Below are 72,089 nucleotides of genomic sequence, written 5' to 3'. Positions count from 1 at the left end.
CAGTACTAATCAGTACTAATCAGTGTAATCAATACAGTACTAATCAGTGTAATCAATACAGTACTAATCAGTACTAATCAGTGTAATCAATACAGTGCTAATCAGTGTAATCAATACAGTACTAATCAGTACTAATCAGTGTAATCAATACAGTGCTAATCAGTGTAATCAATACAGTACTAATCAGTACTAATCAGTGTAATCAATACAGTACTAATCAGTGTAATCAATACAGTACTAATCAGTGTAATCAATACAGTACTAATCAGTACTAATCAGTGTAATCAATACAGTGCTAATCAGTGTAATCAATACAGTACTAATCAGTACTAATCAGTGTAATCAATACAGTGCTAATCAGTGTAATCAATACAGTGACAGCTATGCCGTAACACTTTACTGCTGTGTCACACCTAAGATAATTAATAACAAACAAAATCCCCTTCATTCATTCATCATCTTTAAGAAGTCGCTTCATCCTGGTCATGGTTGCAGTGCCTCTGGGGCCAATACTAGATTCATTAGTGTCCTCTACACTGATGCTGATCTTCACTCTGACCGAGGAGAGCCGTGACTGACACACGCCCCCTCCGACACGTGTGCAGTAGCCCACTGCATCTTTTCACCCTCACGAGGCGAGTTCATATGCGGATCAGAGCCACACCCTGATCTCCCTCATCCCTCGACTCTGTTCCCCTACGGAACCTCCCCGTTATGAACAACAAGCCAATCGTCGGTCACGTCGGCGCCCAGCCTGCCGGTAGCAGAGCTGAGACTCGAAACGACGAGTTGGAGATGTCGGCTCTGGTGTGCTAGCGTGTTTTACCACCCAGACACGGAGGAAAGACGCCGAACTCCGTACAGACACGAGCAGACGGCAGAGACGGAGAGCTGGTCATTAAAACAGCACGGAAACAATCATTATGAGAATGTAGTCTGTGATACAGATGGCAGATTTAATATATAATATAATATAATATACGTATATATAATAAAGATCGTTCAGGTCTGGTACACAGGCTGGTATCGGCTGTAATGAGATAATTACACAGAGGAGATGATTGGATCTGTTCTTATGAAGACTTTCCAGTCCTAAACACACCAGACTTCTTATCTGCACCAATAAAAAAAATGATATAGACTATAAGGTTCCATAGCGAGGCCTGGAAGCGCCGCGACATCTTCCGGATTCCTATAAAAAGATGAAGCTGTGCTGGCAACCCGCACTGGCAGAAAACCTGGTATCAGGAGCAGACCTCAAGTCTGTGATGGAGAAACCGTGATATATAGAAACACTCTCACCTGGAGCAAATTAACGTTTACATGAAAGTGAACGTCAGTTAAGAGGAACTGAGGCGGTCAATCATCTGTGCCTCCATGCCCCATTTGCCAGCCAAATTTAGGAAGACTAAATGACATGATAGCGACCTCTATGTAATCCCTACAGCAAGAACAACAGCCATGTTCCCAATGTGTGTGGGAATTTGTGCTCATTCAGATAAAAGAGCTTTCGTATGGCTTGGTTAGGAACGCCTCTGTTGATGTTCCGGTTCATCCCAGAGCTGTTGAGTAGGGCTGTAGTAATTGTAACTGTAGTAATGTAATTTACAGTTCATGAAATAGCAATCAGAGGGTTGCCGGTTCAGGTCCCACTATTGTCAAGTTGCCACTGTTGGACCCCTGAGCGAGGCCCTTAACCTTCGAAATTGAATTCAGTGATAACTGCTTTGCATAAAAGCGTCTGCTAAATGCCGAAAATGTAAATATGGCTGAAAGTATTTGGACCTTGCTGGACGTCCCACTTCAAAAACAAATAGTCTTAAACAGAGCAACCTCTGTTTTACAAGAAAGTGAACGTCAATTAAGAGGAACTGATAGGTCAATCATCTGTGCCTCCATGCCCCATTTGCCAGCCAAATTTGGGAAGAAATGATTCCATAATCACCACAACATTTGGGCTCGTAACATAATACATTTTGGTATTGATTAATTCTACAATAGATTATATACTATTGGATTATATATTATTATTATTATTATATGGTTTCACTGTTGGGCCCCTGAGCATGACCCCTAACCTGCAGTTGCTAAGATTGATTATATTAAAACTAAATTTTTTTACAAATTGTAGTAATTTTATTTACAGCACATGAAATAGTAATAAAGAATTTGCCAGTTTAAGCACACCAATGCCAAGTTTACACTGTTGGGCCCCTGAGCAAGGCCCTTAACTCTCAATTGCTTAGATTGAATACTTTCACAGTACAGTATGTACATACAGCGGAGTTTAGAAGTGCAAAATTTTTTTTTTTGTAGTCATGTTATTCACAGTCCATGAAACGTAATCAAATGTTGCCGGTTCAAGCCCCACTATTGCCAAGTTTCCACTGTTGGACCCCTGAGCGAGGCCCTTAACCCTCAGTTGAGATTATTTAGATCGATTACTGTCACAGTACTGCATGTCGATTTGGAGTAAAGCGTCTGCTGAATGCTGCGAATGTAAACGCAGGGGGTGATATGACTTGTTTACGGTCTTCAACAACCATGGGGGTGTGTATAGGGGGTATGGGGGGTGTGGGGTGTAAACTTCTACATTATTTCCAAAAAAGATGATATAATGTTGGATTATTTTCTTCCAGGATTAAGGAAAATGGGTCATATGACCACATAAGGGGGAAATTGGAGTTCCTGGAAATAAACATGATGCAGCTCATCGCGCTGTTTCTCACACTGCATGAGCCCATCATCCAGATTCATCACACAGAACATCAACAAATTGTAATTTACATCGACACTGGTGTACGTTTCTACTGTTGGGCCCCTGAGCGAGGCCCTTAACTCTCAGTTGAGATTATTTAGATTGGTTACTGTCATAGTACGGCATATCGCTTTAGATAAAAGCGTCTGCTGAATGCTGTGAATGTAAACGAAAGGGGTGTTATGACTTGTTTACGGTTTTCAGTGACCATGTGTGTGTGTGTGTGTATGTGGGGTGTAGGGGCAGGGGGGAAATTTCTACACTTAATTCCAAAAAAAAAGATCATATTGTATGTTCCTGAGGCTCATCAAGCAACCTCTGTTTGTTTCCTGCTTCTTAAGACCCTTAAAATCCGTTTCTGTTTCTCTCACCGCACGAGAGCATCACCGAGTTTCATCACCCAGAACAATAATGAATCGCCCTCAAGCTGCCGACGCAACAAGCCGAGAGATTTTTAATTACGCTGCGACACGGAGCCGCTCCGTACGCTCGGCACTTACAGCCAATCATCGCTGAACCTCTTCAGACTTTCCTGAAAAGCAAATGTCCAAAAATTTCAGTTCCATCCTCCAGCATCCTCCACCAGGCCGGTCTGCTTATGATCTCTTCAGTAAAAAATGTGCATATTAACATATACTACTGACTGTAGTCCATCTGTTTCTCTGCATGCTATGTTACCCCCTTTCATGCTGTTCTTCAATGGTCAGGACCCCCACAGGACCACTACAGAGCAGGTATTATTTAGGTGGTGGATCATTCTCAGCACTGCACTGACACTGACATGGTGGTGGTGTGTTAGTGTGTGTTGTGCTGTTATGAGTGGATCAGACACAGCAGCTCTGCTGGGGTTTTTTAACACCTCACTGTCACTGCTGGACTGAGAATAGTCCACCAACTAAAAATATCCAGCCAACAGCGCCCCGTGGGCAGCGTCCTGTGACCACTGATGAAGGTCTAGAAGATGACCGACTCAAACAGCAGCAATAGATGAGCGATCGTCTCTGACTTTACATCTACAAGGTGGACCGACTAGGTAGGAGTGTCTAATAGAGTGGACAGTGAGTGGACACGGTATTTAAAAACTCCAGCAGCGCTGCTGTGTCTGATCCACTCATACCAGCACAACACACACTAACACACCACCACCATGTCAGTGTCACTGCAGTGCTGAGAATGATCCACCACCTAAATAATACCTGCTCTGTGGGGGTCCTGTGGGGGTCCTGACCATTGAAGAACAGCATGAAAGGAGGTTAACAAAGCATGCAGAGAAACAGATGGACTACATTCAGTAATTGTAGAACTACAAAGTGCTTCTATATGGTAAGTGAAGCAGAAGGTTACTGAGCAAGGCCCTTAACTCTCAATTGCTTAGTCTGCCAAAATGATCTAAGCTGGCTGGACGTCCCACTTCAAAAACAAATGATCTTACAATAGAGCGACCTGTATGTGATCCTTACAACAAGAACAGTAGCTAAAAGAGAACTTCAGATCAAAGAGCTTTCGTATGGCTTGGTTAAGAACGCCTCTGTTGATGTTCCGATTCATCCCAGAGCTGTTGAGTGGGGCTGAGGTCAGGGCTCTGTGCAGGACACTGGAGTAAATGTAAATGGAGGGGGGGTGGACAGACATGGTTCATTTACTGTCCTCAGCAGCTATGTGTGTATCATGTGTGTGTATGGTGTGTGTGGGTGTGTGTGTGTGTGTGTGTGTTTGAAGGGGGTTGTAAAGGAGGCTACAGCTCTGGTCATGTTCTAACGACTCCGCATCTTTTGGAGATGTTAGCTATACCTTAGCTGCTTACAGTACGAGGACAACGCCAATCACCCGGCGCAAACGATAGACAAAAAGAGCAATCAATGGCACCAAAGAGCCGAGCTTTTATAATCCTGACGTCTCAGTGAACGTACTTTTCTGGCAGAGTAAATACAGTGATGTTGGACTTTGGTCTCCATAGTAACTGTGGATGATTCTCCTGTTTATTGAACTACGCTTGTGTTTAAAGCCCCCGGACAACAAAGTTAATGTTTTTTTTTAAGGAAGGGTACATAAGAAGCGAAAATACACCCTCCTTGGACACCGCTGGGGTCCCCAAAAGCGGATTGGCTACACTAAATTGGGAGAAAAAGGGGGAACTGCTGGCCTTCACCCGTGCTTTACGGTGTGCTAATCTCTCGTAATGACACAGCATGCATTTCTTCTTAGTTCTGCTTATCACCTCACGATGGAATGTGCAGTCGTCTGCTGCCAGCACACAACACAGGCTGCTTCAGAGCTTCAGTGGCTTCCAGTGACAGTGGAATCCCACACAGAGGAGAGGATGTGGGAGTGGGAGTATGGGGGTCAGGGATCACACAGGGGGGAATGATTGGGTGGGTTGTTTCTCCACTGGGAAACACACAGACTGGCATTCCTTTACATCCAGATTGTTCTGAGAAACATATAGCACTATAAACACTATTTATAACCGTTTTATAACACTATTTATAACCATAGAGAAACAAAATTTATAACCACTTCATAACACAATTTATAACCGTTTTATAACACTATTTATAACCACTTCATAACACTATTTGTAACTGTTTTATAACACTATTTATAACCACTTTATAACAGTATTTATAACAGTATTTATAACACTATTTATAACCGTTTTATAACACTATGTTTAATCACTTTATAACACTATTTATAACTGTTTTATAACACTATGTTTAACCGTTGTATAACAGTATTTATAACTGTTTTATAACACTATTTATAACCACTTCATAACACTATTTATAACTGTTTTATAACACAATTTATAACCACTTTATAACAGTATTTATAATCACTTCATAACATTATTTATAACCGTTTTATAACACTATTTATAACCACTTTATAACAGTATTTATAACCATTTTATAACACTATTTATAACCGTTTTATAACACTATGTTTAATCACTTTATAACACTATTTATAACTGTTTTATAACACTATGTTTAACCGTTTTATAACAGTATTTATAACTGTTTTATAACACTATTTATAACCACTTCATAGCACTATTTATAACACTATTTATAACACTATTTATAACACTATTCATTACACTATTTATAACCGTTTTATAACACTATTCATAACCATTTTATAACACTATTCATAACTGTTTTCTAACACTATTTATAACACTATTCATTACACTATTTATAACCACTTTATAACACTATTTATAACCATAGAAAAACACTTTTTATAACTGTTTTATTACATTATTTATAACCACTTCATAACACTATTTATAACCATTTTATAACACTATTTATAACCACAGAGAAACAAAATGCATCTCTATTGTAAACAGTGTTCTGACAATGGTTGATAACTGTACCTACAGGGATGGTGTACCTAACAAAGTGCTTGCTGAACACTTACACATGCATTTAGTCAGATAATTGTGTATTTTAAATTGTGTGCACACTTAGTAATTAGAATAATTATCCCTGGTAAATTACCCTCGACGTACCCACTACTGACATCCAGAATCTATCAGGCTGTACGAGCACACAGAATACCGGCGGATCAGAGGCAGAGCTGAAGGTGATTTACATGATCCACATCCTGCCAGAAACTAAGGTTCTCCAAGAGACACAACGACAAATCATAGACAAGAGGCGGAAACGAGGAGGGTGTGACACCTAAGACTATGACTTCACTGAGAGACAATGCAGAAATTAATAAAAAAAAAAAAACACATCCACCATATAAACAAAGACAGAAGGTCAGCTGACATTCATTCACATTTAGACGTAAATGCCGCTTCTTCAGACAGCAGAGCATCATCAGTTCTGTCCCTCAGAAAAGCTCCCAAAGTTCACATCCAAAATATGTGATTAATTTAACAGTGACGATCACGGAGGAGGCCTGACATTTCCTGTGACAGCTAAATTACAGCATAGTAACTCGGACTGATCGTGCCTGACGTGAATAAAGAATAAACAGGCTGCTAGCTGCAGCGGAGGAGTCGCTGAAATGAGCGGTGCTACAGAAACAACGAAAGGAAGAATGGAAAGGTACAATGTCATAAAAAATAACAACGAATTTAGTTGTAGCCAGTTCCTCTTTCGCTGCTGGAGACCCTGATGGTGTACGAGGAGGGTATATTCTCCTGACACGCCCTCCCACCGACGCGTCCGCGCTCCAACGACCCCTTTTTTATATATATATATATATACAGTGTATCACAAAAGTGAGTACACCCCTCACATTTCTGCAGATATTTAAGTATATCTTTTCATGGGACAACACTGACAAAATGACACTTTGACACAATGAAAAGTAGTCTGTGTGCAGCTTATATAACAGTGTAAATTTATTCTTCCCTCAAAATAACTCAATATACAGCCATTAATGTCTAAACCACCGGCAACAAAAGTGAGTACACCCCTTAGTGAAAGTTCCTGAAGTGTCAATATTTTGTGTGGCCACCATTATTTCCCAGAACTGCCTTAACTCTCCTGGGCATGGAGTTTACCAGAGCTTCACAGGTTGCCACTGGAATGCTTTTCCACTCCTCCATGACAACATCACGGAGCTGGCGGATATTCGAGACTTTGCGCTCCTCCACCTTCCGCTTGAGGATGCCCCAAAGATGTTCTATTGGGTTTAGGTCTGGAGACATGCTTGGCCAGTCCATCACCTTTACCCTCAGCCTCTTCAATAAAGCAGTGGTCGTCTTAGAAATGTGTTTGGGGTCATTATCATGCTGGAACACTGCCCTGCGACCCAGTTTCCAGAGGGAGGGGATCATGCTCTGCTTCAGTATTTCACAGTACATATTGGAGTTCATGTGTCCCGCAATGAAATGTAGTTCCCCAACACCTGCTGCACTCATGCAGCCCCAGACCATGGCATTCCCACCACCATGCTTGACTGTAGGCATGACACACTTATCTTTGTACTCCTCACCTGATTGCCGCCACACATGCTTGAGACCATCTGAACCAAACAAATTAATCTTGGTCTCATCAGACCATAGGACATGGTTCCAGTAATCCATGTCCTTTGTTGACATGTCTTCAGCAAACTGTTTGCGGGCTTTCTTGTGTAGAGACTTCAGAAGAGGCTTCCTTCTGGGGTGACAGCCATGCAGACCAATTTGATGTAGTGTGCGGCGTATGGTCTGAGCACTGACAGGCTGACCCCCCACCTTTTCAATCTCTGCAGCAATGCTGACAGCACTCCTGCGCCTATCTTTCAAAGACAGCAGTTGGATGTGACGCTGAGCACGTGCACTCAGCTTCTTTGGACGACCAACGCGAGGTCTGTTCTGAGTGGACCCTGCTCTTTTAAAATGCTGTATGATCTTGGCCACTGTGCTGCAGCTCAGTTTCAGGGTGTTGGCAATCTTCTTGTAGCCTTGGCCATCTTCATGTAGCGCAACAATTCGTCTTTTAAGATCCTCAGAGAGTTCTTTGCCATGAGGTGCCATGTTGGAACTTTCAGTGACCAGTATGAGAGAGTGTGAGAGCTGTACTACTAAATTGAACACACCTGCTCCCTATGCACACCTGAGACCTAGTAACACTAACAAATCACATGACATTTTGGAGGGAAAATGACAAGCAGTGCTCAATTTGGACATTTAGGGGTGTAGTCTCTTAGGGGTGTACTCACTTTTGTTGCCGGTGGTTTAGACATTAATGGCTGTATATTGAGTTATTTTGAGGGAAGAATAAATGTACACTGTTATATAAGCTGCACACAGATTACTTTTCATTGTGTCAAAGTGTCATTTTGTCAGTGTTGTCCCATGAAAAGATATACTTAAATATCTGCAGAAATGTGAGGGGTGTACTCACTTTTGTGATACACTGTATATATACAGTATATACAGTATTCATGCTTTTTTCACCCATTTTCTTCCAATGTTAGCGTAGTCAGTTTGTCTTCTGCTGCTGGGGGATCCCCAATTTTTTGCAGTCGAGGTGGGCATATTGCTGCCCACGCCTCTTCCGCCCCCCGCGCAGCCCTTAACGGAACCCTTTTCCACCCATGCACTCTGCACAGGCGCCTCTATCCACTAATCAGGGTCCTTACACATCATTTGAAGACCCCGTCCACACATATTCCGATCACCCCTTCCTGTAGGCAACGCCGAGTTTCGTACCGAGGAGTTCAGAATCTCGGCGCTGGTGTGCTAGTGGAATGTCCTGCCGCGCCACCTGGGCGCTCACAAACCCAGGCAAACAGGCTTTATTCACCTGTACTTTGGTGGATTGGTGCGTGGGTTCGGTCTCGCGCATGGAGAGTCACACCCTGATCTCCACGTTCCTCCACTTCTATACAGACGTCTCCGCTACTAACAAGGGTCCTTACACAGCGTTTGAAGACCCCGCCCAGACATATTCCAGTCATCCCTTCCTGTAGGCACTGCCAATTATGTTCGCTAGATGGTGCCCAGCCCACCAGTGGCAACGCCGAGTTTCGAACTGAAAAGTTCAGAATCTCGGCGCTGGTGTGCTAGTGGAATGTCCTGCTGTGCCACCTGGGCGCTCACAAACCCCTTCTTATTTAACTGTACTTTGGTGGATAGGTGCGTGGTTTCGGTCTTGCGCATGAAGAGTCACTCCCTGATCTCTACGTTCCTCCACTTCTATACAGGTGTCTCTGCTACTAACCAGGGTCCTTACACAGCGTTGAAAACCCTGCCCACTTTCTAGTCCAGTCTTTGCAGACTAGTGGCCAATTGTGCCTGTTAGGGGGCACCCAGCCGACCGGTAGCAGAGCTGAGATTCCAACTCGGAGAGAACACCAGGATTTGGACAGTTTATTCCATTTTACATGGCAGATCCTCTCAAGCTCAGTGGAAGTTGTTTGCACTCGTCCGGTCCCAAAATAATAATAATAATAATAGACTAATCCAGCACCTGAGCGGCTCGTATTATAAAAGAAAAACCTGCATGACTTGCTGAGGTCGGGTTCACGAGCCAAAAAAAAAAAGATGATGATTTGTCATCCCAAACGGTGCCAGGATTACTTTTATTCTGTGATCGTGTGATCTGAAAGACGTCCCGGGTGATGACAAGATATCTGACAAGGGAACGTACACGGGGAGGATATATCAGCTCAGTCTTGCTGGGGTGTAGCTTCAGGTGATGAGCTGACATCCATGATGAGATTTCCACCAGACGTGCCAAAACGCAAGCCGACACACGACCGGGGAGGGGAGGGACGGACTCGCCAAGAAAATAATTGTAAAAGGAGTCATCTGAGGATAAGATATATATACACAGATCAGCCATAACAACCACCTCCTGTCCATTTTATCAGCTCCACTTACCATATAGAAGCACTTTGTAGTTCTACAATTACTGACTGTAGTCCATCTGTTTCTCTACATGCTTTGTTACCACCTTTCATGCTGTTCTTCAATGGTCAGGACCCCCACAGGACCACCACAGAGCAGGTATTATTTGGGTGGTGGATGATTCTCAGCACTGCAGTGACACTGACATGGTGGTGTGTTAGTGTGCGTTGTGCTGGTATGAGTAAATCACACACAGCAGCGCTGCTGGAGTTTTTAATTACCGTGTCCACTCCCTGTCCACTCCATTAGACACTCCTACCTAGTCGGTCCACCTTGTAGATGTAAAGTCAGAGACGATCGCTCATCTATTGCTGCTGTTTGAGTCGGTCATCTTCTAGACCTTCATCAGTGGTCACAGGACGCTGCCCACGGGGCGCTGTTGGCTGGATATTTTTGGTAGGTGGACTATTCTCAGTCCAGCAGTGACAGTGAGGTGTTTAAAAACTCCAGCAGCAATGCTGTGTCTGATCCACCCATACCAGCACAACACACACTAACACACCACCACCATGTCAGTGTCACTGCAGTGCTGAGAATCATCCACCACCTAAATAATACCTGCTCTGTGGTGGTCCTGTGGGGGTCCTGACCATTGAAGAACAGCATGAAAGGAGCTAACAAAGCATGTAGAGAAACAGATGGACTACAGTCAGTAATTGTAGAACTACAAAGTGCTTCTATATGGTAAGTGGAGCTGATCAAATGGACAGTGAGTGTAGAAACAAAGTGGTGGTTTTAATGTTATGGCTGATTGGTGTATATAACAATACTCTCACCCACCTCCACCTCATATCCTCCACATCTCTTCACGTTTTCGTTTTCTTAAAATAAAAAAGAGCCTTGGACCCCAGCCCAGCGTTCCCAGAGACGAAGGCGTGGTGTGCACTCGTAAACAAGCCCAGTGCATTTCCAGCCATCTACATGACAGCGAACGGGGCATCGATAATGACAAATAATTTTCCTACTTAGCTTGAGGACTGGAGACAGCTTCAGTCAAAACACTTCAAAAACAGACCCGAAATAACCCTGCTGGAAAGGGCCGCCTGCAGCTGACAACTGATCCACGCGGCTGCAGGGTTTAAGAGCGAGTCTACTCAGAAGAACGTGGATATTTATTTGGAGCTGGTATGCTTATGACTGTGGGCATTTGCTTCCCATGAGAACTGGTACAATGTAAGAACCTGCTCCAAGTCAGAGTTCCAGTTCTTCCCAAACAGGCTGGCTGGGGTTAAGTCTCTGTTCAGATTATCAAAAGCCATCGTAAGCAACTCTAGATCCTTCTACCTTTTCAATCACAGATAAATCACGCGTTTAGACTAGGACGTGTTCTCTTGGCATCCACCAGTCACAGATTTAGATGTTTTTGTTTTGCACACTCGGGAGTCGGGCATCTGACAGGCCCTTGGTGTGACTCTGCCAATGTTTAGAGATGCATGACTTAATTAAATGGTCTTAATTGTGAGCAATGTGTGAAGATAAAATAGCCAAAACCACTTTCATTAATCTTCACTTAATGCTTTAATCTGGTCATTGGCACAGTGGGTCCTAAGCCTCTTCTGAAACACTTTGCACAGGGTGCCAGGCAATTCTAGCGTATTACAGACACCAATTAACAAATTAACTCTTAATAACTTACTAATTTAAAAAGCCTAGGGACAATTGAGACTAGCCAAACTGTCTACTGGAATGTTTTTGAGATGTGGAAGGAAACCATAGTACCAAACCGGAAATCAGTAAATAGTAAATCAAACCCTGGTAGGTGAAGCTGTGCAAGTAGAGTGTGATCACATGTGACTTGAATCCATCTGCGGTGCCTAGTTTGGCTCACAGAGGGAGCTTGGAGGCTCAGTTTGTTAGCATTTTTTTCTTCTTCCATTTCAGTCATAGCCAGGTACTCTTCCTCTGCTGAAGAGACCCCAATGGTGTATGACGAGGGTGTATTTTCCCGAGACACATGCTCCCTCTGACGTGTGCAGTCTCCACCGACCCCTTATTATTCACCCGTACTTTCGTAGATTGGTGCATGAGGCCGGTCTTGCACATGAAGAGTCACGAGCTGATCTCCACGTTCCTCCACTTCCGTACAGGCGCCTCAGGCTACTAACCAGGGTCCTTACACAGCTTCTTAGTCCCGTCTTTTCGCACCCAGCAGACTAGTGGTTGATTTTGTCAGCTGCAGGTACTGCCAGTTGTGCCTACTAGGGGGCGCTAGTGGTAGGCTTGGGGTTCCATGGGGTTGGGGCTGTCCTTTTCTATTCATTTATGATTGTATTCTTTGTTTTCGTATATTTATACCTTGATTAAATATTTGCAAATGCGTCCTATTTCTATTCTTGCAAATGTGCAGGGTTCGCCTCTCGCTTTCTGCAGCAAGGCGCGTTCCAGTCGCATTACACGCAGTGAGCTTTTTCCCCTCTTAGAGAACACCTTTCTTTATTAAGTCGTTTTATTATAACAACACGAACACGCTCATGTCATAACACAATCCTACTGCTCGCCTAAATACCTCGTAATTCCACGCCGGCATTTTGTTACTCATTAAAATGAAGAGAGAGAAAATCAAACAGCTTTAGCACGAGGAATCAGATTCGCTGGAGTTTCCACACAGCGCCCGGATCAATTTGCTGTAAATCAAATCATCCCGATTACAGAGTAAAATAAAGCTGAGTGGAAACCGCTGCAGTTTCAGCAATACACAGGAATAAAGAAGGAAAGAAAAGTGTCAGATGTTTTATACTCAACCAGGAATGAAGATTTATAGCGGGTAATAAGAGCGAGAAGTACGAGGCGCAGAGCAAAATTACGACTGCTTACGTTTCTGGTGCGTCCGTACGGACGTTTATTTTATTTCTTCTAATCTGTTTACGCTCACGGCGAGACCCTAAATTCTGATGATACAGTTTTTGGAAGACGCTCTTAAACTTTTCTAGAAATTTCAGTTTTGCCTCACAAGCCTTTCAACTGGTACTTTGCCTACTTGATAATGTTCACGTTCTACGTATAATTACATCTTATAAATGTCAATAAAAGAAGTTTCACTGCTCTACAGCTGATTTATATGGTTATGGGTGAAGAAAAGCACTAGTTAAGACTTTTACAGTGAAAAAATGCTTTAAATTGCTTTAGGTGCTGATTTGACTCTTTAATAGGTAAAACCTCGTTTAACGTTTGTGTTCTGTTCACATTTACTTTACTGCCTTGTTTATGGGGTTCCAGAGACTCCTGTGTTGTTTGGGCAAAATAAAATTACATTACATTACATTCTGCACAGGTGCCTATCTGCCAATCAGGGTCCTTACACAGCGTTTGAAGACTCCACCCACATAGTCCGGTCATCCCACCCTAGCAGAGACGTGTCTGCTGCAGGCACTGCCAATTATGCCCGCTAGATGGCGTCCAGCAACGCCGAGTTTGAACTTTTCGTGAGCTGTTAAAATGGCTCCGGGGTCTCAGGGACCCCAAGCACAACATGTGAGCGTGTCCATTCACTGTCCACTCTATTAGACACTCCTACCTAGTCGGTCCACATTGTAGATGTAAAGTCAGAGACGATCGCTCATCTATTGCATCTATTGTCATCTTCTAGACCTTCATCAGTGGTAACAGGACGCTGCACACGGGGCGCTGTTGGCTGGATGTTTTTGGTTGGTGGACGATTCTCAGTCCAGCAGTGACAGTGAGGTCTGATCCACTCATCCCAGCACAACACACACTAACACACCACCACCATGTCAGTGTCACTGCAGTGCTGAGAATGATCCACCACCTAAATAATACCTGCTCTGTGGTGGTCCTGTGGGGGTCCTGACCATTGAAGAACAGCATGAAAGGTGGTAACAAAGCATGTAGAGAAACAGATGGACTACAGTCAGTAATTGTAGAACTACAAAGTGCTTCTATATGGTAAGTGGAGCTGATAAAATGGACAGTGAGTGTAGAAACAAGGAGGTGGTTGTAATGTTATGGCTGATCGGTGTATATGTTTTTGTCACCTCATTATTTGCTCATTCCTCTGCAGTGTTTACTCTCGGCACGTGTGATTAGTCTCTGCCTCAGTTGTGTAACACTCTACACATCTATCCATCATAATGACAGATAAACAGCCTCGGTGGAGCCCTTCCAATCTCTCGAATTATCATTTATTCCCTTTGTATTAATTAATTCATTCATTTTTCTACATAGTCTTTGAAAAGCTTTAATTTAAATAAATATGAACTGACACAGGACGGAAAACTTCCAATTACTTTACAATTACCATCCCGTCGCTCCCGTGTTCACAATCTGCACTTCTGTGATTCCTGCGAGTCCAAATGAGCCGCCGCAGAGATTTCTGCACATTATTATCTCTCGACTCACCGCATTCAAGATAAATGCGGTTACGCAACGCCCGAAGCTCGGAGAACGACCGCACCTAAACCTCCACCCCTCCGCAAACATCCAACCACACATAAACCTACCTGATGCTACTTGTTTTTAACAACTCACTACGCTTATATAATCACAAAAGCATCCACTTATAAAGTCCGTGCAAATAAATTAGGTCTGTTTGATTAAATAAACACAACAGCTGGATAAACGTGGCTTTAAATACGTCCTGTGTTACTGGTATGTGAAAGATCGTTCCTTTAGAGTTTAATCAATGCATTTTTATCAAACGTTATCTGTGGTCAGGGTTTATAGGTCCGACCTGAAGCTGAAATCAATCGTTGATATCCTGGAAAAGCAAAGACGTACCATTAAAAAGCGACATGCATAAGAAGCTAAAGTATTAAAATGATTCTGATTAGTTTGAAGCTGAAATAAACACACAAACATCCAATAATTAAACACACGAACAAGCGCGTTCAATTTTTGGCGCATCCAATTGCCCGATTGCATCATGCTTCCTCTCCACCAATGCCGATCCCCACTCTGATTAAGGAGAACGAAGCTAACCCACATCCCCCCCAACACGTGGGCAGCAGCCGTATGCATCTTATCACCTACACTTTGACGAGTGCAGTGCAGTTCAGCACTGTGTACGGAGAGACACACCCTGAGAGCACTCTTTTCTCATCTCTGTGCAGGCGCCATCAATCAGCCAGCAGAGGTCGTAATTGCACCAGTCAGTCATGAGAGAGAGACCCCATCCGGCTTAGTCCCGCCCATATCTGAACAACAGGCCAATCGTTGTTCATGTGGCTGCTCAGCCTTAGCCGGTAGGCAGAACTGAGATTCGATACGATATATTCGAGATACCAGCTCTGGTTCCAGCATGTGTTTTATCCGCTGCAGGCACTGCCGATTGTGCTTTCTAGGGGGGGCCTAGCTGACCGATAGCAGAGCTGAGATTCGGAGAGTCCAGGAACTTGGTGGGAAGTTGGTGGCAATTAAAAACACCACAAAAAATATAGTCTGTCTGAAAACCCAGTGAGCTGCCTTGCTGCCTAGTGCCTACCTGTTCAGCTGCCTCAGTAAATCCCACTAGCGCACCGAGTCCCTCCGTGTACCGAAAACACTTTAACTGTCCCTGACGCCCCAATTTACAAATAAACGACACTCTTATAATTACACCTTTATACAGATTAAACATCAACGAGGATTTATTTACATTTGAAAAGAACTCTGTTGGTTGCTCCACGTTATATTCGTCCACCAGGTTTGTCATTTTAAGTGAGAATAGAGAGCCTTCAGCGCTGAGGAGGCGTCGGACACTCCCTCGTCATTCAGTCAGATCATCACTCAGAATTAAGGTGCCTCAGTAGGAGCGTTTTAAGGGATCTAAGAATTTAGACACGCCCTCTTCTCGGGAGTGTATGACGATGTAAAATGCGTCTGTGTAGAGAGATCACCAGGTGTTCAGACAGACCTGATATATATAAGCAGGATATCTGAAGTACCCGGGTGGCACTTGGCACACTTTATAATGAAAGAACGTGGGCGATGATGGATTTTAGGCTTTTTAGAGCTCCTCAAGAGCCGACGCTAACAGTAGTGACAGTTCCTCAGTTCAGGTGTTTACGTTAGGAGCTCTTATACAACTTAGCGTGACGTACGTCTGCTTTACCAACTTCACAGACCCAATATTATATATATATACAGTATATATATACAGTATATTAATATATAAATATATAAATATATATAAATATATATATACAGGATATTTGAAGTGCCCAGGTGGCACTTGGCACACTTCATAATGAAGTTCCTTTATTAGATAGTAGAGTGTGCCTGCAGTCCTGTAGTGTTCTTGATAAGATCGCTTTTAGGGGTACACGGGCGCGCCTCGGCACTCCCCCCTAGTGTTCCTGCGCACTCCTGATTATGAGATTGTAAAACTTAACACACCACGACTCTCCCCAGTCCAGTTTCCCCCAATCAGGGTTGCCACTGGCACCAGACACAACAACTCACTCACTAACATTTACGAGTCTAAATATTCCCAGCTGCTCTGGACCCGAACGCTTTTATTTTCCTTCGTCTTGTTCCCACTTTTCTGCTGAATTGAACCCGAGAATGTGAGCCGTCTCTTCTCCAGGATGTTGCCCACATTAATATTCCTGCAGTCAGCTTGTGGTGTCCCTGATCGGAGGGTAGCCGGACTGGCGAGGGGCTGGCGAGGGGTGCGGATATAAAGCCCCGGTCGCGGGGGGAGATGGGTATGCCGTGTAAAGAAATTCAGCCAAGTGCGGCGCTTAAGACTTTCCTGCAGGAATGTTAATCAGTGTAAGTGATGTTGTGGTAGCGGCGCTAATCAGAGCTCATCTATAATTCATGCAGTCATTTGAAGGCCCGGCGTGTAAAGGAAAGTATGACAGCAGCGGGGGCGCTGATGGATTTTAGGCTTTTTAGAGCTCCTCAAGAGCCGACGCTAACGGTAGCGAAAGTTCCTCAATTCAGGTGTTTACATTAGGAGCTCTTATACAACTTAGCGTGACGTACGTCTGCTTTACCAACTTCATGTCTGTTTACTTCCGGCTAGTGCCGCGATGCGTCTAGACGTCTCCTCACATGTTTCTCTAGCTTCTATCAATATTATTAATATAAAATACACCAAAATAACTAAATATAAATAACACTAAATATAAATAATAATAAATATAAATAAAACAAAATTTAAATAAAACTAAATATAAATAATAATAAATTAAAATAATACTTAATTTAAATAAAACTAAATAACAATAACACTAAATTTAAATAACACCAGAGTTAAATAAGACTACATAAAAATATGAACAAAAAAAACAAGAAATATAAATAACACGAAATACAAATAATAATAAATTAAAATAACACTAAATATAAATAACACTATAAAATACATTAACATAACAATGAATATAACTAACACTTAATTTAAATAACACTAAATTTAAATAACACTAAATTTAAATAAGACTAAAACTAAATAAGACTAAATTTAAATAACACTAAATATAAATATATATTTAAATATAAATAACACTAAATATTAATAACAAAATAAATAACTTAAATTATAAATAACTTTAAATAGAAATAACACTAAAATAAATAACACTAAATAAAAATAACACTAAATAAAAAAACCACTAAAATAAATAACTTTAAATATAAATAACACTAAATATAAATATCTTTAAATATAAATAACACTTTAAAATACACTAAAATAACAATTAATCGAAATAACAATAAATATAAATAACATTAAATATGAATAACACGAGGTGTTTAATAAAGACGTTATTAGTTATGCAGGATGTGTCTATCATTATAACGTTATGACCTGCACGGGTGATTTAAATAATACTGTTTCCTCGTTCTGGTGTTTTAGGTGGGAAGGACACCGGGGTTCCTTCCTGTAATAGGAGTGTATCGATATCCAGCTCTGTAGTGATGGATAAAACAAACCACAAGCTGACCATCTTACTGTTGATAAGCACCGTAACGGCCACTTCCTGTCAGCTCCTGTAGACACCACAGTTATAAGTGCTTTAACTGGCTCTGAGATGTGCGGGGTATCGAGTACTGCGGTAGGAATAACTTTATTTTAAAACTTTAGGATGTTTAGGATTTAAAAACACCTTAAATATGCAACACGGATCTCTCTTGGGTGTATTGTTTTCAGAAAGCATAAAAGCATTTTAGAGTTACATCATCCTTTATACCATAATATGAGGTAAAAATGAGCTCCAACCTCCTACAACAGTTAATAACCTATGAGAGAACATGAAAACCTGAAATGTATGACCAAATTCAACGTTTATTATCTATTTTTGCGACCATGCCCGCTGTGGTATTACGGTGGTACTCCAGTGATCCCGAGACCTGAGCCCACCGTAAACACCGCTCATCCCGAGGGTTTGTTTACACAGTTCTGGGATTAACGTGACGTCAAAGCTCCCCGGGTGACCGCTCGCCGCTGCTTTAAACCGCGCCGTAAACGCTCCGAACGCATCGACCGGCCCTAACGGAGCCTAGCAGGGGCCCTCGCTGTCGTCACGGGAGTCTGCTGGGGTCGTCCGCAGGGTCTCTGATGATGCTCAGAGTGATGTGATTTCTCCTGCCCTAAATTTAGCTCCGGTGCTCTCAGCTCCTCCGAACAGCCTTCATTACTGGGTGTGGCCCACAGCACCAAACAATAATAACGGGATTTAGCGTCACGACATCTCAAAGCAAAACGGGGCGACATTTATTAAAAAGTGCTCATTTTAATTTATATTAAAAATCAAGTATCATTTACAGTTCAGTCCGTGTTCAATTATTATAATAATACATGAATTTAATCAGTTTAACCACCAGGATTGTGGTGGGTCCAGTTTATTGGGTAAAGGGTAGGAAACACCCTGGACAGGTCATCAGTCGAACACAGTACACACACACATTAACCTGGCTGAATGTCTTTGTATTGTGGGAGGAAACCGGAGCACCAGGAGGAAACCCACGCAGACACTGGGAGAACATGCAAACTCCACACAGAAAGGACACAGGAGCTTCTTGATGTGTGGCGACAGTGCTACCCACCGAGCCACCGCATCGCTCCACGGTTACCATATAAGGTTCGAATTGCTGTTAAAGTGAACGATGTGCAATAGTGATTGATATATAACATACTGTATATTATACTATACCTCACATCATATGCCAACAAATTCTAAAACTATGGTTCATGCACAGAATACTTTATATGTTTTAGGACAATAGGAACAATAAACGTGTCCATAATAAACACTTGTAGCATTTTACCAAAAATATATTGTAGTTTGACGATGTTTAAATTGCTTTATACTCAAACCACTAAGAAAAAGGCAGCAATCGATCTGAATCATTTTCTTCTGGGTGGTTTTATGTATTTAGACTAGGAGTGTCAAACAGCTTCAAATAAAACTTAAACTAAAGGGGAAAAAAAACCTGCTAAGTAACTTTAGTCCGTCTCCTCAGCATTACACAGGGCGGTAAGCACCAGGTCTAACCCCGGACCTGAGACCCAACTGCACAAAAGTTACATCCATCACGTGTGAATTCTGAATCTGTTTATAAACTTTTGGTGCTTGGACAGACCAAACTACAAGTTTCAGTGGCATCTGATCAATTGATGTAATTCCAGGTTCATTTTTCAAGCTTTCAAGGTACTTCGAAAATAGCATCAGTTTCTGGGGGTCTGTATGTTTGTGTGTTGCATTTTAATAGACCAAAACCAGTCCATAAAAGGTGTTACTAATGAGCAGATTAGTTAAGTTATGCCTAGTTCACACTACACAATTTCTGCCTTGAATTTGTGTATTCGCTCGCCGGCAGGTCGCCATAGATGTGGCAGCTCTGAGCTCTCGATCGCTATGTGTGAACCGTTCAACGACATGATCCGAGCGGCTCGCCGGGCGCTCACAGACTCGAGGAAAAATATCTAGCATGTTAAATATCTGGACCTGTCGGTGACTCAGAATCGTGTAGCGTGAAAAGTGTTGCGATCGGGTTGTGATTGTTGTGAACGCAAGATACAGAAGGGAAACCTGGGGGACGAGTGGAAAAGGAGCATAATATAATCAGTTTTAATCAGAATACATCAGCACACACACAAGCTTTACGGTATTTGTGACTTATCGTCCACGCCAAACCATCATACCCACGCTGCATTGCAAAAAATATTTATTAACCTCCAGCTCACTACAGAACAGAACGATCTCTGCTGACCGCGTAGCCAAATCCACTCGGGTTCATTTCTTTTTCGTACTTGTTTTTACACTACACATCAGCGATCAAACTGATCGATTTGATTGCTCGCTTATTGTTGACGTGTATTTTCGGACGTGGTATCTCTAAACCTCTCGTCACTTCTCGCGTTTGTTTTCGTGACAAAACGTAGTTTGAAAGACCAGACAGACTCGTCTGAGATTCCTCCCGGTAATAGACGGTGTAGTGTGTGACCCCCTGTCACCGATCAGTCGTGTAGTGTTAAAACCAAATGACTTAAAAGACTCCCGATTACAAGAGATCAAGTTGTGTAGCGTGAACTTGCCATTAGGTAGGAAGAACCTCCAAGATTCACTCTTGGCTGCTTTGGTTTTGAATCATGGTGTTTTGTCGCCACCTAGCGGCCATAAAGTGCAATTTGACTTTTTCTACAGTGATCCGAGACGTTCACAAAGTTTGTGACGGGTTGATTCTTTTTCCAAAATAGTTTTGGGATTTAAACTTTCATTAAGCTGCTTTATTTTAGGGGTTTCAAAGTGAAGGCAGGTCAGCAGGTCATTTTTCACCCTCACGAGTACGAGAGGATTTTACAGAATGTTTACAAAAGACTACACCAGGGTTAATCTTGGTTTTCAGTCATGTCCTTTATGCACAGAGATCTTTTAATAATTTTATAGGTTGTACAGGGCAAAATGCACAAATTCTTAGCCATTTTTCTCCAAAGATGTGAACTTTGACCCATCCTCGCTGTTACTTGTTGATCTCTGTCCATGCAGAATGTTCCACAAGAGGTGTTTTAATCAATACACACACTTACACTGTTCCTGTTCCTTTTTAGAACTTAGCAGGCATCAAATTAGAAATTAATGCAAATCCAATAAAGCTGAGAGTGTAAAACATTAAACCATTCTTCTGTGTGCTGCTTTTAATTAGATAATTATCAAATATAGTGTACAAATTACTGCCTTTATTAAAATCTGCATTTTACCTGCTGTCCAAACTTTTAAAAAATGTTGTGTGCATTAAACTGTGCATATATTTATTTATTCCGGTTTTATTTTATTTATTTATGGTACATATATTTTAACCAATCCTACAAACCAGATTCACAATAGAAAAAAAAAATCAATTTTTATTAAAATAATTTATTACAATTTATTCTCAAGTCCTATAAATTCCTCGCTGGGCTTTTTCGAGGTCTTTCTAGCCTTGATGCACTGGTAGGTGATGAGGACTCCTGCGACCACTCCTGCGACCACGCCTGCGATGGTGAGACTGAAGAGAACATTAAGAGCCACTTCAGCTTCTGGACCTGGTAGATCCATCCCCAGGAAATTCACCATCATCAACTTGTGTATGGAGGGCGTGGAGGTTGGAGGTGTGCTCGTTCCTGCCGAAACAAAACAACACGATGTCGGTGCGATATTTCGACTGAATTCAGTAACCATAGTTTTAAAAAATTGTATTCGCTTTCTGTTACCTTCCGTTCCAGTGTTTTCACATTCATGGGGCCCTTGGCTGGGATCTGGGAAGCCGTTGCAGTTGGCGACGGTGGCGTAGTATTTGACAGAATCCTTGGGGATACGTGGTAGGGATGGATCCGAGCGATTCACGTAAAAGAAACCGAATTTCTCAGCAAAACCCGTCGCCCATTCCAGGTTATCCATCAAAGTCCAGGCTGTATAACCACGGATATCCACGCCGTCGAGCAGATAAGCTGGTGAGAGAAAACAACCGAATTGGTTCCATTTCTGTCACCAGGACATTACATCTGTTTCTCTACATACTTTGTTGGCTCCTTTCATGCTGTTCTTCAATGGTCAGGACCACCACAGAGCAGGTATTATTTAGGTGGTGGATCATTCTCAGCACTGCAGTGACACTGACATAGTGGTGGTGTGTTAGTGTGTGTTGTGCTGGTATGAGTGGATTAGACACAGCAGCGCTACTGGAGTTTTTAAACACCGTGTCCACTCACTGTCCACTCTATTAGACACTCCTACCTAGTCGGTCCACCTTGTAGATGTAAAGTCAGAGACGATCGCTCATCTATTGCTGCTGTTTGAGTCGCTCATCTTCTAGACCTTCATCAGTGGTCACAGGACGCTGCCCACGGGGCGCTGTTGGCTGGATATTTTTGGTTGGTGGACGATTCTCAGTCCAGCAGTGACAGTGAGGTGTTCAAAAACTCCAGCAGCGCTGCTGTGTCTGATCCACTCATACCAGCACAACACACACTAACACACCACCACCATGTCAGTGTCACTGCAGTGCTGAGAATGATCCACCACCTAAATAATACCTGCTCTGTGGTGGTCCTGTGGGCGTCCTGACCATTGAAGAACAGCATGAAAGGGGGCTAACAAAGCATGTAGAGGAACAGATGGACTACAGTCAGTAATTGAACTACAAAGTGCTTCTTAAATTAGGTAGAAAAATAAAACTCGACAATACTGTGAAACTCCAAGACCGGAGCCTGACACATAACGATTGGCCTGAATGGGTTTTGAATCATAGTGTTTTGTCGCCACCTAGCGGCAATAAACTGAACTGTTGATAACTTCTTCCAGCGTGACCTGAGATATTCACAAAGTTTGTGATGAACAGGTTGTTTCTTTATGCAAAATAGGTTTGGGTTTTAAAAAGTAATTAAGTAATTAAGCTGCTTTTTAGGGGTTGTGAAGAAAAAGTGAAGTTTTTCCTCAAAAGATGTGAATTTTGACCATCCTTGCTGTTACCTGTTGACCTCTGTCCCTGTAGATCGTTCCAAAAGAGGTGTTTTAATCAATCCACAGAGCGAATTGTTGAAATTTCCAACCCCAGGACGTTATGTGTAAAAATTTTTATGAAAACTAACTTAAAAATGCATTTTTAATGAGAAATGTATAATAATGTGGTTTAAATCCATGTTTTAGTCACGTTCCCAGGTTTTCACTCAGTCAGTCCTGTTACCCTCACATAATCATCCTTCTGATAATAAAAAATGTGGAAATATTCTCATCAATCAGCTCACATTTTGAACAGAAATGTTCATTATCTGTATCTACTGAAGGTCACGGGAAGAGCATTAGTAGGTTCTCCCTTTATTCCCTTGTATGTTTGAAAATATTGTAACTCTGACTGAGAAGATTCATCTCCACGTTCATTCCTGTTACCAACATTTATTCTTTATTTTAAAAAGAACATTTTGTGTTCTTTTTTGTGTCACTAGACTGTGCCCGGTGTTCTGGTGCTTTAGTATGTTCTCCATGCTGCTATATTTCATGTATTTACTAATTGTAGGTTAAATGCTCAGTCCTGTTACTCATATTCAGCTCGTCTTCCACTTAGAAACCTTGTAAAAATGGAACAAAGGTGCCTGAGATTCGACCAAAACACATTCTGAGTAGTGAAGTGTGTGTGTTACTAGATTCAGTGTTGAATCACCTGGTTTGTACGTGAGCTAAAGTAACGTGGGTTCTACCTTTCAGAGCCTGGTTGATGTAGTTTTTGTAGTAGTGAATCCTGTGCACGTCGTTTAAGTTCACGTCTCCTCTCTCTGAGATGCCGTTCTCGGTGATGTAAACAGGAGGGTTCCCGTACTCGTCCTTGATGAAATTCAGGATTTTTCTGAATCCAGGCGGTGTGATTTTCAACCAGGCCGATCCAGAGTCCAGCCACGAGCGGTCATGAATGGTCCCGACTCCTCTATAGCAATATAAATAGAAATGAAATATTGAAATAACTGCATGGTTGATGTGAGGGAAATTGTATTCATGTATAATGTGGATCGTTCCTGCAGTGTGGTGCCTTTAAAATGTACTTTTTAAATACTTAACAAATGAGTGACATCACAAATACTGTAAAACTGAGTAAATTCAGTGTTAAATAACATAACAAATGGTCGTTCTCTTAGAACGTGGCAACAGGGTTATTCAGTATTAAATAATACGACTCTTCTGAAAGTATTAATACATTACCGGCAGAAGACATCATTCATTAAGATAATGGAATAAATTATTAAAATAAGAAAAATCCTCTTGGTTTTATTTTATGTTTAAAACATATTATTAATATTATTTTCAAAATCATGCAGAAAGTTTAATTAGCTAAGCCAAACTGCTCACATCTGAATGTAAGTAATCAAGTACATGTAATAGTTATTGTGGTGCTTGGGTGATACAGTCATAAATTGAGCTTCACCACTAGATATGTTCTGGGGAAACCCGAAATCTGTCCATAGGGAAATTCAGTATCTCCAGTTAGCCTGGCTGCATGTTTTTGGACTGTGGGAGGAAACCCACGCATACACGGGGAGAACATGCAAACTACACACAGAAAGGACCCGGACCGACACGCCTGGGGATCGAACCCAGGACCTTCTTGCTGTGAGGCTACAGCGCTACCCACCGAGCCACCGTGCCCTGAGTCAAGTCAAGTCAAATTTATTTATATAGCGCTTTTTACAATAGGCTTTGTCTCAAAGCAACTTTACAGAATCCAGGACCGACAGACCAAAAACCTCCTGTTGAGCCGCCGAGGGCAACTGTGGTAGGAAAAACCCCCTTAAAATTACAGGAAGAAACCTTGAGGAAGATAATAGAGATCGGTGTGAAACTCTCAGTGTGAGACACGGATCTCCATATGAACCCAGCTCGTGAAGGTAAAAAGAAGTGGTTTGTATTGTAGTGTTGAAGGGGGGTATGTTAGTTACAGCCCTCTTCCATTAGAGCAAGCAAAATATGATCGGGTAATCGGATATGACTAAAACAGGAGGAAAATTGGGGGAAATGTAATAAAAAAAAGAATTATTATAAGAATTATTATACATTATAATAAATTATATGTATTGTAAACAACAAAGCAGATTTGTGACCTACATGACAAATATTATCTGTATTGTTTTATGTTTAATTGATGTCTAATCAAAATCTACAGACTTTATTGATCTTTATTGACTCTCGGTGGAATAACTCACCTGTCAGCATCGTAATGTTGAAGGTTTTTATAATCCACGTCAAAGGCGAGCACGGTGGTGTAGTGATTAAACCCGAAGTAATCATGAGTGCCTTTAATCCTTTTAATCTCCTCAGGGGTGAATTCTGGAAGACTTTAAAAAACACGAGTACATACACACGACTATAAAATCTCACTGATTTACTGATTTACTGATTAATTTATTGATCCCTAAAGGAAACCTGCAGAGTTACAGCAGCAATTCAAACATTACAAGCATCACAAAAACACGTCCATGTAGTTCAATAGAGAAATAAAAGTAAAATAAAAAACAAACAATAACAACTAAGGAGTAAGACTAAAAGGTGCAATTAATAGATATATAGACAGATAGATAGACAGACAGATATATAGATAAATAAATAGATAGATAGACAGAGAGATAGATAGATATACAGATATATATATATATATAGATAGACAGACAGACAGACAGACAGACAGATAGACAGACAGATATATAGATAGATATAGACAGACAGAAAGACAGATATACAGATATATATATATATATAGATAGATAGATAGACAGACAGACAGATAGATATACAGATATATAGATAGATAGACACAGACAGACAGACAGACAGACAGACAGACAGATATATATATATATAGATAGATAGATAGATAGATAGAGAGACAGACAGACAGACAGACAGACAGACAGATAGATAGACAGACAGACAGATAGATAGATAGACAGACAGCCTACAGCTAGATAGACATACAGATACAGTGTATCACAAAAGTGAGTACACCCCTCACATTTCTGCAAATATTTTATTATATCTTTTCATGGGACAACACTATAGAAATAAAACTTGGATATAAGTTAGAGTAGTCAGTGTACAACTTGTATAGCAGTGTAGATTTACTGTCTTCTGAAAATAACTCAACACACAGCCATTAATGTCTAAATGGCTGGCAACATAAGTGAGTACACCCCACAGTGAACATGTCTAAATTGTGCCCAAAGTGTCAATATTTTGTGTGACCACCATTATTATCCAGCACTGCCTTAACCCTCCTGGGCATGGAATTCACCAGAGCTGCACAGGTTGCTACTGGAATCCTCTTCCACTCCTCCATGATGACATCACGGAGCTGGTGGATGTTAGACACCTGGAACTCCTCCACCTTCCACTTGAGGATGCGCCACAGGTGCTCAATTGGGTTTAGTCCATCACCTTTACCTTCAGCTTCCTCAGCAAGGCAGTTGTCATCTTGGAGGTTGTGTTTGGGGTCGTTATCCTGTTGGAAAACTGCCATGAGGCCCAGTTTTCGAAGGGAGGGGATCATGCTCTGTTTCGGAATGTCACAGTACATGTTGGAATTCATGTTTCCCTCAATGAACTGCAGCTCCCCAGTGCCAGCAACACTCAATCAGCCCAAGACCATGATGCTACCACCACCATGCTTGACTGTAGGCAAGATACAGTTGTCTTGGTACTTCTCACCAGGGCGCCGCCACACATGCTGGACACCATCTGAGCCAAACAAGTTTATCTTGGTCTCGTCAGACCACAGGGCATTCCAGTAATCCATGTTCTTGGACTGCTTGTCTTCAGCAAACTGTTTGCGGGCTTTCTTGTGCGTCAGCTTCCTTCTGGGATGACGACCATGCAGACCGAGTTGATGCAGTGTGCAACGTATGGTCTGAGCACTGACAGGCTGACCTCCCACGTCTTCAACCTCTGCAGCAATGCTGGCAGCACTCATGTGTCTATTTTTTAAAGCCAACCTCTGGATATGACGCCGAACACGTGGACTCGACTTCTTTGGTCGACCCTGGCGAAGCCTGTTCCGAGTGGAACCTGTCCTGGAAAACCGCTGTATGACCTTGGCCACCATGCTGTAGCTCAGTTTCAGGGTGTTAGCAATCTTCTAATAGCCCAGGCCATCTTTGTGGAGAGCAACAATTCTATTTCTCACATCCTCAGAGAGTTCTTTGCCATGAGGTGCCATGTTGAATATCCAGTGGCCAGTATGAGAGAATTGTACCCAAAACACCAAATTTAACAGCCCTGCTCCCCATTTACACCTGGGACCTTGACACATGACACCAGGGAGGGACAACGACACATTTGGGCACAATTTGGACATGTTCACTGTGGGGTGTACTCACTTATGTTGCCAGCTATTTAGACATTAATGGCTGTGTGTTGAGTTATTTTCAGAAGACAGTAAATCTACACTGCTATACAAGCTGTACACTGACTACTCTAAGTTATATCCAAGTTTCATGTCTATAGTGTTGTCCCATGAAAAGATATAATGAAATATTTGCAGAAATGTGAGGGGTGTACTCACTTTTGTGATACACTGTACATACAGTGTATCACAAAAGTGAGTACACCCCTCACATTTCTGCAGATATTTAAGTATATCTTTTCATGGGACAACACTGACAAAATGACACTTTGACACAATGAAAAGTAGTCTGTGTGCAGCTTATATAACAGTGTAAATTTATTCTTCCCTCAAAATAACTCAATATACAGCCATTAATGTCTAAACCACCGGCAACAAAAGTGAGTACACCCCTAAGAGACTACACCCCTAAATGTCCAAATTGAGCACTGCGTGTCATTTTCCCTCCAAAATGTGATTTGTTAGTGTTGCTAGGTCTCAGGTGTGCATAGGGAGCAGGTGTGTTCAATTTAGTAGTACAGCTCTCACACTCTCTCATACTGGTCACTGAAAGTTCCAACATGGCACCTCATGGCAAAGAACTCTCTGAGGATCTTAAAAGACGAATTGTTGCGCTACATGAAGATGGCCAAGGATACAAGAAGATTGCCAACACCCTGAAACTGAGCTGCAGCACAGTGGCCAAGATCATCCAGCGTTTTAAAAGAGCAGGGTCCACTCAGAACAGACCTCGCGTTGGTCGTCCAAAGAAGCTGAGTGCACGTGCTCAGCGTCACATCCAACTGCTGTCTTTGAAAGATAGGCGCAGGAGTGCTGTCAGCATTGCTGCAGAGATTGAAAAGGTGGGGGGTCAGCCTGTCAGTGCTCAGACCATACGCCGCACACTACATCAAATTGGTCTGCATGGCTGTCACCCCAGAAGGAAGCCTCTTCTGAAGTCTCTACACAAGAAAGCCCGCAAACAGTTTGCTGAAGACATGTCAACAAAGGACATGGATTACTGGAACCATGTCCTATGGTCTGATGAGACCAAGATTCATTTGTTTGGTTCAGATGGTCTCAAGCATGTGTGGCGGCAATCAGGTGAGGAGTACAAAGATAAGTGTGTCATGCCTACAGTCAAGCATGGTGGTGGGAATGCCATGGTCTGGGGCTGCATGAGTGCAGCAGGTGTTGGGGAGTTACATTTCATTGAGGGACACATGAACTCCAATATGTACTGTGAAATACTGAAGCAGAGCATGATCCCCTCCCTCCGGAAACTGGGTCGCAGGGCAGTGTTCCAGCATGATAATGACCTTAAACACACCTCTAAGACCTCTGTCTGCTTTATTGAAGAGGCTGAGGGTAAAGGTGATGGACTGGCCAAGCATGTCTCCAGACCTAAACCCAATAGAACATCTTTGGGGCATCCTCAAGCGGAAGGTGGAGGAGCGCAAAGTCTCGAATATCCGCCAGCTCCATGATGTCCTCATGGAGGAGTGGAAAAGCATTCCAGTGGCAACCTGTGAAGCTCTGGTAAACTCCATGCCCAGGAGAGTTAAGGCAGTTCTGGGAAATAATGGTGGCCACACAAAATATTGACACTTCAGGAACTTTCACTAAGGGGTGTACTCACTTTTGTTGCCGGTGGTTTAGACATTAATGGCTGTATATTGAGTTATTTTGAGGGAAGAATAAATTTACACTGTTATATAAGCTGCACACAGACTACTTTTCATTGTGTCAAAGTGTCATTTTGTCAGTGTTGTCCCATGAAAAGATATACTTAAATATCTGCAGAAATGTGAGGGGTGTACTCACTTTTGTGATACACTGTATATAGACAAATACATAGATATAGAGATATATAGATAGACATAGATAGACAGACAAATTTATAGAAAGACAGATATACATACAGACAGATAGATAAATAGACATATAGATAGATAGACAGACAGACAGACAGATATACAGATAGATAGATAGATAGATATACAGATACAGTATATATAGATAGATAGACAGACAGACAGATAGATATACAGATAGATAGATAGATAGATATACAGATACAGTATATATAGATAGATAGACAGACAGATAGATATATAGATAGATAGACAGACAGACAGACAGACAGATATACAGATAGATAGATAGATAGATATACAGATACAGTATATATAGATAGATAGACAGACAGACAGATAGATAGATAGATAGATGTACAGATATATATAGATAGATAGACAGACAGACAGATCTTTATTTATCCTGAAGGAAATTATTAAATTATTAAATGTGTTTTACCGGGACTTTGCCAGACCAGCTGCCAAACTTCTCTCTCGAACCCTGTTCTTCATCACCGCATTATAATCGCCGTTAAAAACAGGGTGAGCGAACCAGCCGATCTGGAACTAGATCAGAACAGAGAGTTACGGCTCGGTCGTGGTCCTAATCGTTTTATATAAACCAGGCTGTCCAGGTTAAAATGTTAAAACTATTCGTTCTTACCTCTACGACACGCATGGCTGCGTCGTAGTCCTCCTGTTTGTAAGGGTTTCGAGGCTCTGCCCAGTCTGAGTTGATGGTGATGCCAATGATGCCACCTTGCTTGGCTCTGTACTCGTCGTTGTACAGATGCCAGGCCTCAGCGTGGGCCTTGATCAGATTGTGAGCCACGGTGTAGGGCGCTGTGCCCGGTCTCACGCTTATACCTGAACATTAAAGCATTCTGATTACTAAATACATGTAATTAAATACTGATTAAAGCATAACGCATCTTTTAACGACGACGTACCAGGCGCGGCAGTGCCGTAACCGTGCCCGATGTTCGCCACGTTATAGGGCTCGTTAATGGTGATCCAGAATTTGACTTTGTCTCCTAGACTGCTGTAGACGACATCAGCGTAGTCCCTGAACCTGGAGACGATCGTGTCGTTCTCCCAGCCTCCCACGTTCTGCAGTGCCTGAGGGAGGTCCCAGTGATACAGGGTGACCTGGAAAAGAGGCACATAAGTATATAAATATATAAAACAAATAATTAGGGCTGGAGAAACATCAGCTATGCTTTTAAAGGATCATTTAAATTAGCACAGCAAAAAAATCCAAATTTATATTATGATCTCTTGGTTGTAAAGGCTGTATTAGACTTAGTTCTGTTTAATAACTGCAAAGGCGCTTGGGTGGTGCAGCAGTCTATTACACTATCTCAACACCACTGAGATCCGGTTTCCAGATCCGGCAAGCCTGGCGTCTATACATACATACAGTGTATCACAAAAGTGAGTACACCCCTCACATTTCTGCAAATATTTTATTATATCTTTTCATGGGACAACACTATAGAAATAAAACTTGGATATAAGTTAGAGTAGTCAGTGTACAGCTTGTATAGCAGTGTAGATTTACTGTCTTCTGAAAATAACTCAACACACAGCCATTAATGTCTAAATAGCTGCAGCATAAGTGAGTACACCCCACAGTGAACATGTCCAAATTGTGCCCAAAGTGTCAATATTTTGTGTGACCACCATTATTATCCAGCACTGCCTTAACCCTCCTGGGCATGGAATTCACCAGAGCTGCACAGGTTGCTACTGGAATCCTCTTCCACTCCTCCATGATGACATCACGGAGCTGGTGGATGTTAGACACCTTGAACTCCTCCACCTTCCACTTGAGGATGCGCCACAGGTGCTCAATTGGGTTTAGTCCATCACCTTTACCTTCAGCTTCCTCAGCAAGGCAGTTGTCATCTTGGAGGTTGTGTTTGGGTTGTTATCCTGTTGGAAAACTGCCATGAGGCCCAGTTTTCGAAGGGAGGGGATCATGCTCTGTTTCAGAATGTCACAGTACATGTTGGAATTCATGTTTCCCTCAATGAACCGCAGCTCCCCAGTGCCAGCAACACTCATGCAGCCCAAGACCATGATGCTACCACCACCATGCTTGACTGTAGGCAAGATACAGTTGTCTTGGTACTTCTCACCAGGGCGCCGCCACACATGCTGGACACCATCTGAGCCAAACAAGTTTATCTTGGTCTCGTCAGACCACAGGGCATTCCAGTAATCCATGTTCTTGGACTGCTTGTCTTCAGCAAACTGTTTGCGGGCTTTCTTGTGCGTCAGCTTCCTTCTGGGATGACGACCATGCAGACCGAGTTGATGCAGTGTGCGGCGTATGGTCTGAGCACTGACAGGCTGACCTCCCACGTCTTCAACCTCTGCAGCAATGCTGGCAGCACTCATGTGTCTATTTTTTAAAGCCAACCTCTGGATATGACGCCGAACACGTGGACTCGACTTCTTTGGTCGACCCTGGCGAAGCCTGTTCCGAGTGGAACCTGTCCTGGAAAACCGCTGTATGACCTTGGCCACCATGCTGTAGCTCAGTTTCAGGGTGTTAGCATTCTTCTTATAGCCCAGGCCATCTTTGTGGAGAGCAACAATTCTATTTCTCACATCCTCAGAGAGTTCTTTGCCATGAGGTGCCATGTTGAATATCCAGTGGCCAGTATGAGAGAATTGTACCCAAAACACCAAATTTAACAGCCCTGCTCCCCATTTACACCTGGGACCTTGACACATGACACCAGGGAGGGACAACGACACATTTGGGCACAATTTGGACATGTTCACTGTGGGGTGTACTCACTTATGTTGCAGCTATTTAGACATTAATGGCTGTGTATTGAGTTATTTTCAGAAGACAGTAAATCTACACTGCTATACAAGCTGTACACTGACTACTCTAACTTATATCCAAGTTTCATGTCTATAGTGTTGTCCCATGAAAAGATATAATGAAATATTTGCAGAAATGTGAGGGGTGTACTCACTTTTGTGATACACTGTAAATACATACATACATACATAATCGGCCATGTCTGAGGATGTGGAATGGCTAAAGCCCTGCGATGGGTGGATTACTGGCCTGTCCAGGGTTGGAACTGGACCAAGATTGATCGGTTGTTGATACTGCAGGAATCAACAACTGATAGGAACCTTCCTGACCTGCAGTCCATATATAGGAAACAGTGCTGGTCAAGGGCTAGAAAGATACTAAAGGAACCCTGATTTAACTGGGCCGTAAAAAGCGATTGTCCAAAACAGCGAGGTTTTTTCCCGGGGGAGCAAAAATATCTGAAAACACAGCACTAAAGGTGGTAAACAGTACACCAAAGAACGTAAATAGATCAGTAAATATGTAATGTAAAACCTGTAAATAAATATTAAAATTGGTGGACTGCACTATTGGGGAGAAATTTCATATTTCATACAAAACCATATTCCTCACATGCGTGAGTCACAGAAACACCACTTTTACTTACTTAATAAGTTCTGACTTTTCAGTAATACCTAGATAAAGCCTCTCACTCATATAAACAGAGAGACGTACGCCAGCTAGTGGACGATTACTGAACTGCTGGTCTCGGTACGCTTCTTACGGGAATTTTAAACAATCGGAGCAGACATTCAGTTTTACAGATTTTGTCCATTAAATCAGAAATACATTAAATCAAGGTTTCACACATATATAATATATACTGTATGTGTATATATGTACAAGCGTGTATACTGCCTCATACTCTGTCTGTCTGTCTGTCTGTCTGTCTGTAATACTAATCTGCCTGCCTGCCTGTCTCTGTCTGTCTGTCTGTCTGTCTGTCTGTCTGTCTGTCTGTCTGTCTGCCTCCAAAGCGACTTACACAATGAGCAGAACACGATGAGCAATTGAGGATTAAGGGCCTCGCTCAGAGACCCAACAGTGGCAACTTGGTGGTGGCGGGGCTTGAACCGGCAACCTTCTGTTTACTAGTCCAGTACCTTAACCACTGAGCTATCACTGGCTCTATATATAATAATAATTATTAATTTGTATATAATAATCACAAGTTTCACAACATTATGTTGCACAGTATTATGTTCAATTCAGTTTTAATTACATTTTAAGTTTCTATTTTAATTTTAAATTAGTTTTTACATTTTAAAACAATTCTATTTTTCATTAGTAATTATATATTTTTGTACTGATTACTAATGTGGCCGAGCAGTCACAAAAGCATTTCATTGCCGGTTGTACTGTGAACGACTCTGTATGTGACAAATAAATCTTGATTTGATTTGGTGAATTTGCACCCCCTAGTGTTCGATTCATGGCTACGGTGTTGACCCACATCACCCTACAGCAGGATTTTTCAAACCCCGGGAGCCAAAAAAATGGATTGCTGAGAAAAATAATAAGAATAATTAAATAAACGAATTTTAACAGCCACATAAACTTGTACGCGAACGCCCCCTTGTGGAGGTTTTATGTTACATCTTGTAAATCACAGTGGGACCAAACTGTAGAGAAGCGTTTTCTTACTTGTGGTTTGATGTTGGCCGCCAAAAGTGCGTCCACCAGCCGGTGGTAATAGTTCAGTCCGGCTGCGTTGATGTTCCTGGTGGTTCCGTCCGGCAGAATTCTCGGCCATGACACGGAGAAGCGGTAATGATTAACCTTGAGCTGTTTAAGCATTTCTACATCCTCGCTGATTTTGTTGTAGCTGTCGCAGGCGATGTCGCCGTTGTCGTCGTTTCCCACTCTGAGCGGCGTGTGGGCAAACTTGTCCCAGATACTCAGACCTTTCCCGTCCGCCCTCCATCCGCCCTCGATCTAAAGGTCGTGAACACAAAACGAAATACGACAAATGACGAGACTTTACAGGTCATATAGACGTCAGTGTGACGTGGACGTACCGCCTGCTCACCTGATACGACGCGGTAGCTGCGCTCCACACGAACCCCTCTCCGAAGCGGCCGTACACGTGCTTCTCCTCGTCAGGTAGCGGAAACCCGTTGTCTCTGACCACTTGGTAGTAATAGTGCGCGCTGCGTTTGGGAGTTCTCGGCCGATCAGGCTTCGTGAAATCCACGTGGTGAAGTCCAAACCCGACGCTGTAGCCGTTAAGCCACTCGAAAGAGTCCAGCAGAGACCAGGCCGTGTATCCCTTCAGTCGCACTCCGTCCAAGTTTTGAGCTAAAACGTACACAGGGATTCGATGGATCATTAATGCACGGTTTAAAAAACACGATCTTGATCTGATTTACTAAGAATATTTGTGCATATGGCCAAAAGTATGAGGACACACTTTCTAATTATTGAGTTACTCTCTACCGTTCAACTGGGCGCCCCCTAGCGGGCACAATCTGCAGTGCCTGCAGCAGACGAAACCAGGGTGGGAAAAAAGGGGACTAAAAAGTGGGCGGGGGCTTCGAAGCCGAGTAAGGATCCTGGTTAGTAGCGCGTGACTCTCCATGCGCAAGACCAAACACACGCACGACCCACCGAAGTACGGGCGAATAAGAAGGGGTTGGTGGAGTGCGAATACGTCGGAGGAAGGGCTCTCGTACTATTTTAAAGCCCGCTGGACGACGATCTTCCTATTTTTCTCTCAAGGTGACGCACAACATGCTAAAAGCTCACGCTGAGGCGTGGCACGTCTACGACAGTACCTATCGAAAAGAGCAGGGTGGAAGAGTGGGCATCGCTCTCAGCTCAGACTGGGCCGAACCGAAGAATCCGACCTCGCCTCAGGACGTCCAGGCTGCCGAGCGTTACCTGAACTTTATGCTCGGATGGTTTGCTCACCCTATCTTTGTAGACGGCGATTACCCAGCGTCGCTGAGAAAGCAGATCGAGCAGAAGAGAACCGAGTGCGGCACGGAGCTCGCCAGGCTCCCCGTCTTCACCGAAGCCGAAAGACTTCGGATCAAGGGTACGGCCGATTTCTTCGGGCTGAACCACCACACCTCACGACTCGTCAATGAGAGTCTGGGAAGTTGTTCCGCCGGACCGGAGAGCGTCGGAGACTTTCAGGGTCATGTCGATCCCGACTGGCCCACGACGGCATCGAGCGAGATTCAGTCCGTGCCGTGGGGTCTCCGTCGCCTGCTGAACTACATCGCTGCGGCGTACACGTCCGTCACTAAGGTTCCCATTTACGTCACCGGGAACGGGATGCCGTCTGTTGAATATACCTCCTTGGATGCCATCAGGGTCTCCAGCAGAGGAAGACTAATTGGCTACTCTACATAAACCTGCTAGTAAAAATATATATAAAAATATTATACAAGCTAAATTTCCACACCTTTAAGCGCCTCATCGATGTACGTCTTGAGGAAGAAGATTCTGTCGGTGTCGTCGACTGTAGTTCTTGTAGTTCCAGCGCTCGTAGCCACGCCGTTTTCCGTTACGTAGATTTCAGGATCTCCGTACTCCTCCTTTATCCAGTTGAGGAGCCTTCTCAGTCCGTAAGCCGCCGCCCTTAACTCTTTCATCGCCGTGCCCTGAGAGTCTTCCGCGTCTTTAGTCCCGACATCCTGATCATACTCGTACGATTTGGGCGAAAGCCTGGCGGTCACGTGATGCGCCCGTCTGGTGGTGTAGGCGTTGATGCAGAAGACGTCGGCCGTGCCCCGGATGTAGGATTTCTCCTGCTCTGTGAAAGCCGGCAACCTGGATTCGGATAACCCCTGAAGCTCACTCTTGTTGCCCACCTGCCACTTCATGGCGTCAGGATAGTCGCCGTTTTTGAAGATGGGATGCGCGAACCATCCGAGCTGGAACTGGAGCGCTCGGTCGGCGGCCACCACCTCGCGGGGAGCGTTCACGTCCAGGGGCTCGATCCAGTCGGCGTTCAGACTCAGGCTGATCAGGCCGTTCTGGCTCTTTCTGTAGTTCTCGTCGTACGTGTGGTACGCTTTGGCGTGCGCCTTTAGGAGGTTGTGCGCCACCCTGTAAGGAGCGTCCGCCGGCTTGTTAACGTTTGGGGGGAACATTCCCAGGCCGTAACCTACCCAGGCGATGGTGTGGGGTTGGTTGAAGGTCATCCAGAATTTGACTCTGTCTCCGAAGGTTTGGAAGCAGAAGTCGCAGTATTCGTTGAATATTTCAATCATGACGACGTTATCCCAGCCACCGATGTCTTCAAGAGCTTGAGGTAGATCCCAGTGGTAGAGCGTAACCATCGGCGTGATGCCATACGCCATGAGGCGATCTATGAGCCGGTTGTAATAGTCCACGCCCTTTTTGTTTACAGACTCTTTATAGCCGCTGGGGAAGATCCGTGGCCAGGACAGCGAGAACCTGTACGTCTTTATTTTCAGCGCTCTCAGCATGTACAGATCTTCCTCCATTCTGTTATAGCTGTCACAAGCCACGTCACCGTTGGCGTCGTTTTGGATGGCGCCAGGCTTGTGGGTGAATGTATCCCACACGCTGAGCCCCTTCCAATCAGCGTTCCAGCCACCTTCGACCTGATACGCCGAGGACGACACGCCCCATTTAAACCCCTCGGGAAACGTCCCGTAGTGATAAAGGTTCCTCTCAAACCTGGACTGACGTGAGAACTTCTCCCAAACGACTTTTGCATTCGAAGGGACCTCAGACGGCGGCAGGCTGGGAAGCTTCAGACTCTTTTGTGTATCGAACGTTTCCCTGAAAGAGGGCGTCCCAATCTCGGCAAACCCGTTTCTTTCGACGAGCTGGGAGAAGTAGTACGCCGAAGCCTTGGGGGTTCTGGGTCTGTTAGGATCCTCAAAGTCGACAAAATGTAGTCCAAATCGTTGGCTGTAGCCCTGAGGACCTTCAAATCCGTCTAACAGGGACTGGACTGTGAACCTCTTTACGTTCACACTGTCCAGATTAATCGCTGTAGAAAAAAAACACAATTAATTAATTAATGTTTTTTTTAATAAGTATTTTTATTATTTTTCACATTGTTGAACTTGAACTTACATACAAACAAACAGTGACCACTACACATTATTTACATATTACATATCCAAAGCCTCCCACACTGTATTCCATGTTCGATTTACACCCATTTATACAGCCGTAAATAAAAACTAGAAGAAAGTACATAATAATCTAGACTAATTTACCACACCTGTTAGCAATAGTGTACCCAAAATTTTATTCTCCAAAGCCAGCGGCTATTATAATCAGAACCTTCGTACACAAAGTTTCCACCTTAATAAAAGTAACAATTACCTTTCAGAGCTTCGTTGGTGTACGCCTTCAGGAAGTCTATACGCCGAGTGTCGTTCAGCACGTCCTCGTCGTACTCTGTCGGCATCCCGTTCCCGGTGACGTAAATGGGAACCTTAGTGACGGACGTGTACGCCGCAGCGATGTAGTTCAGCAGGCGACGGAGACCCCACGGCACGGACTGAATCTCGCTCGATGCCGTCGTGGGCCAGTCGGGATCGACGTGACCCTGAAAGTCTCCGACGCTCTCCGGTCCGGCGGAACAACTTCCCAGACTCTCATTGACGAGTCGTGAGGTGTGGTGGTTCAGCCCGAAGAAATCGGCCGTACCCTTGATCCGAAGTCTTTCGGCTTCGGTGAAGACGGGGAGCCTGGCGAGCTCCGTGCCGCACTCGGTTCTCTTCTGCTCGATCTGCTTTCTCAGCGACGCTGGGTAATCGCCGTCTACAAAGATAGGGTGAGCAAACCATCCGAGCATAAAGTTCAGGTAACGCTCGGCAGCCTGGACGTCCTGAGGCGAGGTCGGATTCTTCGGTTCGGCCCAGTCTGAGCTGAGAGCGATGCCCACTCTTCCACCCTGCTCTTTTCGATAGGTACTGTCGTAGACGTGCCACGCCTCGGCGTGAGCTTTTAGCATGTTGTGCGTCACCTGGAAAGAAAAATAGGAAGATCGTCGTCCAGTGGGCTTTAAAATAGTACGAGAGTTCTTCAAAAAGTTTCTCTATTTATTAAGAATCTCAAAAACAAACTCCATCACTTTTCTACACTCCATCACCTTCCGTTCACGGCTTATAACCAAAATATAAAAGTGCAGAAACTTTTTGAAGATCCCTCGTAGTGTAAATAGTATTCAGCTGCAAGGATAAATTGTCAGACGTACCTGGTAAGAAGCCACAATGGGGTCTTCGATACCCGGTGGATGTTCTCCTGTGCCGTACCCAGAGTTGCTCACAACATACGGACTGCTGAGGGTGTTCCAGGTCTTCACCCTGTTCCCATATCTGGAGAAGCAGAAGTCTGCAAAGTCTTTGAACGCCGCCACGATAGACACGTTTCTCCATCCGCCCTGGTCCTGCAGAGCTTGGGGCAGATCCCAGTGATGTAAAGTCACGGTGGGTTGAATTCCTGACTGCAGGAGCTTGTCGATCAGCTCGTCGTAATACGAAGCCCCCTTCTCAAGCAGGCTGTCCTTCTGACCTGTGGGGAAAATTCTGGCCCAGGAGATGGAGAACTGGTAATGAGGGGAGAGCAGGCCTCTCAGGAGGTACACGTCGTAGTCCACTTTGTGGTAGCTGTCACAGGCAACATCGGCCGTCTGGTTATTGAAGACTTTCCACTCGTGGCCGAAGCAGTCCCACGTGGTCTCCCCTTTGCCGTGCTCGGACCAGCCGCCCTCGACTTTGAACGACTCGGTGGAGACCGCCCATTCGAATTCTTTCGGGAAGGAGCCGTCCAGGAAGGCGTCCCTCTCAGACGGGCTCTGGGTTCTGAATTTCTCCCAGACAGCACTTCTTTCCTGGCTGATAGCTCCTGGGACTTCGCTCTGCAGGCTGTGCAGTACAGAAGGATAAACAACTTGGCTTATGAAGGTTGGAATTATTGAGGAACAACGACACTAGAATAGACATTGGTCTGTAAAATGCGATTGCCTGAAATAGAATGTAAATAGATCTGTAAATATGAAATGTAAAACCTGTGAATAAATATCAAAATAAGCATAAACACCGAGAAAAAGGCGAGAACAGAGCGAGCCTCCTGTCAAAATAAATCCTCTCACTCATGTAAACAGAGAGACGAGCACCGGCTACTGGACAATTACTGAACTACCGGTCTTGGTACGCTCCTCACAGAATTTTTAAACAATCAGACCGGACATTGGGTATCTGTTAAATCCAAAATACGTTAAATCGAGGTTCCTCTGTATCTGAATTTCTGAATAAGTCACTCATAAAATGTGGGCCGATCTTAATCTAAGAACTTTGTCCGGACATGTTGAGTTCTTATTTACTTTTTAGCTTAATAGTAGCTCCTGGCTAGTAATGTCTGTAAAACTCAGGGGTTTCAATAAGTGCCAGTAAATTTAGGAATGAATATAGTCGAATGCTTACAAACAGTGTTTATAGAACAGAATGATCATCAATACACGCCAGAAAATCCCCAGAAATCTGAAAATTCTGAAAAAGGTTAATTGAAATCCCTTTAAAAAATAATTATGCTAGTAACACATTGTGTTTGATACAACGGCGTATTAAGGCCACTTTAAGAAAAAATATTTTGTTGGTCAAGTTTCGATTTCGAGATTAAAGTCCGCCTGGTGTTAAAATGAGGGATGTTCATCATTTGGTGAAGTTATATATTTATATCGGTTTCACAAATAAAGAAACTCTTGATCTTTTGCACATCTACACCAGTTTGTTATTAGCGTAAGGACGCTGAAACGACTTGGCAATTATCTGTGTCAATAAACTGGGCCAATCGCGGCCCGAGGTCCGATTTTATACGGCCCGCGTCTTCTGTCTTAAATTGCATTATTAGTGGCCTGCTAGCACAGTAAAAAATAAATAAAAAACACACACACACACACACACACATCATACAAATTCACCATGGAATTCCTCTTTTTACCAGATGGTGGCAGCAACACTGTAATTATGCATTCACACATACTTATTGATAGGACACAGGCTGTACGAACAACGATTAACGTGAACAAAATTTAATGTGACGTGTTGAACTAAAACAACGACCATTCAGTGGTTTCAGTGATAGAGAGAAATTATGAGCAGTACCACCCCAAATTAATCACAGGTTACTAGATAACCACAGTAACGCACTTTGGAGGCCTTCAGCGCCTGCGTGCCGATCCAGGTACTGAGAGCCCGAGCTTCCCTGAACTGACAAGACTATGTCGGCTGCACACTCTATGGCCATAATATTTTGATCTGTCTATCTGTCTGTCTGTCAGCCAGTTTGTTCATCTGTTTATCTGTCTGTCTGACAATCAATCCATCGATCAATTCATGTGGACAAATAATTCGCTCTGGCGCCCTCTAGCGGGAGCAACCGGAATAAATCATTCGTTCAGTTGGCTGAATTGCATTAAAGTCTTTAATGTGATGTTTAATGTGTTTTTTTTAATTAAAAATCTGATGAAGATAAAAACACATTTAATAGGTGATTCGCACAGAGATCTCAGTAACTACAAGGAATAACTGTGTGGACTGAAAATGAAAGTATTATTTGAACAATGTGTGTGTTTATAAATTTACCTTGTGGATTCTTGCTCGAGCTCTCCCAACAGGTCTGTAATATCACAGCCCAGAAGATGAACCTGTGTGTTCCTTAAAACTGTAAGTAGAATTTTATTACTTGCATACATGTGTACATCATTCACGTATCATGTATATATACATACATACACAACTTTAATGGCCAAAAGTATTTGGACACCGACCTTGCTGACCACGAGCGTGTTGGACGTCCCGGTATTAAAATAGTGAAGTCTGTGTGATCTTTTCAGCTACAACAGCCGCTCCTTAAAGACTTTGAAGTAAGTCTGTGGGAATTTGCATGACTGGGCACTAATGCTGGTCAAGAAAGCCTCAGTTGATGTTCCGGTTCATTACAAAGCTGTTCAGTGGGGCTGGAATCAGGGTTCAGGGTTTTCTTCATGTATATAGAGTGTGCTTTGTGCACACAGGGAAAAAGCCTTCCCTAAACTGTTGCTGCAAAGTCGCAAACTTTATATAATTAATTTATTATGCATGTTATCATCAGAAGGGGTGTCCCAATACTTTTGTCCATATAGTGTATGTATACACTGATCAGCTATAACATTAAAACCACCTCCTTGTTTCTACACTCACTGTCCATTTTATCAGCTCCACTTACCATATAGAAGCACTTTGTAGTTCTACAATTACTGACTGTAGTCCATCTGTTTTTCTACATGCTTTGTTACCCCCCTTTCCCCCTGTTCTTCAATGGTCAGGACCCCCACAGGACCCCCACAGAGCAGGTATTATTTAGGTGGTGGATGATTCTCAGCACTGCAGTGACACTGACATGGTGGTGGTGTGTTAGTGTGTGTTGTGCTGGTATGAGTGGATCAGACACAGCAGCACTGCTGTAGTTTTTAAACACCTCACTGTCACTGCTGGACTGAGAATAGTCCACCAACCAAAAACATCCAGCCAACAGCGCCCCGTGGGCAGCGTCCTGTGACCACTGATGAAGGTCTAGAAGATGAGCGACTCAAACAGCAGCAATAGATGAGCGATCGTCTCTGACTTTACATCTACAAGGTGGACCGACTAGGTAGGAGTGTCTGATAGAGTGGACAGTGAGTGGACACGGTGTTTAAAAACTCCAGCAGCGCTGCTGTGTCTGATCCACTCATACCAGCACAACACACACTAACACACCACCACCATGTCAGTGTCACGGCAGTGCTGAGAATCATCCACCACCTAAATAATACCTGCTCTGTGGTGGTCCTGTGAGGGTCCTGACCATTGAAGAACAGGGTGAAAGGGAGGTAACAAAGCATGTAGAGAAACAGATGGACTACAGTCAGTAATTGTAGAACTGCGAGTGTAGAAATAAGGAGGTGGTTTTAATGTTATGGCTGATCGGTGTATATAACTTCATTTATTGAACCTATGAAAGGTAATCAGTGATAAAGCTCGTTATCAGACATTCCAAAAAGAACATTTAGATAATCAATCTAAAGCCGTATACTTTATGATACATTTAAGATTTGTGTAATTAGGATATAAAGGCGTGACTAGCGTTTAAGATTACATTAAGAAGGACAGAGACGAGACTTGTACCTTCAAGGACGCTGATGAGAGGCTGGAAACTGCTGTCAGCACATTCGTTTATGCTGATCTGATACACCAGCATGTGCTGAGGACCAACAGAATCCTGAAAACATACAGTTCATTTGAGGAGAATGCTGCAGAATCCAGGCAAATCACAAGTGATTTAATTAATTAGCTGTTTTTATGTGCTTTTAAATTCAGAAAAGATTTGATTATTTTTACCATACCAAAAAGGAGTAATTCAGACCTAATCTTTAATGAACTAGATTGCATTTACATTTAGAGATTCACACATTACTATCCGTGAATCAATTCGCAATTACAGTCGCATGTCTGTGTGGACACCCAGTAGTCGACAGCACAGCCGATATTTGACTGTTTCACCACCTGAGTGTCTAAATTAACCCTTTAAAAGAGGACAAAGGAGGAGAAAACCAAAACAATAACGTCAGAGTGTAAAAATGAGAGGGATCCACCTTCCTAGAATAAAAAAGTGGTGGCAAATAAAGAAACGTATACTTTTCTTCCGAGGATGGCACGGTGGCTCAGTGGGTAGTCAAGTCAATTCAGGCCAAATGTATTTATAGAGCGCTTTTTACAATGGATCTCAAAGCAACTTTACAGAATCCAGGACCAACAGACCAAAAACCCCTATTGAGCAAGCCAAGAGAGGAACCAGACTCAGCAGGGACCCCCGTCCTCTTTGGGTGGCCTGGAGGATACTTTAAATAAATAGGATTTACACAAATCATACAAACACAAAATTATATTGAACTGAAAGTTATAACTAGCAAAAATAATTGGAGTTCTTCATTATTCAGTCCGGTCTGTAATGAGTTCTTGACATTCTTGGTGCAAAGACTCCCGGTTCCCGTCACATCTGGCAGGAGCAGCATTGTTAGCACGGCAGTCTCGACTTCATTCCTTTACCTCGTGTGGGTAGCACTGTCGCCTCAAAGCAAGCCTTTCTGTGTGGAGTTTGCATGTTCTCCCCGTGTCTGCAATGGTTTCCTCCCACAGTCCAAAAATGTGCAGTCAGGTTAATTAGAGACACTGAATTGCTCTATAGGTGAATGTGTGTGTGTGTGTGTGTGTGTGTGTGTGTCTGCCCTGCGATGGACTGGCGTCCCGTCCAGGGTGTTACTGTGTGCCTTGCGCCCATTGAAAAGCTGGTATAGGTTCCAGCACCCCGCGCGACCGTAATTGGATAAGCGGTTAAGAAAATAAATGAATGAATAGATATTTTTCTTTCGGCTGCTCCTTTATTTAGGCGTCGCCACAGCAGATCTGGTCCTCGTATCAGACTTGGCACGGTTTTTTTGGGGAACGGCACTTTCGACGTCTACGCTGTGTCAGTCATGATTAGCCAGTCGTGTCCATGCAGACGCTGAGATTGGAACCCTGGATCTCCAGATCTCGGCAGTAGTGGGAGAGTAGATTTACCGCCGTGCCACCCGAGAGCCCAAATAAATACGTAAGGTGAAGTGTTGCAGATTGAGATATTTTCCTTTTATTTCACAACTGTTTGTTACACCATACATAAATAAAGGTATAAATGTTCTGATGCTATTTTTAATCAGCCTGATGCTTCATGAAACTGTAAATGTGCATTTAGAGACTAACATTTAATAACAGATTGAAAGAGATGATTCGAGATGTTGATTCGGTGCCACCCTGGTACCCCTGATCCTCACTTGTTCACCCCGTTATTACCTGAATGTGTGTCAGTGCTTCCATCAGGTCTGCTGGAGTTTTGCAGCTATAGTCTACATGCAGAGACAGGAAGTCTACATATTTCTGAAATGAAATAGCACATATCATAACAGATAAGATAAACATGTTTACATTGTGATCATGTAATTCTATATTAAATTCTATTTAATCTCTCACCATGTACATGGATTCTGTTTGGTACATGTGAGCTGTGCTATCGGCTCTCATTCCTAGAGAAACCTGGCCATCTGAAATACAGGTATATTAACACACACACACATTTGGGTATAACTTGGGTTTGGTTATAAACAGTAAACATAATCACGTACATTTATTCAGAATATAGGAGCTAATTATTTACCTTCAGTCCAATATACACTGATCAACCATAACATTAAAACCAGCTCCACTTACCATATATTCCATCTGTTTCTCTACATGCTTTGTTAGCCCCCTTTCACCCTGTTCTTCAATGGTCAGGACCCCCACAGGACCACCACAGAGCAGGTATTATTTAGGTGGTGGATCATTCTCAGCAATGCAGTGACACTGACATGGTGGTGGTGGTGTGTTAGTGTGTGTTGTGCTGGTATGAGTGGATCAGACATAGCAGCGCTGCTGGAGTTTTTAAACACCTCACTGTCACTGCTGGACCGAGAATAGTCTACCAACCAAAAATATCCAGCCAACTGCGCCCCTTGGGCAGCGTCCTGTGACCACTGATGAAGGTCTAGAAGATGAGCGACTCAAACAGCAGCAATAGATGAGCGATCGTCTCTGACTTTACATCTACAAGGTGGAGCGACTAGGTAGGAGTGTCAGAGTGGACAGTGAGTGGACACAGTGTTTAAAATCTCATACCAGCACAACACACACTAACACACCACCACCATGTCAGTGTCACTGCAGTGCTGAGAAGGCACACAGTAACACCCTGGACGGGGCGCCAGTCCATCGCAGGGCAGACACACACACACACACACAACTATTCATCTATAGGGCAATTCAGTCTCCAATTAACCTGACTGCATGTTTTTGGACTGTGGGAGGAAACTGGAGAACCCGGAGGAAACCCACACAGACACGGAGAGAACATGCAAACTCCACACAGAAAGGACCCGGACCTCCCCGTCTGGAGATCAAACCCAGGACCTTCTTGCTGTGAGGCGACAGTGCTACCCACTTAATACAAGAACAATAAAAATGACAAATACCATAATGTTACCATGATCTTACCAGTAAACCTGGCGTGGTAGAGTTTGTAGACGTCGGTATGGACCTGAAGAGCGTACTGAATCTGTACCGAATCCCCGAGCTCGTGTAAGTGACTGAACGTGACGTACACGTGCACCAGATCTCCAAACCTGCTAAAAACGAAATCTGCGTAGTCCTTAAAGATCCGTCTCACATCAGGGTCCTCCCAGCCTCCATACTTGCTTCCGAGACCTTCCGGAAGTGCAGAACGATGGAGCACGAGCAGAGGCTGGACGCCAGACTGGACCAGTTGCTTCACCAGGGTCCTGTAGCAGGTCAGCGTGGGTTCGTGAGGCCGGTCGGGTTCCCCCGTGGGGAGGATTTTCGACCAGACCAGGGGGACTTTATAATGGGTCACTCCTCGGCTCTGCAGGTACTGGAAGTGCTCTCTGGAATGGACTGGGAGAGGATCCGTGCAGTCAAAACCATCATCTCCATTTGAAGCACTCGACGGGAACGTCCGACCTGCAGAAGGGTTCGTTGTTAAGATTCGCACAAATTGGTTGGTCAGCGGCCCCGCCAGGAGCATGAAGTCCTGCGGCTGGTCGGTGCGACCGTGACCGCAGGTCCAGAATAAAATCAGGAGGTGAAGAAAGACAAATCTTTTCTTCATGGCGAAGCCGATGTTCTTCACCACGGAATGAATCCGGAATGAGAAGTGAATCCGAGACCTTTATACGTTGGACCGCGAGCGTGAGTTAATACAGGTCATAACTCTTCACCGTCTAGTGATAATTTACCACGTTATGAATAAATGTTTATTGTAGGAACACTGATAAGAGCGAACAGACTCTGATCTTAGATAAATGAAAATAAAAAATGAGGCCAAAAGCTCTAGTGAAGCTACAGTAAGTGCTATGATAATTATATTATTGTTTTTAATGATAATAAATGTTAGTTAATAGTAGTGTTAGCGCTCAAGCTAAAATACACTATATTGCCACTATAAGTATTCACTTGTCTGCCTTCACACGCATATGAACTTGAGTGACTCCCATTCTTAATCCATAGAGTTTAATATGATGTCGCCACCCTTTGCAGCTATAACAGCTTCAACTCTTCTGGGAAGGCTTTCCACAAGGTTTAGGAGTGTGTTTATGGAAATTTTTGACCATTCTTCCAGAAGTGCATTTGTGAGGTCAGACACTGATGTTGGACGAGAAGACCTGGCTCACAGTCTCCACTCTAATTCATCCCAAAGGTGTTCTATCGGTTTGAGGTCATGAATCAAGCCAGTCAAGTGCAGGCCAGTCAAGTTCTTCCACACCAAACTTGCTCATCCACGTCTTTATGGACCTTGCTTTGGAACAGGAAGGGACCATCCCTAAACTGTTCCCACAAAGTTGGGAGCATGAAATTGTCCAAAATATCTTGGTACGCTGGAGCATTAGGAGTTCCTTTCACTGGAACTAAGGGGCCGAGCCCGACTCCTGAAAAACGACCCCACACCATAATCCCCCCTCCACCACACTTTACACTCGGCACAATACAGTCAGACAGGTACCGTTCTCCTGGCAACCGCCAAACCCAGACTCGTCCATCGGATCGCCAGACGGAGAAGCGTGATCCGTCACTCCAGAGAACACGTCTGCACTGCTCTAGAGTCCAGTGGCGGTGTGCTTTACACCATGCGCTCGGTGATGTAAGACTTGGATGCAGCTGCTTGGCCATGGAAACCCATTCCATGAAGCTCTACACACTGTTCCTGAGCTCATCTGAAGGCCACATGAAGTTTGGAGGTCTGTAGCGATCGACTCTGCAGAAAGTTGGTGACCTCTGTGCACTATGCTCCTCAGCATCCGCTGACCCGTCTGAACTCCACCTTTTTGGACGCTCAAAGAAGCTTTAAGGGGAAGAAGATTTTCATGTGATGATGCTGTGAAAGCAGCGCTGCATCAGTGGCTTGTTTAGAAGCTGTGGGTCAGACGGCAGAGTAAGCCAATGGAGCAGATAGGGTTAAGGGCCATGCTCAAGGGCCTAAAAGTGGCTGCACAGCAGAGCCTGAATTTAAAGCAACAAGCTTCCGATTGACAGCCTAAAGTCCTACTCACCAGGCTACACTGTCTCCGCTTCTACTAACTCCTGCTTTAGGTTATTGTGCATTTGGAGTGAGTTTGTTTGTAGTTTCACTGACCGATGGTACAGCATCCAGAGTTTGTGCCCCAGCAGGCTTTCTGTACCAGAGACACCACTGGTCTGAATAAACAGGACTCCGGTGAGTAACTGGTGTAGTATTTAGCACAGAATATGTAATTTGGGACAGAGCAGCAGCTCCCACCACGTTTCTGTACAGACTGAGCTCGTCAGCCAAGACGTTGACGCTTTATCCACGTGTCATCAAGCGATTACTGGGAATGCTGGTGGGATTTAGATTTTATGACAGTAAGGACAAGCAGACCAGGTATTTCATTTAAAAAGTTTATAAACTTCGTTGCACAAAAATAATTTGTACAAAAAGTATAAAAAACACATGAATACAAAATGTTGATATGAAAAAAACAAATACAAACAACTCAGCTACCTCGGCGTTAAATTCATTTGGAAGCAAATGCATTAAATTGCATCACTCTGCCACATGGGTGAGGCTTCAGATTTCCCAACGATTCCGTCCATCCCATCACCCGTTTCTTCAGCAAAACGCACCCTTAACGATCTGCCAGACTTGCATAATAAAGCAACGATAAACAGTATTAAAATACAAAATTAAAAAAAGAGAACTGTCCATGAACTTGCAAATATACATTTGGAAGAAAGAAAGCAAGAATAAAACATAATAAAACTTAAAAAACGCTAGAGAACTTCGACTAGTCACAACACAAACGGACCATGTAGCCGTACCTGTAGCACTCAACAGAATAACAAAACGCCAGACGGATCCACATCAGGCCAAAAACGAGACATTCTTCAGACCAGTAAACAACAGATTTAAAAAATATATATATATAAAAATAACACAGAACTGCTCGTACATCAAAGAGGCACTCGAACATTTCCATATACACATCAAACGAAGATGGACAAAAAGAAAACATCAAGAGCTTCCTCGCAGGTCATGATTAAGATTCACAAGTATTCAAGCATCTTCCAGGTTTATATTGTTTTGATTATTCCGACAAAAGGCGTCCAAAAAAAATAAAAGCAGTGACCGATTGTTGACCAACAGCAGGTTTTTACTTCATCGTAGGAAACGGAGACGACTTACGAGATGAATAACTGGGAACTGGGTTTGTTTTTATGGCGTGAAATATTATAAAATAAACGCATTAAGCAGCCGAACTCAGAACTGGGGCCACTGGTGTCCTAATATTTAGAACTATTCAGAGATATAATGTAATCTAATTACACGAAATGCTGGTAGTCCGAGTACTAACCCTATAAAATCCCATCAAATCCTGTTAAATTATTAAAGGTGGTCTATAAATAGCTACAGGGAGGACACACTATGCCTTATTGGTGGGTATGGATGAGTATGTAGAGACGTCCCTCTAGGCCAGCCGTGCTGGCCAATAAATTGCATTTTGGTCTGTGCCAGCAGGGCTGTGGGCTGGTCGTAAGGTAGGAAAAAGTTATTGCTTCATTCGGAAACAACAATTCAAAAAGTTTATAGACACCCATGTTTTGTGTAGCCAGAATTCTGATTCAACAAAAAATAAAGCACTGCTAGTTGTAATGTCAAGTCCCAAGCTTCCTCTATGTTCATTTACCTGCCTTACACCAATGCATGACTACTTCATATACACACCGATCAGTCATAACATTAAAACCACCTCGTTTCTACACTTACTGTCCATTTTATCAGCTCCACTTACCATATAGAAGCACTTTGTAGTTCTACAATTACTGACTGTAGTCCATCTGTTTCTCTGCATGCTTTGTTACCCCCTTTCACCCTGTTCTTTAATGGTCAGGACCCCCACAGGAACCCCACAGAGCAGGTATTATTTAGGTGGTGGATGATTCTCAGCACTGCAGTGACACTGACATGGTGGTGGTGTGTTAGTGTGTGTTGTGCTGGTATGAGTGGATAAGACACCTCACCGTCACTGCTGGACTGAGAATAGTCCACCACCCAAATATATCCAGCCAACAGCGCCCCGTGGGCAGCGCCCTGTGACCACTGATGAAGGTCTAGAAGATGACCGACTCAAACAGCAGCAATAGATGAGCGATCGTCTCCGACTTTACATCTACAAGGTGGACCGACTAGGTAGGAGTGTCTAATAGAGTGGACAGTGAGTGGACACGGTATTTAAAAACTCCAGGAGCGCTGCTGTGTCTGATCCACTCATACCAGCACAACACACACTAACACACCACCACCATGTCAGTGTCACTGCAGTGCTGAGAATCATCCACCACCTAAATAATACCTGCTCTGTGGTGGTCCTGTGGGGGTCCCGACCATTGAAGAACAGCATGAAAGGGGGCTAACAAAGCATGCAGAGAAACAGATGGACTACAGTCAGTAATTGTAGAACTACAAAGTGCTCCTATATGGTAAGTGGAGCTGATAAAATGGACAGTGAGTGTAGAAACAAGGAGGTGGTTTTAATGTTATGGCTGATCGGTGTATGTAACAGATAAAGCCTCCAATGGTACGGATGAAAAGAAAAGCAGAATATAAACGGTTAGCGGTATAGATGGAAGTCTTGACATGCCTGTTAATGCCATCACAGTACTTAAAGAACACTATTTGGTCTCTGCTCTGTGTGAATATGCAGTAATGTTCAAAAAATATATAATAAAAAATAAATAAAATCAAAAGCTAGCAAACCAAACCCATGTGCTTGCTCAGTCTCATTTTAACTTCAGCCTAGCTCATCAAGTCAAACAACGTGACCTTAACTAACTTAACAAAATAATGCTACGTTAAAAATAGTTTTGGTTTGTAGTGAAATCGTAAAGGACCTGTAGGTGTACGGGCAAAGATGAATGAATAACAACTAGCCAGGACGCAAACCTATGCCCTCCCTGCTTCTGGGTGATGATTTGTCCATCCCTGATGTGCTATTTGGCATCTTTAAGCAAATAGTTCTGATCCGAGACCAGAACTTCAGGATCTCGGTCTCTGCAACAACCAAACTCAGTAACAGTCAAAGTTCGGACAATAAAAGCCCTCGGCTGACACACGGACGCATGCAAATACTAAACTAACTAAAGTTCACTAGCTACTAGTTCTATATAGGTAACTAAAGTAATCAAAACCTCTAATGTGATTGAACGCTGGCTCATCCATTTATCTTAACAAAAATATGTAAACTCCAGTTGTAATTTAAGGAATTTTTGAGATGCGACCCTCGGCACTTCATAAGAAGTGTTTAAAACACGTGGAACGTTTTTAATGCTCAGTGACCCGAGGAAAGAAAAGGATTTTGGGGTTGGGGGTTTGGGGAATGTTTTTTTTAAGCCTGTGGGTCCTTTGGAATGTTAGACAGACTGCTCAAGTAGAACTTAAGTTCTCAGATGTTCTCAGAAGTCGACGCCGTGTCCCGCCGTAAACCCGCCCGGCGTGTTCTCACAGTCCACCGGTGTGCACCACAGTGTCCCAAATCCTACAAACGCACTAGATATCCATCCTCCAAGGCATGCCATCACCACCGGACTTCGTTTTGGCAAAATACAAGCTGCACACGGTCGACTCGGAACTCAGGCGCGGATTCCTACAGGAAACAAGAAGAAAAAACGGTCACAGTTACAAAGAAAGTCTGGATGAATGATCGTAAGGTTTACAGGAACATGACAGTTTCCTCTTTGTTTATTTATTTATAATTTAACGCCATGTTAAATTACATCACAGTAACTGTAAACAATCCCAGTAGGTGTATTTATGGTATCGTCTTATTACAGTGGCGATTCTGTTAGACCGATCGATAAGATTGGCCACTTCCATGAGCCTAAAAAGAAGGACATCGGATCCCAAAAAAAGAACTTCAAACCCCAAACACAGATCTCAGAAAGGAAATCAGACCCCAAAAACATATCCCAAAAATGAGGACATCAGACTCCAAAAACAGACCACAAAAAGGAGGACAGACTCCCAAAAGGAGGGCATCAGACCCCAAAAACAGATCCCAAAAAATAGAACATCAGTCCTCAAAAAGAGGAGCACAACAGACCCTCGGAAAAAAAAAAGAATAGACCCCAAAAAATGAGGACATCAGATCCCATAAAGAAAGGATATCAGACCTCAAAAAGAAGCACATCAGACCCCAAAAAAGGAAAACATTAAACCCCAGAAAATGACTTTAGACCCCAACAAGGAGACCCAAAAAGAAAGACAACAGACCTCCAAAAGGATGGGCATCAGATCCCAAAAAAGGAGCATGCCAGACCCCAAAAAAAGACATCAGATCCCAAAAAGGAGAACATCAGACCCTAAAAAGGAAGGGCATCAGATTCCAAAAAGGAAGGACATCAGATCCCAAAAAGGAGAACATTAGACCGTAAAAAGGAAGGACATCAGTCCCCAAAAAAGGAGAACATCAGATCTTAAAAAGGAGAACATCAGACCCTAAAAAGGAAGGGCATCAGATTACAAAAAGGAAGGACATCAGATCCCAAAAAGGAGAACATTAGACCGTAAAAAGGAAGGACATCAGTCCCCAAAAAAGGAGAACATCAGATCTCAAAAAGGAGAACATCAGACCCTAAAAAGGAAGGGCATCAGATTACAAAAAGGAAGGACATCAGATCCCAAAAAGGAAGGGCATCAGATCCCAAAAAGGAAGGGCATCAATAAAGAGGAGTCAGGCTGCAATAAGGAGAAAATTGGACCCCCAAAAAGAAAGGCATTAGACCCCAAATTGAAAAACATCGGACCTCAAAAAGGGGGACATCGGAGCCAAAAAGGGAAGAATATCAGACCCCAAGTAAAAGGAGGACATCAGACCCCAAAAAGGGGGACGTCAGACCCAAAAAGGGAAGATTATCAGATCCCAAAAAAGAGGGCATCAGTCTTCAAAAAAGAACATCAGACCTTAAAAGGACATCAGTCCCAAAAAACTGATCCCAAAAAAGAGGGCATCAGACCTCAAAGAGGAGGGCATCAGACCCCAAAAAAAGGTCATCAGTCTTTAAAAAAAAAGAGGGCATCAGACATTTCCATAAATCTAATAAACCCACTATGATGCCAACACAAACCCACGCTGGTTCAGGACCCCCTGCACTATACTGGTATTTGTACCTTTCTCACAGCTGGCCTGCTTCTCCTGCTTCTCGAAGTTGAGGCGGTTCTGCTCGGCGGCCGTGCCGTTGGACTCGGGGCTGCTGCTGCGCAGTGGGCTGCCTTCTTCGTTCTGGTACGCCAGGTCTAGGTGCTGCTGCGCCAGCTTCAGGTGTCGCCGTAGACGTTCCAGTTCCCGCGACGACGCCTCATCGCCCAGAGACTCGCGCCCGGAGTCGCCCAGGTTGTACTCGGGTCTGGCCCCCAGCTTGCCGGAGTCCTTTTTCAGAGCCGTGTTGTAGCCGGGCGGCGCCGAGGGCACGTGGCGGGTGCTGCACATGAGGTCCCTCTGGGGGGCGAGAGCCAGGTGGCGATGCTGGCGTCGCGCCCGGTTGTGGAAGGCGTCGCGGATGCCGCTGATGCCCAGGTGCAGGATCTCGAGCACGGTGAGCAGCAGGCACAGGGCGCTGACGGCGTACATGATCATCAGGAAGATGGTCTTCTCGGTGGGTCGAGACACGAAGCAGTCGACCGTGTGCGGGCACGGGCTACGGGTGCACACGTACGACGGCGCCACCTCAAAACCGTACAGGACGTACTGGCCAAAAAGGAAAGCCACCTCGAACGCGACACGCGAGATAAGCTGGCACACGTACACCTTCATTAAACCGTCGCGCTTGATGCGCCGCCGCCCGTCGTGCTTCTTCTTCACCTTCTTGTCATCCTTCTCCTTGTCTTGCTCCTTCTCAGGTTCGATCTCTTCCAAAATCATGGGGTCCTCCTCGCCGTTGTCCTCCGCCTCCTCGTAGTCGCGGTTGGCACTGCGGTTCACCATGGGCATGCGCTTACGGGCGGTGTAATCGCCGTCGTCCATGCGCGCGATCTTGTGCATGGCGAAGCCCAGGTACATGATGGTGGGCGTGGTGATCATGATGATCTGGAAGACCCAAAACCGCACGTGCGAGAGCGGCGCGAAGGCGTCGTAGCAAACGTTCTCGCACCCGGGCTGGTGCGTGTTACACACGAATTTACTCTGTTCATCATAGTAGATGGACTCGCCGCCCACCACCGTCAGCACGATCCTGAACACGATGAGCAGGGTGAGCCAGAGTTTGCCCACGAAGGTGGAGTGGTTGGAGATCTCCTCCAGTAATCGAGTCAGGAAACTCCAGCTCATGGTCTCGTCGCTACAGCGCTCCTCTCAGTACTGTAGGAGGAAAAAATCATGGATCAGAAATATATACTGAGGAAAGAGAAGCATTCAACAAAAGAGAATTGCATAATATTGTATAATGATAAGGACGTTTCAGCATCCTTACATTAATAACACACTGATGCTCATGTGCAGGAGATTAAGATTAAGATTAAGAATGTCCCATAATATAATGCTTCATAATATAATATCCTATAATATAATCTTCTATCATATGATGTCTCATAACATAGTATAATGTCCCGTAATGTAGTATAATGTCCCATAATATATCCTATAATATAATCTTCTATAATATAATGTCCCATAATATAGTATAATGTCCCATAATACAAAGTTCCATAATATATCACATAATATAATGTCGTTACATAATATAATGTCCCATAATATGATATCCTATAATATAATGCCCCATAATAAAATGTTATTCCTGAAATAATTTTTACTTTATTCTCAGAATCAAAACTTATTTACTTATAACATTTTTTACAGAGATCCCAATATGCTGATGTAGCCTGAATACCTCTATGCCTAATTTAATCTTAGTTTATAATCAGTATTTAACAGCAGAACTCGTATTGACTGAATACTAATGCATTCCATCTGATAAGCTGTACAGGTACAAAACTCCAAATGAACGAGATTGGAACACATGAAATTAATAAAGATAAAAGGTGTAAAACCAAAAATACATAAAACTGAACATTGATTAACACATTTTACAAAAATGTCTCATTGATACAGAATTATTATGAAAATGTGATGTCAGATGTGTTTTACTGTCTAATAATAACGATAATAATAATCTAAGTTAGATGGAACACCTTTGTCACATATAGAAACGCACGTCTAGTACAATGAAAAGCTTTTTCTGCATATCCAAGCTAGTTTGCAAGCTGGGGTCAGAGCTGGGGCCCCTGGAGCTGAGAGGGTTAAGGGTCTTGCTCAAGAGCCCAACAGTGGCTGCATGGCGCATTTCAATGGAGATCCCAAAGCTCACCCACTAGGCTCCCACTGTCCCATAATTACTACTAGTTAATCAAAGATAACTTTAGTTAAGAGCAAATAAATCCAGTTCTTCTAATACGATTGCTTTTTTTATTTGAAGAACTTACAGCATCAGACAGAAGTGGTTCTACAGAGACTTTAACACATCTACACATCTACCAAAGAGCAGCATGAGTTGGAACCACCAGGTGGAGCCACAAGAGCACTACGGAACATCTGAGGTTCCCTCAAAGCTTCCTAAAATCAGATCTGCAGAACCAAACGTTCAACACCAAGAAGCTACCAGAAGATCTAAAGCTCTCCAAATGAGCATTTCTTAACTCCTGACTTAAAAACTTATTACAATGCCAATAAAATATAAACCGGGTGTGTTGGGAGCAGGGTTTGGTTTGGTTGTATGGTTTAACACCACATCAATCCTAGTGTTATTTTACAGCAGGAAAGCTTCTAGTTTTCTTTAATTATTTGTTATAAGTTTGCTTTAGAGTCATTTTAGGTTCTGTTAACATTAATAGAAAAGTTTATAAACCATGTCCACTCAGTTGTGTTTGGTTTAAAGATTTGAGTTCCTGCTTTTTGGGTGGGAGCTGGGACGTCCAGAAATACGGTTAAGAAATTCCATTCTAGATTAGCCGCTGTTGTAGGGCAGATGTACCAGATTTAAAAGCCGAACCCATTATAAACAAGGCCAAACCTCTTTTAGTAAACACTAATATTCAATTTTTATGAAAATAAAATCATACACTTACTTTAAATACCATTTTTAGGGAGTAGGCACTATTTGTTTAGTGATTATTTATTTATTTGTGTTTTAAAGCCATGTTTAACACATTTATGGTTTTTATGGCACGATCTGCTCATCGTGTCTTCTCTTTACATTTTTGGTTCCATTGCCGTCTTGAACTTCTTTTATGGTTCCAGCACACAGTGATAAACCTTCTAAAGAATTCCCTCAGCAGGCACTAAAACAGAGGTGTAAGAAACGCCATTCGACCGTGACGTTTGCCTTTTCTGAACCTCCTGATTGAAGAGGATTGGTATGTTTGGACGTCAAACACCAGACCAGTCGATGGGAAGTTCAGATTGCTCAGCTGCTTCCCAGTTTCTCTGAACAGCGTCTGAAGAAGGAAGTTAAACGCTGGCGCAAGACCACAAGTCTTTACTGAAGGAGTCTAGTCATAAATCTATCGACCCTTTACATGGAAATGTTAGCTTAGCACAACCAGTAATGAGAGCTGCAGGCTCTATACAACAATTCACCAGGTACGAACACTCAATAAAATGTTATATTCATGGTTCATCTATCTAGCTTACCCTACATTCAGAACAACAGTTGGTAGCTTCGTCAGCTCGCATCGCTGCCCATCATTTTCTTTTTTTATATATATTTAACTTTTACATTTTTTCCCCTTTTATCCCAATTTACCGTGGCCAATTGGTCTCCCGCTGCTCTGGGACTTTGGTCGTTTCTACGGTTCTGCACTGTTACACTGTTTTTTAATCAATAAAGCTGCATGACTGGTCGATATGAAACTGATGTTATTTATATTTGCGATATTATATCACAGCTCTGCCATGCAGCCACAGTTGGGCCCTTGAGCACCCTTGACCCTTTGCTCCAGGAGCTCCGTACGATGGCTGACACTTCGCTCTGACCCCAGCCTCCAAACAAGCTGGGGTACGCAAACAAAGAATTTCATTCATCTGTGTATGTATATATATATATATATGACAAATATAGGTGTTTTATTCATTCTATTGGCCACATTTGCATCCCTAGTACACGTCAAGCCAAAATATCAGTTTCACATTATGCAAATTTGACCCAACCTATGCAGAAAACCATGTTTTAAGTTTAAGGGCCTCTGGGTGTATAACTCAAAAACAGCTACCCATTGGATCAAGGTCTTCAGGGTGTATGAACAGAACAGAGCCATACTACATACCAAGAACAAAAACTATTTTCAATCTTTCCTCAGCAAATGTTTATATTCTTAAATAATGCTTCCAGAAACCTTTCAACTCATGCCAACTCATGCCAGGCTTTAGAACAATCCAGAAAACACTATCCTCATAGATAATACAGCATCATGTTATAGTAAGTCTGTGGCATACCAGACACTTTGTCCTACAACATTACATAATAGCTGTGGAACTACCAATAAACTGTAAACCATGGACGATACCAATTTTGATATTGGTATTTGCCCAGTACTATACTCCTTTACTTGCACACAAGGCTCCAATACCAGCATCCGATACCATGAGCCTTGTGCATGATGCTGCGCTTATTGAACACACAAACCAAACCCAAACTTTGTCCCAAATAACAAGAAGATACCCATCAGCCCCATTAGTGGTGTGAAAATGAGATTATTTCTTATTCTTAAGAATCTTGGGAGTGCCACTTGACGTTAAACACAGAACACCAGCATTTTAAGCTCCATTAAACTCAAAATGTGATAATCATCACTATAGATACTGTTGTAGCCTTCGTAAACTAAAGGCGTTTACAAACTTTGTTACAGACAGTAGTAAAAATATTTGACATATGAGCGGTTAGCATGTTTTGGTCAGTGATTGTACCCAAACAGACAAATTAACCGCACTATTTTACCAACAACTCTTCCATAATGTTCCTGATTGCTTGATCTTGATTCTAAGCAGGTATCAGCAATCACCAGGTACAAAATTACATGCACTCGTTTGGGGGAAAGAAATTGGTATTGATGCGCCCCTGTCTATTCAAACGCCTGTAAGAAATGTAAATAGCTCAAAGCACTGCTACAACAACGTTAAACCCTAGCTTAGACGTATATAGTTATGGGATTTACAGGGCGCTGTATATTCAGTTCCCACAACACAACATTGTCTCTAACCATCACCACACACAGGCCCCCAAAGAGATGCAATTTGCAGGTAAGAGACAGGAAAAGCACCTAAATTTGGGACTCTGAGCACAATAAGCCATTTGTGATGAGCACACAGTTGGTACTCTGTAAGTCCTGACGAGTTCGGGTCTAAATCAGTCTCTTGTATCCCAACACCCTGTTCACAGGTTGATCCAAGCTGCCGGAGTCACGACCACCCTGCTTCTGGAAAGACGGGCGCATTAAACTTCATCTGCCCGGCCCAAATCTTTAATGCCCGTGGAAGAACTCAAATCTGTATGAATAGTACAAGGACTTCAGGCACCTCAAATAAACTCTTTCACAGGTCACAAACACCCCATTCACAGATTTGATGGAGACCTGCGGTAGCTTTGTTTGTTTTCACGGGTGTTATTTTAGGAATGCTGAGTAAATGGGTTTCTTCAAGCTATGTTGATTAGCTGCTTTCAATGGCCAGTGGTGCAAGGGCATAGATGGATGGGTGAATGGGTTGATGACTGGTACCCTATGTGTATTTCTGCCTCACACTTCTTGCAAAGTGTGTTAGATATAAAAGTTACTAGTTACCCAATAGATAAAGGACTTACTGGATTGGACCTATTAGTTATTTATTTATTTTAGTTTTCCGCTATTTATACATGTAGTTGTCATTTATGGCAGGATCTGTGCAACATTTAGTTCTTTTTTAGTATTTCTTGCTTCTATTTGCCCAATTATAGTGTGTTTTTTATTTTTGTTACTGCCAGGAAGTTTAAGATTGCTTGTGTTGTCTTGGGTAAGGGTTTCTTTAACAGTTCCAGGTATGTATAAGATTAAGCCTATTATTCATTTATTAGGATTTTTAACGTCATGTTTTACACTTTGGTTACCCCCCCAAATGAGTCATATCCAATTAACCAACTCTAATGCAATTTCTCCTCTCCTGACCGAGGAGAGCCGTGACCATCACGCGCCGATCAAGAACCAACCGCTTCTTTTCACCTGCATCAGACGGGTTCATATGGAGATTCGGATTATGAACAGAGAGTCCAGCATCGATTTTTATCCACACTCTCTGTGAGGATAAGCCAGTCGTTGTCTGTAGGCGCCCGGCTGGCCATTAGCACAGCCGAGATTCGAACTCACCAGTGTAAAGTGTGAATTTATTTATTATTTATTTGGGTTTTTACGGCATGTTAAACATGCGTGTCGTTTAATGGCAGAACTGGGTATTATATAGCCGTCTTCTTTATCTTGTCTTAAGTAAACAACGACAACTTAACAACGACTGGCTTATCCTCACAGAGACTGTGGATAAAAATCGATGCTGGACTCTCTGTTCATAATCCGACTCTCCATATGAACCCGTCTTTAAAAATGATTAAAAACCTTCATCACCTTTTTACTAAGCACTTAAGCTGACTTGTACTTATTCACTAACATTTTTTTTTCCATTTCCAAAAAAAACAAAACACTTTGGTTCTAAAAGGGTTTCAGCAGATTTGTGTTCTTCGACTGTTTACTTAAACTTGAGAAATGAAATGTTTACTATGGAAGCACTTCTGTAAGTCGCTCTGGATAAGAGCGTCTGCTAAATGCAGAAAATGTAAATGTAAATGTAAATGTTGTCTTTATCCTTTGGTCCATCTTATATTTTCATTTTTATGGCTGCGAGGTAGGTTAATACTGTCCTTTTGTTTGTAAAGTGTAAATAAAGTTACTTGTCACTTACTAGATAAAGAACTGTCTTTGGATTGGGCCTATTAAAGAATCCAGAGTTGGCAAATAGCTGTGGCTTACGTTTTTTCCCACAAAAAAGTCTTGACACTGATGTGATTTGCATTTTTCCCCAATTTACCTCAGAGCTGAGACTCAAACTTGCGAGTCCACAATGTTTAGTGTTATTCCAAGTAAAATTTTGGCTTGAACTGTTCAATCTTTAACTGACTGATGTATTTAAGCCAAGAATGTGTTCTGGTAACTGGTGAGGACATCAGTACGACAACCAGACAATGCTTACAGGCAGACAATTGGTACAAAGGCAGGCTACACAACCCTTCATTTTAATGGATTGTTAAACACCACCTACATCACAAACAACCTAAATTAGGCTTTTAAAAGTCACCCGCATTCAACTAACCGATTTAGCCACAAACTCGTCGAAAAGCTAGTCAAAAAAATTCCCTAAATTCCTTGTGGGAACGAACACAACGCTGTTTCAAATATCCTGACTGCTTCCACACAGGAGGCCAGCAAAATCCTGGCATAGCAGTCATTACAATCAGGAACAGAGCAGCATTGTGAGGGCACATCTGGGAGAGTAGTTAAAAACCCCAAATAAAGCTGTGGGGATTAATACGGGTTACTGTACAGTTTTGTATTTTTAAAATCCCCTTTGTCAAACTAAAATCAGGTTTTTACTTCATTCACCACACAGATGTGCATCAGGAAACGTTATCCAGGCTGCAAATGTGACCACTGACCTCCAATAAGGAGAACTTTGTAGGTTTGTTTAATAGGTTCCGTCTTTAAAGAGTCAAAGTGGGAGTCGTTTTGTTTCCCTTCTTGTGTACCGGGGGATTAGGGTGTCATTTGCGTGACTGTGAAAGCCAACTTTAATGGCCTAAAGTCCTAGTCCTTTTAAGAGTTTAAGCACTTTTTATGGGGGGGGGGGGAGATTTCTTTGTAGTTCCTTGTAGGTGTTCGTCCTTTGTCATGCGTAGAGAATTCATCTGACAGAGGTTCTTGATCCACAGAGGAGCCGAGTGGGGGTCTGGTCTTTTTTTTTTTTTTTTGCAGGTAGGTATGAGTGACTTTCATGTGTTCTAAATGATTCGTCCTCATCGTTTTTGGGGAGTCGAGTTCTATTTTTGGTAAGGCCGACCTCAAGTTTAGTGGTAATATAGGTTTCCTATTCTTTTCCCGAGCTAATGTGGTGTTTGTTTAATTATTAATGCCATGCTGGCATTGCTATGTTTCTTTATAGGATTTCATAGGGTGTTGTTTGAGAACTGTAAGGGTGTAGAGTTGAACAGATTTTTTTGTATCTTATATGGTGTTTTAAATCCTATGTAAATTACAACCTATTGCTTCAAAAAATTCAAGCAGTTTTTTTTGTTGTGGGTTGTAAAATTTTGTTTTTGTGTTTTTAAGCTCTTGGCATGCATAGGGGATGTGTTCAACCGAGGTTCCTGCTCCACAAAGGGGGCGAGTAGGGGCCTGGTCACCCTTTATCATGTAGGTACGACCTATATATAATCTTGTGTAAATAATTTGTTTCCATTGTTTTTGGGGTGTTCAATTCTGTCTGTCTGAGTTTATTGGTGGTAAACATTTCCCATGCTTCTGTGGCGTATGCTCTTATGGCTGGTCTGAGGTTGTATGGTGGGTAAGGGCATTGAAGCTTTCTTTGCTGCCAAGTCTGCTTGATTTAGCTCGGGTACAGTACAGGTAACTCAGCAAGTGTCTTATACACATATATTTGTTCCTGCTGCCTTTTTGGGTATTAAGTTCCATCTGTTTTTGGGGTCGAGTCACAACCAAGTCACTTAAAATCACCTTGTATGGAGTGAAAAAGATTATTGAAATGAAAAAGCATGTGCATGTTCAGAATTTTTAGTACAGTTATGAGAGCAAATTGCACAACTTTAATCACAGTTTTTAGATAAACACGCTTTTACCTGCTCTGAAATTACAGCAATAATCAAGTTTGCTCATATTGGTAAACAGAACAAAAAAAATATAGGACTTGTGAATGTTTAACTGCTCTTTTACTAGGTTGTATTTATGTTTGTAGCTAATTTAGGTAATTAATTAAAGCCAAGTTTGATTAAAACGTGTACTTTTTACTGCTACATTTACTGTTCTGTTGTGGTGAATCTCAGATGCCATTTTATTGAACTGTGTATTGTTTAGGAAAGCATGTGTAGAGCCTGTGTACCCAAAGTCACGTGGGACTCGACCTGTGCTTTGTGTTGAGTCAAAGCACAATGGCGAATGGTTGCTTGTCTGTTTGTTATGTTTGTTTATTTGGATTTTAACGTCATGTTTTACACTCTTTTGGTTACATTCATGACAGACACACGGTAGTTACTCGTTACACAAGGTTCATCACTTCTCAAGGTTATATCGAACACAGTCATGGACAATTTTGTATATCCAAATCACCTCACTTGCATGTCTTTGGACTGTGGGAGGAAACCGGAGCACCAGGGGGAAACCCACGCAGACAGGGGGAGAACATGCAAACCACACAGAAAGGACCCGGACCGCCCCACCTGGGGATCGAACCCAGGACCTTCTTGCTGTGAGGCGACAGTGCTACCCACTTAGCCACCGTGGGTTGCTTGTCTGAAATTTGTAAGCCTTGCCATACAACAATGCCAACATTATTCATGGCACAAACCAGTGAACTAGGGACTAGATGCGAACTAGGAAGAAAAGCATCCTGACATACAATTAAAAAAAATAAAAATAAAATAAAATAACAAAACCCCAATATTTAAACTCATTTTAGCAGAACGGGTTTACATTTGCACTGCGTCAACTTTCAAGAATCTCTCTCCCTCACAGGGTCACTTTAAACAAACCATCAATTGTGTTCCTTACTACTGGTCAGGTCAGACTAGAGCTCCCTCACACAGGAGCTTGTTTCTGGATTATTTATGTCTATTCCTGGAACCTGGAACACTTTTTGGTGGCTGAACACCAAATAATCCTAGTTTGAACCATAACATTTACAAAAGGGAGTTTAATTAAGCACTTTGAATTGTTTTCTAAATAGCAGCTCTTTACTTTGAGTGCACATTTACTGTGAAAGCAGAAGATCTTATGTTTCTTTAATGAACTCTAATGGAGTCACACTGTGAAAAAATAAAAAAACAAAATAAATCTTTGGTATTATTGCTGTTATAATTATTGTTTGTATGAGTAAAGTCCCGGTTATGATTGACTAACATGACGAAAGGTTGCATCATACCAGAGTCTGCAAAAATTGGCTTTACTTTTCTTCTTTACCATTTTTGCTAAAAACAACAGAAAAGGTGGACTAGTGGTGTCATTATCTTGGAAGGGGGGGGGGGGGGGGGTCACAAATCTTTATGCTAACTGAGCAGCTTTGTATTTAAATAACCCTCTGTCTAAGTTTATCCATTTTAACCCCTCTGTGAACACTGGTCACTTGGACATGAACTGGTTTTAAGTGTGACTCTTGTAGTATTGTTGTTCAAACCAAAATCCAAAAGCAAATATTTTAAGATCCTATTTTGACATAATATGGAAGTTGACCAAAGTGAGACCAAGTTTCCAAACCATATAGCCAAATGTGATCCCTCCTTTTTAAACTTAAAGTTGACTCATTAGCTATTAAATTAATCTAAACATATACAAAGCTTGACTATAAAACGAATCTAATGTATTATTTATTAAGAAGTGAGTTTATTCAACTCTAATAACAAACCATAAGGAATAAGAGTAGCTATATTTTAAGGCCTTTGTGTTTTATTTGCCATTTCTGCGAATCGACACTTCAAATGACTCCTGAATCGTTCATCCTTACAGACGACGCCTGATGTTATTCGGTTCGTTATGACGGTTTAGGTTTGTTCTGTTGATGGTTTCTAAATGTAATCTTAAACCAGAAACGTTAGAGGTTCTTAGAAAAGCAGATTTGGTACCGATTATGGGTTAAAAGGTTCATGATTCCAGAATACTCACATTATTGATCTTTAGTGCATCTTGGATGAAACACTGAAGTGAAGAGTAAAACCAGCATGGAATTTTTCAGCACAAGTTGTGCCAAATGTACAAATCCAAAACGGGACGAAGAAATTAGATTAGCAAGCTGGGACATATGAACTCTGTGCACCTTGGTGTTTTTCTATATATTTTCTCAGTATTAAAAACAGCACATTGTTCATATTGAGGTTAGCCAGCGTCGTACGGATTACTGTTAACACCGTCAGTGTTCCGAACCCGAGTCGGGCGTTAAAAGTTGGCGTTTATATCAATCTGCCTGGTTAAAAATTATACAAACGAGAGCTTAAATTCAAGTAAAAGACCCTGACGATTAGTACTGTCGTTATATTGAGGGGGAAAAGTTAACAAAATGTGCTAAATTAAGCGAAAAAATAAAGTGTGCGGAACACTGTGATCTGTCGCTAGCTTGGAAGTTAACGCAAAAGTGGTAGAAGATGAGTGATTTATGTGCACAGAGCTGAATAAAATTACATTTCTTAAAGTAAACGATAAAAAAGGGATTACATTTATACAATTGGCTTCTTTTATAACTTTGTTTTCTCCCGTTTGGGGTAAAATGTGGCGTGCAATGCAACGTGTCGCATCAGTCTATATCTTCACCTCCACTGTACACACACTAGCTGTGCTTAATGACCCCCATTTGAGATAAAACCACCAGTATAAGATAAATAAGTCAAATAATATTGTTTTTAATATGGTTTAATTTTTATTTAAGCTGTTTTTAGGTTTATCTGTGTTGAACGCCGAGTTTACTATTGTTCTCAGCTCAGGAATGAACGATGCCAGCAGCGTTCACATTTACAAACACGTAAATAACAAAAACTAAGGCAAACATGTGAATAACTTGTAAACAATAAACATATATACAAGTTTAAGTTAAGAATAATGCATAAAATAAAGCATAAATATGCCTTATATTAGAAAAACCACACATATTCTCCTGGAGTTAAACAATACCATGCATACACACACACACACACCAGTAAGAGTACATATGTGTAAGTACAGAAACACATCATACCTTATAATGAGTAAAATTCCACTCCTTTTACTTTTTCTTACTCAAAATGAAGTTTAAATGGTCACAGCATTCTAGAACTCTGAACCAGCCTCTCAGTCCTGCTTAAAGCCTTTAGATTAGGTCCATGTGCTGCTCAGACGGGGCTCTAAATAAGCTGGCGGACAAAGAGGAGCCCCCAAATCATTCAGCCTCCTCCTTCCTCCATCTCTCCTCTTCCCTTCCTCCCCCTGGTGCCTCATGCTCATGTTCCCTTCTACCAACAGCACCCCCAAAACCTGAACCCCCCACCTGCCCTTTGTTTCCCACACTGCACTCATTCACAAGTCTCTCTTTGTTATGATTTCTTACATTCAGTTTCATTTTCTACACTCTCATAAGAACAAAACAAATGCATTGAGGACACATGATGGTAAACCAGCCAACAGAAAGCTTCATTTATCTAAACTGATAAATTGAAATGTAAATATGTTATGCTTTGATGACTCCACGCGTACTTGTTTTTGATTATACAATACATACCCAGCAATTTCCATTTATTATTTACATATTTACATTTTCAGCATTTAGCAGACGCTTTTATCCAAAGCGACTTACACAATGAGCAGAACACGATGAGCAATTGAGGGTTAAGGGCCTTGCTCAGGGACCCAACAGTGGCAACTTGGTGGTGGCGGGGCTTGAACCGGCAACCTTCTGTTTACTAGTCCAGTACCTTAACCACTGAGCTATTACTGGCCCAATTACATATGCGTATTCCACTTGACAATTCACTTTAAATTTACTTCATTCACTTTATAATTTACTTTACTGTATAATTTATATTTTACAGCTGTTGTAACTTATAATATATACCAGCCTTGTAGTGTTAACCGAAATAACATTTCCATCTGCATCCTCAGGTCCTGTTTGGTGTTGTGTGTTGTCTGAGCGTTGTTGTGGTTATACAGATACTTACATTTTACATTTTTGGCATTTAGCAGACGCTTTTACCCAAAGCGACTTACAGTACTGTGACAGTATACAATCTAAGCAATTGAAGGTTAAGGGCCTTGCTTAAGGGCCCAACAGTGGCAACCTGGCAGTGGTGAGGCTTGATCCGGCAACCTTCTGATTACGGGACCAGTACCTTAACCACTAGGCTACATCTGCCCTACTTGTTTGTACAATGTGAATGTCTGTGTGTACTAATTTTTGATTTATGTAACTTGCTACTGAGGCCTTAATTTCCTTCAGGATTAATAAAGTATCTATCTATCTATCTATCTATCTATCTATCTATCTATCTATCTATCTATCTATCTATCTATCTATCTATCTATCTATCTATCTATCTATCTATCTATCTATCTATCTATCTATCTATCTATCGACCTAATACAATATCAGAATATCTTTATTGTCATTATACCAGGTATAACGAAATTAAGGTGCAATACTCTACAGTGTTACAAACAATACATTTTAAAAAACAAGAATATACAAAGATTACCAAAATTTGCATTCACAAAGTTTACAGAATTTACAATAACAACAATAACAATAACACACAAATAGACATTCTGTCAGTAACAAGCTGGTGGAAATTGCACATTGCCCTTTTGTAAACATCGCCCCTGAAATATGTATATAGTTATTGAATTAATTAAACATTTATGGATTTATAAGTTCACAGATATTCCTGGTTTTTATTTTATTATTATTATGATTAGCACAGTGTGATTTATTCAATCCCTCCCCAACCACATACATATTTATTTATTCTACCAGACATTTTATTATATTCATTATCATGAACACTAGATTTTTGTTTTTATTCTTTTACACTTTACCTGATTTTAAGTGTTTTATTTTTTATATTTAATTTACCTTAATTAAGCATCTACAGTCTTGTTCCAAACAAGAACAAAAAAAAATAAAAAATAATAATAAATCTTATCTTGTCTTATTTTGTCGTGTCTTATCTAACTGCATGAGGTGAACTGGAGACACTAAATTGTCCATGACTGTGTTCGATATAACCTTGTGAACTGATGAAATACCGTTCCTGTCATGAATGTAACCAAAGTGTAAAACATGACGTTAAAATCCTAATAAACAAACAAACAAACAAGTTTGGCATCAAGTGCTGAGCCACGAACCATCATTACACACATTTGATGGATCCTCCTTTTATACCCAATCATGATTCTCTCACCTGGTAATAATTCACCTGCTTATTGTGGAACGTCTTAAAACACAGTAACCTCAATATTCTAGCAACTTTTCACTCTTAAAAGTAATATTTAATAAGCAGACAAGTACCTGTTTTTGAATTAATATGTAGATAATATAAATAGTTTCAATACTCTTTTATTTTGCATATTTATTGCATATTTATTTTTACATTTGTTTTTATGTGCCCTATATGGTTTCTGTGTACTCAGTGTATGAATTAATGCATCAACTATAAATAAATGCTGAATGTCTTTTGTTGAGTTTGATCGTTGACTGAGGTTTTGAATCACTGTTGTACTTCTATGAGGAAACATCAGACAAAAATAATTTAACTGCACCTTTGTGTACAAGACAAAGATGCCTGACTGGAACATTTTGAATAATAATAATACATCTGCCTAAAGAGAAAACACAACAAGTCTTATCTTGCAGTAAAATAGCCTTTTTTCAGATAGTAAGTTGGGTAAAAGTGTTTATCTTGTACAACAAGGCCACAGTTAATGTACTTTTCTTGTTCTCTGTGGGGGAACGTGTATGGAAGTCATTGTTATTTGAGATCCTTCCTTGCACCTTGTCCTCCCTCTTCAATCAGCCTTTTAAAACATGAAGTTGGACATGGAGTTCGGCTACTGACCACTTAAAGCTACCGGGCCTTTAAGCAAAACCTTGAATTGATGTAAATGTAAGATGTAAACCTGGATCATGTTGAGGTACAAGGACAGGTCAATAGCTAAACGTTGATGACTGGATTTGAATAAGTGTCTCTGATGGGCTTTTAGCAGATTACCAACAAGTCAATACTTCACACCCATGAGGAATGTGATAAATGGTGCGTATGGGACAATTCAACTGGATTAGCAACAAAATCCATTGGTTAATCTGTTTTTAGAAATGTAAACAAAGCGACTTACAATACTGTGACAGTATATATAAGCAATTGAGGGTTAAGGGCCTTGCTCAAGGGCCCAACAATGGTAACCTGGCAATGGTGTGGCTTGAACCAGCGATCATTCAATTACTAGTCCAGTACCTTAATCACTAGGCTACAACTGCCCTTACAATTCCGAATATACAATATGTATACCACATACAACTAAGATTATACAAGTAACACAGTTCTGGAAGGTTCCACAATTACCGGTAACAGCTGAGCCAATAGCTCAGTCTTGGTTCACCAATTTGTGCCAATTTTCATGAGAGAATTGTTGATCATATCTCAAAAGCAATGTTTCTCAGCGCAAGATCACAAAGAATTTAGGTTGTTCACCATCTACAGTTCATAATATCATGAAAACATTTATGAAGACATTGGTGCGTAAAGGCCAAGGGTGGAAACCTCTGCTGAATGTGCATGACAGTCAAACCCTTTACATATTTAATTATTTACAATTACAAATCAATTACAATGAATAGCTTTATTTGTCATATACACATGTACAGTAAAGCTGGGGTCAGAGCGCAGGGTCAGCCATTGTACGGGGTGTACACAGGGTTAAGGGCCTTGCTCATGGGCCCAACAGTGCCTGCATAGCAGAGCCTGGATTTGAACCAACAATCTTCGTCCAAAAATGGTCCAAAGCTCTACCAACTAGGCTACCACTGTCCCATACTTTGAGGTATGGACCTACATTACATTTACATTTACATTTACATTTTAAGCATTTAGCAGACGCTTTTATCCAAAGCGACTTACATAATGAGCAATTGAGGGTTAAGGGCCTTGCTCAGGGACCCAACAGTGGCAACTAGGTGGTGGCGGGGCTTGAACCGGCAACCTTCTGTTTACTAGGCCAGTACTTTAACCACTGAGCTATCACTGGCCATCCAATGGCTATCACATTACCACCACTGTCGGGCCCTTGAGCAAGGCCCTTAATCCTCTTTTGCTTGCATTGTATTCAATCAACTGAATAAAAGCGTCTGCCAAGTGTTTTTAATGTGGAAGTTTTGGGGCAGTAGTAGTTATTAATATCTTTGATGTACAGAAGTATTCAGACCCTTTGGACGGCCCTTGGTACTTCAAATTATTCAAAATCTCTACAATTAAGAAGTTGTGGCAAGGCCTTGATCATGTGAAAGGTATAAAACAATAGCTTTGACAGTTTGTAGGATCACACTGGCATCAATCGTTTTGTAATGGCACAACATCGAACCTTCCTTGAGTTGGCCATCCGGCAAAATTGGGCATCCATGCAGATAGGTTCACCTAGTAAGAACCAACCTTCATTATTATTATCCACAAAGGGAAATTTGAGATAATTTAAATGTTTCCAAAATAGCTTGTAGTTGATGTTGTGTTTGTCCCTTTTATACAGATTCACTTTTAATCCTTCACAAGCACAATCAATAAAAATAAACACGGACAAGGAGATAGCGTTGCTGCTGCTGTTCTTTTACTGAATCACTTTCACATGTGCACATTCAACTCTATCAATCTACAGGTACGGCAATTACTTCCAAAGCAAAAGTCTTAATATTCCAATAAACATAAATATACAAATACACAATACCAAAGTAGTGATGGTGTGAATGGTATAACAGCTTTAAACAACATGAAAAACAAACAAGGTGACAGTTCTTCTTTCAACATGGCAAGACATGAAGAATGAAGCCAAACCAACAAAGAAGCAACTTTGTTACTTGGCACTTCGGCAAATCTCTGATTGTCCTTAAACTCTTTCGAAAATCTATGAAGAAACCCTAAGATGACAGATCACTGCTGCAGATCACTGAGATGATCTGCCATGAAAAATGGGATAAACTGCCTAAATCTAAGTAAGGAGTGTAAAGCTTGTAGAGACAAATCCAAGAAGACTTGTAGCTGTAATCATTTACATTTACGCCGTTTAGCAGACACTTTTATCCAAAGCGACTTACAGTATACTGTCTAAGCAATTGAGGGTTAAGGGCCTTGCTCAAGGGCCCAACAGTGACAACCTGGTGATCAATCAGAAATTAGTTTCACAGCTTTTAACATCATTTTAAGAACTTCATTCATTCATTCATTTTTTTTATCCGCTTATTCAATTAGGGTCGTTGGTGCTGGAGCCTATCCCAGCTTTTCAATGGGCGCAAGGCACACAGTAACACCCTGAACGGGGCGCCAGTACATCGCAAGGCAGACACACACACACACACACACACACACACACATTCACTTATAGAGCAATTCAGTGTCTCCAGTTAACCTGACTGCGTGTTTTTGGACTGTCGGAGGGAACCGGAGCTCCCGGAGGAAACCCACGCAGACACGGGGAGAACATGCAAACTCCACACAGAAAGGACCTTGACCGCCCCGCCTGGGGATCAAACCCAGGACCTTCTTGCTGTGAGGTGACAGTGCTACCCACTAAGCCACCATGCCGCCCATTTTAAGAACATGTGAGACCTGTGGACCTGGGTTTTAATCTTCTTGTTTGGAATTTTGAATGTTCCCGTCATGTTTGCCTGGATTTTCACTGGCTTCTATGGTCCCATTGAGTGTTGCTTTGGGATGGATTGGTGCCCTGTTCATCCAGTATTTATGTGGTTTTACTCAGGTTACAAATGCTACAAATGCCAATACTAACTGACTAACTAATAAAGTCGAATAACCACAATTACATTTATATAAATATTCTAATAGATTAACAGATAGAAAAATATTTAATTAGCAGATTTGAACCTGTGATGCCCATAAAAATGCCAAGCCCTGCTGACCCTTGTACTATTGTGAGGCATAACTAAACCTACGGGGGAGCAGAAATTCCTGCAACACAAAATCTGCTGACACATTCTTGAGACGATGCTTAGTCGTTACATTCCCAGCATGAACTTCAGCGCACGCTGGCGGTAATTTAATGGAAACTCGAGGGTGTTCGTCATATGAAACATTTTTGTTTGAGATGCTGACGCAGACGCTTCACCTGAATGAGGCCGTCTGTTTTTAGGGGTGTTTTTATGCTACCCAGGCTGGTTCTGAATGCGCGTGCCATGCGGTGCACTGCAGTCTGCATACTACAGTAATTAATGTCACCAACCACATCGTTAAATTGTTAAATTTACAGATCTAAAAGAATGGTCAAGTGCACGCTGTGCTAATTTGTACCATGTGCTTTGTTTACACACTGCTTTAGCGTAGCTACTCTTGCTTTTTTTGGTTTATTGTAATTACACCTCCCTGCTTGCTTAGAATGCACTTGCAGAATTTGGTGTCCAATGTGATTATTTCATTAATAATAAACAAATAAATTCAAATATTTAATTCTTTATTTAAGTGCATTAAAATAAATCTGTTTACAGTGTTTTTATGCGTTTAGCAAGAGCCATAACATTAAAACCACCTCCTTGTGTCTACACTCACTGTCCATTTTATCAGCTCCACTTACCATATAGAAGCACTTTGTAGTTCTACAATTACTGACTGTAGTCCATTTGTTTCTCTACATGCTTTGTTTCCCCCTTTCATGCTGTTCTTCAATGGTCAGGACCCCCACAGAGCAGGTATTATTTGGGTCGTGGATCATTCTCAGCACTGCAGTGACACTGACATGGTGGGGGTGTGTTAGTGTGTGTTGTGCTGGTATCAGCAGCGCTGCTGGAGTTTTTAAACACCTCACTGTCACTGCTGGACTGAGAATTGTCCACCACCCAAATATATCCAGCCAACGGCGCCCCATGGGCAGCGTCCTGTGACCACTGATGAAGGTCTAGAAGATGAGCGACTCAAACAGCAGCAATAGGTGAGCGATCGTCTCTGACTTTACATCTACAAGGTGGACCAACTAGGTAGGAGTGTCAAATAGAGTGGACAGTGAGTGGACACGGTATTTTAAAACTCCAGCAGCGCTGCTGTGTCTGATCCACTCATACCAGCACAACACACACTAACACACCACCACCATGTCAGTGTCACTGCAGTGCTGAGAATGATCCACCACCTAAATAATACCTGCTCTGTGGGGGTCCTGTGGGGGTCCTGACCATTAAAGATGCAGAGAAACAGATGGACTACAGTCAGTAATTGTAAAATGCTTCTATATGGTAAGTGGAGCTGATAAAATGGACAGCGAGTGTATACCAAAAACAAATACTGACTTTGTGCCAGCAGTGTTACCAACAACACTGTAGTACCTGTTATTACAGGTGCAGTTAAACCCTGAACACACGCCGTTTTGGTTTTCTGCTTCATTGCCAATAAAGCTTCCAAACAGGATGTTAAATCTTTGTGCAGATTATTTATGGTGCACTTGCAAAGGTTTCCAACAACCCAGAATTTGTTGTTCTGTTTGACGAAGGTTCAGGCTGCAAATTACAGTCACTGTGATCTCCGTTTTTGGAAGAGATGAGATTATATCACATAAAATACTCTCACTTTGTCAGATCGAGCAGTTTTCAGCTGGAAAATGTGAAAATCATGCTCAAGGGGTTGACAATGGAATCGAAACGTTAAAAAAATCAGCAACACACACAACCAAAACCTTAAAAATGCCTTTGAGAATAGGAAAGTAATCAAAAAGGCTTCAGAATTAATGATACATACAGATGAATGATAAATGGGTGAAGCAGACGAGCATTCCCGCCGTTGCTTTGTTGTGTGTGGTAGAAGTGTTTTGGGGGAA

The 72,089-nt window shown here is 42.3% G+C and overlaps 3 protein-coding genes across 3 annotated transcripts; 1 reads left to right on the top strand and 2 right to left on the bottom strand.

Moving 5' to 3' along the window:
* Positions 1-19,512: 19,512 nt before the first annotated feature.
* LOC134324696 (lactase/phlorizin hydrolase) lies at positions 19,513-48,123 on the bottom strand. Its single transcript, XM_063006619.1, has 19 exons — positions 48,080-48,123; positions 45,224-45,912; positions 44,165-44,235; positions 43,988-44,071; positions 42,284-42,377; positions 40,721-40,799; positions 38,332-39,001; positions 37,455-38,100; positions 35,551-37,113; positions 34,171-34,439; positions 33,786-34,076; positions 30,214-30,412; positions 29,928-30,130; positions 29,724-29,830; positions 25,237-25,368; positions 23,743-23,966; positions 21,760-21,996; positions 21,432-21,669; positions 19,513-19,579 (listed from the first exon to the last, which is right to left on the bottom strand). Exons 1-19 carry the CDS (start codon positions 48,121-48,123, stop codon positions 19,513-19,515), a joined length of 5,907 nt encoding a protein of 1,968 aa, XP_062862689.1.
* Positions 34,718-35,498, top strand: LOC134324406 (lactase/phlorizin hydrolase-like). The gene is made up of 2 exons (XM_063006243.1): positions 34,718-34,783; positions 34,860-35,498. The coding sequence occupies exons 1-2, from the start codon at positions 34,718-34,720 to the stop codon at positions 35,496-35,498; spliced, it is 705 nt and encodes a 234-aa protein (XP_062862313.1).
* Positions 48,124-52,362: 4,239 nt separating the features above from the next.
* gjc4b (gap junction protein gamma 4b) lies at positions 52,363-53,580 on the bottom strand. Its single transcript, XM_063006618.1, has one exon. It carries the CDS (start codon positions 53,578-53,580, stop codon positions 52,363-52,365), a length of 1,218 nt encoding a protein of 405 aa, XP_062862688.1.
* Between the last annotated feature and the right edge of the window lie 18,509 nt (positions 53,581-72,089).

This window comes from Trichomycterus rosablanca, chromosome 12 (assembly GCF_030014385.1).
Source record: "Trichomycterus rosablanca isolate fTriRos1 chromosome 12, fTriRos1.hap1, whole genome shotgun sequence".
Classification (NCBI taxonomy): domain Eukaryota; kingdom Metazoa; phylum Chordata; class Actinopteri; order Siluriformes; family Trichomycteridae; genus Trichomycterus; species Trichomycterus rosablanca.
Note: the sequence above shows the minus strand (reverse complement) of the source record. Positions and strands in the feature narration are given on the sequence as shown.

What these genes read in the sequence shown, in the direction of transcription:
- LOC134324406 (XM_063006243.1), top strand. Translation starts at nt 34,718, where the DNA reads ATGCGCAAGACCAAACACACGCACGACCCACCGAAGTACGGGCGAATA. An exon ending in TAAGAAGGGGTTGGTGGAGT is followed by an intron (nt 34,784 to 34,859) that starts GCGAATACGTCG and finishes TTTTCTCTCAAG; the next exon opens with GTGACGCACAACATGCTAAA.
- LOC134324696 (XM_063006619.1), bottom strand. Translation starts at nt 48,123, where the DNA reads ATGTGGATCCGTCTGGCGTTTTGTTATTCTGTTGAGTGCTACAG. An exon ending in TATTCTGTTGAGTGCTACAG is followed by an intron (nt 45,913 to 48,079) that starts GTACGGCTACAT and finishes CAACGTATAAAG; the next exon opens with GTCTCGGATTCACTTCTCAT. An exon ending in CATCAACCAGGCTCTGAAAG is followed by an intron (nt 21,997 to 23,742) that starts GTAGAACCCACG and finishes TTCTCTCACCAG; the next exon opens with CTTATCTGCTCGACGGCGTG.
- gjc4b (XM_063006618.1), bottom strand. Translation starts at nt 53,580, where the DNA reads ATGAGCTGGAGTTTCCTGACTCGATTACTGGAGGAGATCTCCAACCAC.